Source organism: Phalacrocorax aristotelis, chromosome 19 (genome assembly GCF_949628215.1).
Source record: "Phalacrocorax aristotelis chromosome 19, bGulAri2.1, whole genome shotgun sequence".
NCBI lineage: Eukaryota > Metazoa > Chordata > Aves > Suliformes > Phalacrocoracidae > Phalacrocorax > Phalacrocorax aristotelis.
Window position 1 is genome coordinate 451,420 of NC_134294.1, and position 60,948 is coordinate 512,367.

The 60,948-nt window shown below is 53.5% G+C and overlaps 1 protein-coding gene across 1 annotated transcript; it reads right to left on the reverse strand.

Annotated features, from left to right (window-relative positions):
• Positions 1–21,389: 21,389 nt before the first annotated feature.
• On the reverse strand, positions 21,390–60,673 carry EPHA8 (EPH receptor A8). The gene is made up of 16 exons (XM_075113819.1): positions 60,614–60,673; positions 50,232–50,895; positions 36,998–37,153; positions 35,622–35,957; positions 33,219–33,343; positions 32,872–33,034; positions 32,320–32,416; positions 31,692–31,759; positions 31,040–31,165; positions 30,147–30,332; positions 29,445–29,506; positions 28,870–29,079; positions 26,314–26,463; positions 24,923–25,113; positions 24,366–24,521; positions 21,390–22,944 (listed from the first exon to the last, which is right to left on the reverse strand). Exons 1-16 carry the CDS (start codon positions 60,632–60,634, stop codon positions 22,830–22,832), a joined length of 2,826 nt encoding a protein of 941 aa, XP_074969920.1. The 5' UTR covers positions 60,635–60,673; the 3' UTR covers positions 21,390–22,829.
• Positions 60,674–60,948: the final 275 nt, after the last annotated feature.

The window sequence follows — 60,948 nt, forward strand, 5'->3', positions numbered from 1 at the left end:
CTGTAGTTTGCATATTTTTTTACTGTTTTTCTCTAAAATTAGTCTTGATAAGTCCAACATGTTGTGAGCATCTTCAAAGGAGAACAAGGGGGAGAAAAGTTTGTCTGTGGAGTAGAGGTGATTCATTTCCATTCGTTTGAAAACAGCTTTGTGTGTTTGGGGGGAAGAGCTCACAGAGAAGCGACAGGGAATGGCCTCGCTGTGACCCCAGCCTCAAACACGGAAGCTTTGAAGAAGTCACTAAAAAAGCTTTCCTGTGACTCTCACAACTGCAAACCACACCCTCAGCCGCACCGAGGTCCCTCCGAGGGGCTGCAAGCGGGGGATGATCCCAGAGGGGGCTGCAGAGAAAGGCCAGCGTGTGCCGCACATGTCGGCACTGGGGATGGCTCAGGCAACCAGAGATGATGCTTTCAGCTTCGATTAGCCACGTGCCTGGCTGCCAGCAGGCAGAGCTGCCCTGCCTGCACGCAGGGGCTGCTCGCGTGGTACTGTGCACTCAGCAGTGCCCAAATCCATCTTTCTCCTCTCCAGGGGCAGGTGGGGAGAAGCCTGCAAGCATCTACCCTGTGGGCTTGTTTTCTTCACCTGAACTCTGACACAGCCTTTCCTCCAGGGGCTTCAACCCTCCCAGCCCTGCATCTCTTCCTTGCAAGGTGAGATGAAGCCCCTCGCTCCCCACTGCACATTGCACATGCCTGTCTCACCTATTTGAACCCAGGCCCTACAATATTTTCATGCACTGAAGCACTCCTTGTCTCATCCAGCATAGCCAGGACACGGTTGATGAGTGGTAGGGGCTGTTCCATGTCCTGGCAACTGCTCCCAGCAAAGCACAAGCCAGCCTGACTGAGGGTGCCCCTCCATAAGGTGCCCACTGCTCCCAGGAACTGTTTGGGCCACTCCTGTGCTTCCCCAGGGCTTGGATCAGATCGTGGCTGATGGTGCTGTATGGGGCAGAGCGATGCTGCCATGCCAGTTGTCACCAGGAAACCTCAAATATCACACCACAAATTAACTGAAGTAATTGAGGTTGTGCAAACACAATTTATCCTAGCAGGACTCGCAGCAGTAACAGAATTGGCTTTGTTTTCAGCTTTGAAGTTTTCCCCACTGACCAGATGCTGAGGGTTGTGTTGTTTACCCTCCTGCAGAAAGACATTGTTTTACAGACAGATTGGCATTTCTCTTTCTTGCAAGTTTCCCTGGAATACTGGATGCAGGAGCATTGCTCTCTGCAGATCCTGCCCAACACTTTTGAGCCTCCTAGCCCCTCGCCCCTGCAGGCACCCATCCAGGCACGTGAGTCCTGTTCCTTGAGACTGAGCTGCAGGAGATGCTCGCAGCCTCCCGAGGTCCCGAGGCTCAGTTATGCTGCAGAAGGCAACTGCTGATGTTTGGGAGGAGGCTGCCTGGCACTGCTCCTCTGCGGACATGCTGACCCCTCTCCCGAGCTGCCCTGCAAAAACTCCGGTGTATATGGCATGACGTTGTGCTCAGCTGTGTGCCCTGGGTTGCAGGATGGTCACTTTGCCTTTTCATTGCTGTCCTGTTCCTGCCAGACTGTTCCTGCCTTCTGCTTTTGAGCCTCGTGCTGAAGAGCTGCTCAGACCAGGTACCCCACGGGCACCCCTGAAATTGCTTGTGTGAGTGGGGAGAGGATGGGGGGCTCACATAGTTGAGACTATCCTTCTCTCAATCCATCTTCTGCAGTGTTTATGCCTCACACTTTGTCTCTGATGCTCAGAGCAAGCTGATAGCCACAGTATTAATAACTTGTTTGTACAATAATTGCCGCTTAAGATAAATGATTCATAAAGTCCTACCATAGCCTTGGAAATGGTGTAATCAGGGAAAGCAGCTGGAGGACAGCAGTGGGATACTAATGAGAGACAGCCACGGGGAAGTAAACGTATGAAGACTGGGGAGGAGGGGGATTAATCCAACCCCTGATGCTGGAGAGCATCCCACTTCCAGTGCTCACCCAGAGCACAGGGGCAGAGCCTGAGCTGTCCAGCCATGCAGGGCATCAGTCCTGAAATAAGAGGTCTGCAGGAGTCACTATAAAACACGAGGGGCAGGAAGGATACAAGTGCTAGAGCCAGGAGAAAACGTGAGCAGCTCTGAGGTCTCAGGAATAAGGAAGTAGACAGAGGGGACAGGGCTGGGCAGCCAGACCCTGGTAGCAGGAGGCAAGCTGGCGGGTGGGACTTGCAGCATCTGGCATGGAGGATCACCGGCCTCCCAGCTCAGCTGAGACCCTGAAGCAGGTAAGGAGGTGGCATGCTGTTGAACGGGCGCTTACAGACCGTCTGCTTCAGCAGCTCTGCATGGCTGTCGCCAGCTTTACAGCTCCAGGTTCAACCCTCTGCATTGACAGAATACCGCAGATGGGGTGGAAGCGCAAAAAGTAATAATAGCCGTGGCTTTCCGGTGACCAGAAAAAAATCTTTGGGAGAGGGAAATTGTCATTCCACATACCAGCACACATACTCCTAGCATGTCTACTAACAGCGTAAGCCATGGTGGATGCCAGGTGAGGAGTGCTCTGCTCCGGCCATGGGAGCAGCGTGAGGGCAGGTTACAGGAACAGCCTTCTGGGGTTGTGTTCATTTGGCAGGAGGCAAGACCAGCAAGAGGCTGGGCTTCTGACCTGCCTCTGCTTCACTACCCCCCTCTGAGTGCCCAGGGAAAATGGGCACTCCCGGAGGGTCTTCAAGCACTCTCTTCTGAACACCACCTGAATGAGACCAGCCTCAGGGCAGCACCTGAGAGCAGACGCTGGAAAGAGCTCTGCAGGGCATTGGCGTGTGCTGAACATCCCCCATCAGCTCCGACACAAAGAGCACCGTGGAGAGGCAAAGGGCTTCCTCTGCCCAGTGCTTTTCATGTACCTGTTTACTAATAGAGCAGAGGCTGCAGGGAAGAGCAAACCAAGATGTGGAAGTGTTCAGCCTCTCACTGAAATCAAAAGAGCTGAAGCTGGTCACCCTCTGTCTCCCATAAGAACATTAGCAGAAATACTTTCTTTTTCTTTACTTTTCACAATAATTTAACAAGGGATGAAGCAGATAAACACTGTCCTCTGCCAGCACTCCTCTTTCAGCTGCTGGATGTTGATGGAAAGGCAATGCAAAGTTAGTGTCACAGTGCTGTTTTAAGGCAGATTGCTGTCAGATAGCAGAAGTTAACACTTGAGATTACCTGGAAAGAGCAGCTGCAAGGTGAGGCAGAGAATGAAAATGTCAAGGGGTGGGGGGCCACTGCCATCATCTCTGACTCAGGGTCTCTGGGATGCCTATGGAAGAATCCCTGGAGGGTGTGAGTAGGTTGCTGCACCCAAACACTACCAAAAAACCCCTCCAGGCTGGCCCAGTGGCTGGATAAGTGAGGGTGCAAATCAAACACATGTAGGAAGCAGATTGACTACAACTAATAAGCTCATTGGGACATCCAGATCAGTGACACAGGGTAGCAAACCTGTCCTTCTGCAGCAGAGGTCCTTTCCCAGCTTGTGCTTCTGAAGTGGTGCTCCAAGGGCATGATTTTGAGTTGTAGCCCAGCAGGAGACATGCACGTCCCTACAGTACCATCCTCTCATTGGACTGCATCCAGGAAGCTTTCAGACCCCCAAATCTTGGTGCTATGGCCCTTTGCAGAGCGGCTGATATCACCTCCATCCTGAAAAAAGACGTCCTTGAAAGCAGCTGCAGAGACACTCTGGCAGAGCAAGCAGTGTGCTAAACACTGTGTGTTTAGCAGGAGGGCAGTCCTGGGCTGCTGCAGTCTACCAGCCTGGGCTGAGATGCACGCAGGGGGGAGAAGCCAAGGTACCTTTTGATTGCAAAAAAGATCTTGCAAACCTGACCAGGAGCCCGTATGCACTGCAATAATTGAAGTACCTTAAACCCTTTCAGACTGATTCCCATTTTTGAGGGCTCATGCTGTTAGACAAGCATGTGCATGTGAGGTCCAAAGCAGTGGGGAGGTGTGAAGGAAGCATAGGGCTGTGCTCTTGAACTGCCCTGGGATCTGAGCTGGGAGAGACTGAGGTAAGCTTTTGGTTTTGGGGTGCTCTGGTCCATGCCCAGCTGAATGTGCTGGCCTCCAAGAACATGACCGCTCACTGCAGGCTGTACAACCCTGCCAACAGCAGCCCTCCATGCCACCAGATGCAGTATTAGGAGAGGATGAGAGGTGGCAGCAGCCCTCACCACTGCCAGCATCCCTGTGGAAAGGCCAGGCAGTGAGGTCCCAGAACCTCCCAGCCCTCTCCAGTGTAGGGTGAAGGTGGGAGCCTGCTGGGAGGCAACACACTGCTGGGGGATGCCCGATGCAGGGAGGCACCGGGTCAGCTTCATGTCCCTTTGCCTAATGTATGGTCTCCTTTTGGAGGGTGCTGAACTAAAGGTGCATCCATCACCCTAAGGCAGCTCTGGGCTGCAAGTCCAGGACCTGGCTGAGCCTCTGGGGATCTGGAAAACCAGGTGCCCAGAGAGCCACCAGGATTTGGCCCAAGAAAAAGGGACATCACACCTAGCGCTGGCTCTGCTGATCCCTGGGAACCTTAGGAAAAATGAAGAAAATGGCAGACTAGAGGGAAATTAATAGAGCAGAAAATTTGAAATGATGTGGAAATAATTCCTCCAGCTTAAGGAGAGCTTCTTGTATGCTTAATTTCAGAACACAACTGTTTTCATGTTGCTAAATTACAGTATCAAAGCAAGGGGCCCTGACTGGAGCTTATGGGACATGGGGACATTTCCATGCACATGGCGAGCTCTCCCATCTGGAGCAAGGGAAGGGCTGGGGTGACCTTAGTTTGCCACAGGGTCGGGGCATGGGGTGGTGGTGGCTGTCTTGGAAAATCCAGTGTGCTTCCTGTTGCCTTCATAAAGATTTGCCCCATTACTCTTTCATCCCTAATTTGGGCCTGCCATAAGCAGCTGCAGCGGGGGACAACGATAAGGGGATGGGGTGGCCTGGGAGGTGTCTGCTGGCCCCTTCCCCCCCCACTGCCAGACTCTGCTCTCCCCCTTCACAGAGGTTTTTGTCCCCTCTGCTGTGCCAAGCAAAGAGGCTGAGGAACAGCCAGGCTTGGGAGCCAGATGAGCTCGGAGGGACGGAGGGAGCAGCCATGATGGGACAGGAGGGGACGGATGCTCCTGTTTCATGGAAACCTCCTGAATCTGTCTGCTGTGATGGGCCTGGCCCCAGCTGCAGGGATGCTGCTGATGCCCTGACGTTCCTTGGCTGGCATGCAGGAGAGGCGAGGGCTGAGATGGACCCACAAATACATCCCAACACTTGCAGCAATATAAATGCAAACACTGGATCCTGTGACGCTGAGCCAAAGGAGTGAGCCCTGTGACCCAACTCTGCCCTGTTCCAGGACCTGTAGGGCTGGGGTGAAACTCCCTCCCCGGGCACATTACCTCCCATTCAGGGAGCTGAGGCCTCTTGGGCAGAGGCCACAGAGAGCAGAGCCTGCAGTGGCTCTGGGGAAAAATGTGCATGAAAATCATAGAATCATAGAACGGTTTGGGTTGGAAGGGCCTTTAGAGGTCATCTAGACCAACCCCCCTGCAGTGAGCAGGGACATCTTCAACTAGATCGGGTTGCTCAGAGCCCCGTCCAGCCTGACCTGGAATGTTTCTAGGGATGGGGCATCCTGCACCCCACCCCAGCCCTGGGACCCCCGTGCCCAGGGCTCAGTGACAGCCCACGGGCATGCTCTGCCGGCAGGTGTCAGGGCAAGACGGCGTAGGGAAGATGATGTCTCAGATGCTGGAAAGCTGTTGGGAAGTCCCCAAGGAGCCCTGGCAAGAGACAAATCAGCTTCTTTCCTGACAAAAGAAGTTTTCAAGGTGTCCTTTAGGCTCCACAGTGCATAGCGAGATTGATCTCTGCTCAGCCCCCCAGAGAAAATCACCAGTCTTTATTTTCTCTTTCCTCACACGTAAATGGGCAGGAGCTGCCCACACCTCCCTGCCAGCCCAGCTGGGAGCAGGCGGCCGCAGGCAGGAGGAGGGGGCAGGCAGGGGCGGCCGGGGTCCGGCGCAGCCCGGAGGAGGGCAGCGTTGCCCCGTCCAGCCCTGCCCCGACGCCAGGGCTTGGCTTCACCTTCTCTCCCCAGCAAACATGGCTGGCTACAGAGCGCTCGCATGCAGGGTGTGAGGGGCATGGAGAGGGAGAGACGCAGCCCTGCGACGTGGGCAGAGGAGCAGGGGCGTCCCATCTGGAGACACAGCCCCAAACTACGCCGGGGAGAGCACTGGGAAGAGGGAAAGCAGCTTTTTGTTGTTAAAGCACTGCAGACCTGGCTTTTGCATGCTCTAGTGCAGCCTCTGCCATGCATGCATTACCTGTGTCCCTGATGCACGCTCCCGGTTAGGAAATCAGGGCAGCAGCTCCTCTGCTCCACGGCGCTGGGCATCCTGGCAGCACATACACACAGAAAGCTTTCACATATCACAGGGACACTGCAAAATGCTGGAAGGACCTCTTTCTGCTGACCTAGACTGCCCCTGGCATCCTTGCTAATCAAGTTGAGTGGAGGTTTCAGCCTTCCTGGGAAATACCCAGGCTTCCCAAGGCTGCATCCACAGCCCAGTTCATCCCTGCCTGCCCCAGTTTCCTCCTTGCTCACTGCTGAGCACCAGCAGTGCCACGTATTCCCCAGCACAAGCAGCTTAACACAAGCTGGGGAAATTTCACTTTTACTACAGCAGATGGAGTCTGAAGCCCAATGTCTGGGAGAAGAGAAGCGTGCCCACCAGCCTCTGCAGCCACAGCCTGCACAGGGCTCGCCAGCCACCCCACCAGCCCGTGCCAGGGCATCCCCCAGGATCAACATCTCTGCTCTGATAGCCTCGACACGGGCATCCAGAGATCCCCCCCGAACCGTACTCATGCGCACATCAGCTATTTACCCTTTGGTACACAACCAGCATGGGATGGTGTTTCCCCTTTTGTTAGGACATTCCCAGTTCCAAAAAGCCTGGATTTCCCACCTGGACTAGACCCCTTGAGCCACCTCCTGTGCTTGGGTGGCCACAGCTGGCATTGTCTCAATGGTGTGTCTGCTGTCTTTCCCTTCCCTTGTAGCATCCAGTGGTGGTTCGCTGGCAGGGTCACTCACTCTGACCCCGAGGGCTCATCTTTCCTGCAGCTTTGAATATCAGACAGATGCATAGAGGAAAAAAATCATATTTAACCCTCTGTGCACGTAAATGGCCTCAAACTGAAGTGCCAGAGCTGGAGAAATGGCCCAGGATTTAGGAACACCTGGAGGTGTTACCAGCCATGCCATGGTAGACACAGGGTCTGGTCACCCCTCAGGCTGGGTGTAGGGCAGTGGGTGAGGGACCAGGAGGAGCTGCAGCGTAAGCAGACACCTTCCAGGGCAGGACCACTAACCAGTGCAGGAAGGGCCTGGATTTGCACTGCTATGCTTGGCCCACAGGAGTGCCAACTACTTTCAGCTGGAGCTGGGAGAACACTGAGACAGACCTTGCCACAAGAGCCAATAATGATAAATTTAGTTTGGAAAAAAAAAAATCTGTTAACCGTAAGGGACTGGCAGGGTGGGGTGGCTAACTGCTTGCTATGGCTGGGATGGTCTTCTTGCCGTGCAACTCCCACCAGTGACTCCAGTCCAGTGGATGTTTTAGCGGGAAATCCATCAAGGCTTCACCAGTGGCTTGGACAGCCAGGCAGCGAGGAGCGGAGGGGCAGAAGGTGGCAGAGCAAAGGGAGAAGAGGCAGGGTGATGAGCCTGCTGACACCATTCCCCCAGGATCTGATGAGCACAGACCACTCACACTGCCAGAGCAGCACCCAGTGGCTTTGGTGTGATGGCTGGGACAGGAAAAGCCCGGAGAGCTGCAGGGGAGATCATGTATGTCGGAGAAACCCCTGGCCACTCGCTGTGTTGTGCCAGCAATGGCGTGTAAAGCGCTGTCTGTGCAAGAGGAATCGCGTGTCAAGTGCTCCCCAAGGCCCCAGGATCGCTGCTCACCACTGCCTGCCTCCACCCCTGCCCTCCCTGCGCACGGGGCAAAGGCAGAGCAGCGGAAAGCATCTGGATGCGGCATCCCAGCAGGCAGCCCGCATGCCGGGCAGGGAGGCAGCAAAGGCTACTGCGGGGAAGAGCTGCATCCACTGGCACAGCCCAGAATCTCACGAACCGTTGATGTGCTCCCAAAAACAGCCGCCCCAGGACAGGGGACGAAGTAGGATCCAGGGTTATGAACTAGGTCAGCTCTTCAGCGGCTGAAGTGCTGAAGTCACTGCATTTAGGCTGCTTTATGGCATCTCAGCTCTTAGCCTGTTGCTACTCCATTTATTTCAGCAGACTCGCTTATAGCTGTCGTGTGTCGGAGGTCGTTCCTGCTCCATCACATTGCCTCCTCTTGGAGTGTGGGCAGAAGAGCATGGAAACCCCTGTGCCCTTGCCTAAGGGGTAGCACGGGGGAGGCACAGAGGACTGGTGTATGCGATCCACCCACGTTAATGGTGCCACTATCATTTCTCAAGCTGCGCCCAGAAGTCACACCATGTGTGGGCAGACAGAAAAATTACCTCTGGAGCTAATTGCACCATCTCCTGAATTGTCGTTGAGTCTGGGTGAGAACAGAGCTGGAGGTGCATGGCTGTGATTGAAATCCACGCGTAAGAAAGGACAGAGCTTTTCCCAGAGCAAAACAACACCAGAGGGTCTGGACTGGATTGTTCTAGCAGGGAAAGAGCAAAAACACACCCCTGGAGGGTCCAGACTGCCAGGGCTGTCATGAACGAGGCTCAGCCAAAGATTTAGGCTGGAAGATCTCTCTGGAAGTCCAAAGTCCTGTACCCTGCTCCAAGGACAGCTGACTTCAAAGTCAGATCAGGTTGCCTTTGGCCAACTGAGAGCTGAAAGTCTTCACAGATGGAGATTTTTTTGCCCCCCACCAGTACTTGCTGGCACATTTTACACATGCATATGATTAACAGCACAGATGCAATTCAGGGATGCAAAAGGCAGAAGGAAAGTTTTCAGCTGCAAAATGACACAGCCCTTTCCAGATACTCGAGGATTTAATTCTGTGCAAAGTTCTGGTGCCTTTGATGCCTCCTGTATCCTCTCATGTGGGAAAGAGACAACCAAGTTCCCGCCAAGTATAAGCCATGTATTCATGTGTGTGGATGGAGCCAAAGAGGAATGGCTGTTCTTGCACAAAGAAAGCTGAGGCAAGTTGGGATGCAAAGTTTTAAAGCCAATGGTACATACAGGCTTCAAGGTTACCTTACAAAAACACAGGGACAGAGAGAGACAGATGCACTACAATCTTTGTGGTGTCCCCTTCTCCCTGCCCCACAGAGCAGCTCTGAGGAAGCCAGTTAGTGCTCATGTTGTCCCAGATAAGTGAAGAATTTGAACAGTAGGAATGTCCTTGCTAGGTACAATTAGCTGCCTGAAATAACCCAGCTGAATTCTCAGGAGCCAGGCTTATTCTGCAGGCCTGGTCATTAGGAAAATCATCAAGATCTTGCTGAAGAGAGAGCATTTATCAGCCTGTTTGGGAGCCGACCCTGTGTCTCCAGAGCAGAAGCAGAAGCTGCGGCCTTCATGCAGGAGGTACCGGATTGCACACCTTGGTCCGCAGCCTCTGCACTAGGCGGGGTCCAAACACCCCTTCCCCTAGCAGTGCTGCTGCGTGTCTGGCCATACCGAGCCCCATCACACCGTGAAAACAATTCTGTCTTTGGCGAAGGAAGCACCGCGGCGAATGCCAGTTTAGGAAGAGGGAGAAAGCCAGATGCTGTCGGCAGCAGCAGCAAGAGCAGGCTGCAGGCAGCGGGGCTTGCTCCGGAGCAGCAGGAGGTGGTGGGGGACAGCAGCAGGCAGGGACAGGGACAGGAGGGAGGGAGTGGATGGTCAGTAGGCAGGCAGTAGCAGCAGGCAGGAGCAGTGGCAGGCAGTGGGAGGTTAATCAGCCGTCTGCTTCCGTGACTGAGCTCGGCGTTTGCAGTAAAGAGCTACGGAGAGGAGAAAGCATCTCGCTCATGAAAGAAACATCAGTGCTAATCGAATCAGGGTCCAGCCCAGCAGCACGCAACAGGCCACAGCGGCTCATTCATATTTCATGCTTTACTCCACTTCAGCAAGATAAAGCCCAGTGCAAAAGGTGGGGGAGCCTGCCCAGTGTGGGTAGGACCCCAGCACCATGGCAGGAGGCCAGGTGAGAGGGAATCCAGATAGTGTCTCCTGCATATGGGCTGGGGCCAGGGTGTGGGAGGGTGGCTGGGACCTACCAGTGAGTTAGTGATGTCCCGGGTCTTAGGAGTCAAGTCAGCTCTCACCAGCTTTCAGGTTCTGGCCTCTGCAGGTCCGCAAAGCAAATGGGTAGCATGCAGCTTTGCTCCATCTCTTCCGTGGCTGGTAGAGGCTTTTCTAAGCCCCTGGTTGTGGGGCAGTTGCTCCTCAGTGCTGCTAGTGGTGGGTGGGAGCCCCGTGAAGCCCAAACTGGTCATGGTCAGCAAGATGAGAAGAAGACAGGACCTGGCAGACAGACACTAGGGTCTGATTGACCCCCAAAAACATCTCTTTAGCAGCTTTGCCCTTGCCTGCAAAAGACTCCAAAGACCCTACGGCTGTGGGGTGCAGATCCCATCAGCAGGCTGCAAAGAGCTACTGCTGGTGTAGGAAAAGCAGGTTGCAGGCAGGCTTCTCAGCCTATGGCAGGAGCTGAACCAAGGTCTCTGCTGCAACAGTGAGGGGCTGTGAGCAGCTGTGTGGGGTACTTTGCTGCAAAGCTCCCAGCAGGGATGGTGGAGGGAGGTGAGCAGGGAAGAGAAGGCTGATGGATACCATGATCACTGCTCATAAGAAAGAAGAGATAAAAACAGGATTAAACAGGCAAGCTGGGGGATAGACAAATGGGCAGGCAGCCATCTCCACTCAGAGCTCTGACAAGAGGGACAATGGGCTAAGAGCGGAAACTCCCATTTTAGCTCCAGAGACGTTACTGGTGCCCATCCCCAGCGTGCCCAGATCCATACACCAGCTGGCAGCAGCTGGTGAGCCTGTCACTGGGGAGAGCTTGCTGCCTTTCGCTTCCCTGGGTCAGGTTTGCATCCCCCAGTATCACTCTCTGCTTTGGCCTTTCCCGTGGCTCACAGATCCGGCATGGAGAAGTAACTGGTTTCAGTGGAGGTATGACTGGCATTGGCTCAGAGAAACCTACAGGTGTCTGCAGGACAGTCCATCCACCCTGCCACACTTCCCTGTCTGCCTTGTTTCCACACCTCCTCTGAGCCCATTGGCTTTGTCAGGAATACAAAAAATAGCAGCAGTTCAGAGATTCACATACAGTTTGGTGGCGGCTGATGGGTCCTACCCTCCACAAAGCACAGCTTGGCCACAAACCGCTTGTCCTGACCCCCCCAGGCTGCACTCCTGGAGGGCACGGGCTGCCTGCTGTGGCCAGACCAGTGGTGCAGGCTTCAGGAGCAGAGTGCAGGCTGATGCCAGTGAAAAATCTGGTGGCCCCTGCACCCACCCTGCAGGCAGCAGACACTGCTGGCTCCCTGGGACTGTCTGAACTCCACCCTGCTTTCAGCCAGAAGCCATCTCCTGGACTCGCAAAACTTTCCATCTAAAACTTGTGAGACACTGCAGAGGTGTGGAGGCATTCCCAGGCAGCTCCCCCAGGCCTGTGGTGCTAGGACTGTCAGTGGCAGGGAAGACACCTCCTTCCCAAAGCAGACCTGTCCTGCCCCAGGAAGATGTGGATGCAGGGATATGGCTAACCCAGGCTCAGGGCTAACCAAGCCGTGCAGAAACAGAGCAACACCACCATGGAGGAGGAGTAAAGGAGGGACTAGTAGCAGCAGCTGCTGAGGCTGCGTCTGGTCAGGGATTGCCATGAGGCTGTGGCACCTCTCACCCTCCTCCCAGGGCTACAGAGGATGCCAAAATGTTCTGGGCTAATGACCAAAAGGGTGAGACACTGACTGCACCCTACAGGCTCCAGGTCTCCTGCAGGGATGTGGTGTAAGGCAGCAGTGTCCTGGCAGCAGGTCCCGCGGTGGGACCTGTGCACAAAGAGGAGTCTGGACCTGGGGACAACATGTCACCTACAGCAGCAAGGGACCCACCTGAGGGCAAACCCAACTTTCTGGAGGTGACCCAGGGCAGGATGTACCTGTCTTGGCCCCCACAGGCTACACGTTTGCATCCCTGCTTCTGCCCACAAGGGGAGATACTGAAACCACAAGGTAAGGAAAGGTTTGGGGCAAACAAGCAAAAATGACAGCAATTTCCTGCACGGAACTTCCAGGTGGAGCCTTGCCTGCTTCCCCTTACCATCAGGTCTGTAAACTCATGACATGTGTGCCTCCTACACTCTAGCTCCCAGCACCTACCCAAAACCACAGCCTCAGTGAGAGACAGCCACCTGGCAGAAGCAAGAGCTGTGGGCAGTCGTCACAAATGCCTCCCATGGGCACTGAACATCCTTAAAAAACTGGGGAATCTCACCCCAGCTGTAACGCTGGCTTTTGAAAACAGGTCCCAGATGCCAATCCCATGTACCTCAAGCAGCGTGTGTTGTTGAGTCCCTTTCATCAACTACTTTTAAATTCCCCACCTTGCAGCGCACTGGGATTTTAGAGAGGCTTGAAAAGAAAATATGAATATAGACATGGTAGTAAGCTTGGAAAATCGAGCCAGAACAAGAGGACCCAGGACACTGCAGAGATGCAGCTGGCACAGGCCCACTTGTCTTCCCAGGGGTGTTTCACCAGGCTGGTGGAGAACTGGGGGTGGATCAGGTGTGGCTCATCCTGAGCCGCTTCATTTCATCGCATGCTCATCACGCCCAGCCCTTCTCCCACAGTATAGGCTGAGAGAGTGAAGTCTTTGCCAGTCTGCGCTGGGACCCTGAGATGTAGCAGGACCAGCAGCCTCGGGATGCTCAATGAGAGCAGGGTGGGCAAGGATGGCTCTGCCCTGAGGGCAGGACTGAGTCCGCGTTGCAAAGGAGTAGTGTTGGGGGCTTAGCTGCTGAAATGAGGCTGTGTAAAAGCTGAGGATTTTGTCGGTAGTGGGAGCAGTTCTGGGAGAGGATCAAGTTGAAGGCATTGTTTTGCGAGGGCAGAGAGTTGGCCGTTGCGGCTGTCAGCACCGATGCTGGAGGGCTTATCAAAGCACAGGGATCTCCCCGCAGCCCACCACGAGCATTGCTCAGCCCAGCCACGTCTATCTGTCCACCCCATCGTCCCAGAGGTGGACATCTCTGACAGGCACTCTGCAGAGAGAAAACAAAAACCCAGGCTCCCCCCAGCTCAGTGCCCCTCCTGGCTCCCTGGGATGCATGTGCATGGAATTTCAAAGAGGCTGTGTCTCTGCTTTTCCTAGGAAGGAGCTGTGTTGCCACCCTCTTGCAGACAGCACATTCTCTCCATCACAGCTGTCCTCCTTGGGCACTGTCTTGCTCAAAGGACATAGGCAGGGAGGTGAAACCCGGTGTAACCTGCAGTTATGAACACCACGAGATCCACTCACCACGGAGGATGCTTCACGACCATGCCCATTCTATCAGGAGAGCAGGGGACAAGGGTAAAGTATGGAAAGCCAGAGCGCATGAGCTACAAGTAGTCTCGGGGGCACTCTCCTTCAGGATGGTGTCTCAAGGCTTATTGCAAGCTTGAAGCAAAGCTTTGCCTACAGGGAGCTCTCATAGGTCTCTCTTTCATGCCTTTTGGACATATGCAGGCACGAGCTGAGGCTGCCACTGTCTTGTCTGCGGGGGCACTGCTGCCTCACATGCCCTTACTCTGGCTGTCCTCTTTTTCCATAAAGCCCGTGGAAGCGCGGTCTCCGCTGTGCTTGCTGTCCTCTGTCACGTTTGGCTAAAACCCTCCACGACTCCAGGAGGGGGAGAGAGATGTGGGACAGGTACAGGTGTGGCGGGGGGTGGGTTACTGCTTACAACTGCATCACCAAGTCCTTACTGTTAAGAGATTAAAGGTCTGGAAATGTCTAAGAAAGCTGTATCATAACATTTTAGTGCTTTATGTACAGCATTTATTGATGAGATCTGAGATATTTCACTGCCTAAAAAAATTCACAGGATCCAGCAGGGCTGGTGGAAGGGACCCCTGGGTTGGCTTGTCCAGCATCACGTTCACAGTGGGGCTGTCACCTCTCACAGATCAGGTTGTCCCATAGCACCATGTTCCCCTCAGACTCCTCCAGGGATGTGGCACGTCCTCGCTGTGCATGGCTGGGGTTCTGCCAGCCTCTCCTGATCACAGGACCCTCTGCTGACTCCCCTGCCACCAGCACCAGCCACCAGGGCTCTCTGAACCCTGAGAATCCCAGGCCACTTCAAACACAGGTGTCTGGTGGCACCTGCACAGACACAGTGTGGGCAAAGGACCCGAAGGCTGGAGAGGTCAGATCCGAGCTCCTGGCTCAGCTGTGGGAGCAAAACGACAGGACAAAAGAAAACAAGGCAGGGAACAGCACTGAGGAGACTAATGCTTCTCTTCACGCTGGATGTCTCTTATCCCAGCAAATCATGAGAGAGTCTATGCTGGGAACCACAAGCCATGCCTGTGCCTGTTCTCTTAAGTATCATAGGGTTGATAAAGAAGTGAACTGAAATCAAAGTGCCTGGAAAAGTGAGGAGGCAGGGAGGAAGGTCAGGTAGTGATAAGAGCAAGGGATGGTTTGGGGTTTGTTTTTGCATTGTGCCCATGGCCAGAGAAGGGGCAACACAGCAGCAAGTCCCATTTTCTTTCCACCTCTCCGAGCAGAGAACCCAAAGGTGCAAATATTTTGCTCTAGATTTTATTTTTTTGTAAAGCTTATACTCAGTAAGCTATTCCCTGTCATTATGAAAAGCCCTTTTCCACACCAGGCATGGCTTCCCAGGCCTCTTATTTTAGCTCTCGCCCCACTCAGACCTACCTTGTCTCCCCTGTGCTCTCAGCTCATCCCAGTTCCTCCTCCTGCCTCAGCTCTTCCCAAGTGTCTCAGCCACATCCTAGTTCACCCAAATCTGTCCTAGCTCACACACCTTTTCCCACCACCCATCCCTCCATTCTTGCTTGAAAAGCCCCATCTCTTGCACAGGATGCTCCTGTGTGACACTAATCCATTGTGGCAAGCCTCAGCGATGGAAGACCATCGATGGAACTGGCAGGACTCATCTCTCCTTTGGAGCATCTGGAGCCAAGTAGGCTGTTGCTCTGCTCCCAAGACCCTTCAGAGCCCAGAGATTTCGAGTTCCCTAGGTTCACTCCTCCCCACACCCCAGCAGAGAGTCACATCAAAGAGCACGGACTTTTGTTTAGGCCCTGTTTGAAGTTGGATGCTAATTTTTGATATGCATGCAGTGGTGTTTGGCTCATGCTCATTCACAGAATAAATGCTCATTGCATTGCTCTTAAATGATTGGAGACCTCAATTTTTAATCTTTTATTCATAATCTTCTTCCAGCTCAGACACAGAAAAAAACATGTAAATTCAAAACCTGCAAGAATTTAAAATTTCATAAAAGCTGCTGACCCTTTGCTGGCAGCTCTGAATATGACAGAATTAAAGGAATTGTAATGAGGAACCTCATCTTTTGACACCAGGTTTTGAGGAGGCCAGCACCAGGGTTTCATCCCTCTCTGCTGTGGGTCCATGTGGGATGGGGTCTGTCCTGTGGGCATGGAGGTGTAAGCCTGCTGCTCCCGCCTCTCCATCACCCCTGCATCTCTACCACCTCCTGCCTCTCCATCACCCCCTGCATCTCTATCACCACCTACATCTCTATCACCTCCTGCACCTCCATCTCCTCTCCTCTGCACTGAGAGGTGTAAGCTCACATGTTGTCTTTGGAGCATGCCCTGCCTGTGTTGCAGCACACATTGAACTCCGAGCTCATGCCCCATCAGTGCAGCAAAGCACGTGCACCCCAACTACCTCCGTCACCCCACGCTGCCTCAGCTCCTGTCCAAATATGAACAACATTACTCACGTTCCCCTGCAGCACGTACCCTCTCCTCTCCTCCTTAGCTCACCCAGTTAATTTGGCTGTTTGGGAAGGACACGGATCGCTCCCCGTTACTTGCTGAATGCCAACACACCCACACTCTCTGTCCTACTGCCTGCTCCCTACGAGGGCCACTTCTCTGTACAACTTTGTGAGGGTGTCCTGGTTTCAGCTGGGATAGAGTTAATTTTCTTCGTAGTAGCTAGTATGGGACTACATTTTGGATTTGTGCTGGAAACAGCGGTGATAACGTGGAGATGTTTTAGTTGTTGCTAAGTAGCACCTACACTGGTCAAGGCCTTTTTCAGCTCCCCGTGCTCTGCCGGGTGCACAAGAAGCTGGGAGGGGACACAGCTGGGACAGCTGACCCAAACTGACCCACGGGGTATCCCGTACCATACGACGCCATGCTCAGTATATAAAGCTGGGGAAGAAGGAGGAAGGGGGGGATGTTTGGAGTGATGGCATTTGTCTTCCCAAGTAACCGTTACGCATGATGGAGCCCTGCTCTCCTGGGGATGGCTGATGGGAAGGAGTGAATGAATTCCTTGTTTTGTTTTGCTTCCACGCGCAGCTTCTGCTTTACCTATTAAACTGTCTTTATCTCAACCCATGAGTTGCCTCACTTCTACTTGTCCGATTCTCTCCCCCGTCACACCAGGGGGGAGTGAGCGAGCGGCTGCATGGGGCTTGGTTGCTGAGTGGGGCTAAACCACGACAGAGGGGAAGATGGGAAGGCAGGGAGGAAACGAAACATATGACAAGTAATAGAAATCTATATGAGTGGAGGACTCTGGGGTCAGGAAGATATCAGTGAGTGCCTGGGAATAATTTCACCTTCTTTCAGCACCAGCAAAATGAAAACCTCTAACGTGCCGTGGAGTCTGGATCAACAGGTTTCAACAACTTTACCCTTCTCACAAGTTTCCTATGTCAGATGTAACCTCTTAATCTTTTAACTCAGTAAAAAATTCTTGCTTTTTTGGTTTTTTTGGCTTCCAAGAATAGGCAGCTCGGTGTGTAGAGGACGTGTTGCCAGCTTTGCGCACAGACGTCTTTCTGGCACCTGCAGGTGGTCTGCAATTCCCTTCCGGAAGGACCAGCATAAGCAGGAGATGCAGCAAATGTGCACTGGGATTTCCCAAGAAAAAACTGCCAGGAGTTTTCATCCAGGAAATTTGAAAGGCTCTGTGGCTTGTCTGGATATTGTGGATATTTGACTGCCCACTCAGAAAAGCACATGTATTTGTGCCTGGGTTGTTGCATGAGGGATCCATAAATGGCCAAGAGTGCAGAAAGCCAAGGATTCTGCTTACGTGCTGCACAGCAAAAACACTGTGCCTATCCCAGGCTACATGGGTGGTGGTAGGGTGGGTCACAGGTCCCCGAGGAGCTGGGATGTGTGTGTCTGGGGCTCCCCTGGTGCTTCCCTCTGACTGAGATGCTTTAGGCTGCATCCCATGGACCGGTGGGACCGCCTTGGGCGCAGGGGTGGGATACATGTCATGTAACTGGACACTAAGTCAGGCTGATCAGCCCAGGTTCCCTTTCATACCCAATGGAGAGAGGAATGAACCTTCACAAGGCAGGTGATGAAGGGCCATTCATTTCCTCACTCAGTGCAGCAGGTGACTACTTGGAGGGACCTCGTGATCTGAGAGACCTGCGTCTCTGCTCTGAAGCCTGTCCCATGTTCCCATCCCCTGCGGCAGAAATCAGGGTTGCTGCGGTCCTGACTCATCCCTCCCCAAGCCCAGCTCACTTTAGGTGGGGAGACCATGCCCTGACTGCAGGGCAGGCGCTTCTGTCAGCCTCTGTTAATCCTGGGACAAACTGTGCTGCTATCTCACTCCTTGACGGTGGTTTCCAAGACGTGACCTGTGGGATACTGCAAAACCCATGCAGAATTTAACCCATAACCTTTCCAAGGGTTAAAACAGTAGCTGTGGATGATATTTCTATCTTACATCAGATTACCCTGAGTAATTTGCTAGGACATGATGCTAAACGACTGTGCTAAAAGCACAGAGAGAGTGTGGTTTGGGAATACAGCCTTCCTTGGCAGACTAAGCCAGTATGTGATCAGACAGGAATCGTACCAGTAAATACAAAGCAGCATTCACCATCTGTTAACACCATCCGTGGAGTGCATCTGACCCCTGCAAACCTACGAAAAGTTGGCACATACTGAGAGTGGGTGCAGAGCTAAGATGGGTGGCTTCGTGCAAGGCTCTGCAGGTGCACTGCAATTCCACACTGCCACCTCCAGGCACACAAAGCTCACAGAGCCTCAGTTGCTAATGACAGCCAAATTTGGCCTGGATGGCTGTAAATGAAATGCTCCAAGGATGACTTATTGGTGGCTTGGGGTAATATTGAGTGTGACTAGAAAAGGAAGGTTGTTTTACTGAGGGAAGACTAGCTCCCAATGGTGCAAGTTAGAATAAAAGATCTTGGAGGACTTTTAAGAAGGTGTGAAAATCCTGATGGCTATTTTGATACATGAAGGGACTTATTTAATGTCATACATAAGCCAGAATTTCCAATTGCTTCTCCTTTTCCTCCTGGAAGAGCTTGATTCTTGACCATGTCCTTTCCCTGGACTGGATCCCCAAGCCCTCCCCACAAGGTTATTAGTCCTGAGCTCGTTCCCACAATCCCTGGCCGCCAGCCTTGGCCAGACTGGACAGTCACTGCTGTGGTGGGGCTCAGCTGTAGGAACATGGAGGTCTGGAAACATGGCTCTGTGTCCTGGAAAGGAGCCCCCGAGGACTGGTCCTTGCCAGGACTGCACTTTCATGGCAATTTCTTCCAGAAGTGGATGAAATGACATCTTGAAAATGACACAAGCCTGTCTCATCCTCCTGGGGGTTGTGAGTGGGGTGATGGCCTGGGCACGGTCCTCACAGTCTTTCACAAGGCAATGCTGCAGTGGCTGTGGAGCAGCTCTGAATACGGGCCCCTACCTGTGCAGAGTGATGCACACCAGCCTGCCTGAGCGTGTCTGCCCCTGCCCGAGCATGTCTGCCCCTGCCCGTACCTGGGGGAAGGAGTCAGGCGCCAGCGTCATCCATCCTTCCATGGACCAAATGTTTGTTTTGGGTCTAAGAAATGTAAGAAAACACGTTTTGCATAATGTGGATGCTGGCTTTATTCCTAACTGAAATAGATTAGTGAAATGTGGGTCTTCAGTGAGCACTGACGTGTCCCGGCATTCCCAGGGCCAGCGGTGTACCGTGAGCGAGGTGTGACAGGCTTGCTGTGTCTGTCTGCACAATGGGGCCAGGGTCTGAGCAGAACCTGCACAGCTGTATGCACTGGACATGCATGCAGAAGCAGCAGGATGAGGTGACCTTCAGAGATCCCTTCCAACCATATTTCTTGAAGTCTCTGGGAAACTATAAAGGTGGAATATGATGCCTAAGGATATATTTGGGAGTTGGTGGAGAGAGTTCAGTCCAGGACAGGTCAGGAGCAACAGGAGAAGCATCTTGCTGTCGTGATGTGAGTGGTAGGGATGGGAGCGGCAAATGGGGGATGTAAAGCAGGGTGCAGAGCACAGGGCTTGAGCTCAGCCCTCAGTGCTGGGGAGGTTGCAGCTTTCCCAGCCTCTGGGCTAGTTCTGGGCACTGGAGAAAACAGTGAAAGGGGAGACAGGGAAGAAGAACCCTCTGGACGGGGCTGGAAGGATAACTTGATAGCACATGGACAGCTGGTGCAAGCAGGGCTGGGTTCCTGGGAGGAAAGGGCTGCACAGCACTGTGGGGGAGCCAGGCTGGCTTCTCCCCACAGCAGGGATGCAGAGCCCTTCATCCCTGAAGGACTGCAACGGCTGGGGGCATTGTGTGCAGGCAGTGACATGGATAGAGCCAATCCACCCTGTGCTGTGGTGCCCTTTCGGTTTTATATGGCAAGAAATTCTTTCCTGCAAATGCTGGTGTTGTCTTTGTCCCTGCAGCTCATATGCTGGCAAATCATTCACTGCAGGTTAGCTGGAACCACAGCTACAAGGAGGGTTTTGCGCGCCCACCTATGAGATACTTCAGCTCAAAATTCAGGGGAAGAGGATTGAGCTTTTACTGGTTGGGGGGGGGGGGTTTGCCTTTTTTTAACAATTCCTGAATTTCTAGAAGTGGGTAAGCCTGGATCAGGGAAAACCTGCAAGAGACCCCTGAGGGTCAGAGGAGCCTCTGCACACAAGATCTCCCATACTTGCATAATCTCCTGCCCTACAAGCAAGGACTTGGTGTCTTTTGGGTAGGCTTTTCCTAGCCCATAGCACACACACATCCCCCCATAGGAAGCATATGAACCATCAGCATCTTGGCCCTTCCCTGCACCCATAGGCCCATCCCACAGGCAATCCTGCTACCCAGAGAATCATCCTTCATGTGTGGGAGGCTTTCTGGAGGGGAGGAGGGAGGTGGCTAGCTGGCTAGCCCATGCTGGCCCCACCATGCCTGTGAAGCAGCCATGGAGGCCCCCACACTCTCTGCAAGTGAACAGTTTGCAACACAGAGACAACAACAGGCAAGGAGATGGCCCGTGGGATGAAAGAGTTTTATTGTCCAGGAGGAGGTGCACACTCTGAACATAAAAAGCAAACCTTGCCCCGCCATCCTCGCAGCCAGGAGCAGCCCAATGACCCCACACTGCAGGATCTGACCCGTGAACCTCCTGGAAAGGGGCCATCTGGCAGCTCCCAACTTCAGATCCTGCAGCCCATGTTACTAGGGTTGCCCAGCAAACCCCAAGGACACAGGTCTGTGGCACCGGCCTGACCTCTGCTCTCCCCAGTTTGTCCGCAATGGGCTCACCCTCTGGGGAGTCCCAAATGTTGGGAAGAGAGGACATGGCCAGCACCCTCCATCCTGTGCTGCAGGGCTTGGACTGACCTCCGTCACGATGCTGACTGCAGGGTGGGTGTGTGGCAGGCCTGAGTGCAGGACGCAGGGTGCAATAAAAATTAAACAACACATTGCATCTGTCCCCCATTACAAAGAGCTTCCATAGGAAGAAGTAAAGTGCCCGCCACAGTCAGAGAATCCATCAGGATGTAAGTGCCCTGGATGAAAAGCCAAGCCAGCCCCAGACAGGCCAGTTTAGCCAGGATTATTGCAGCTGAGAAATGGCTTTAACCCTCCCCCCACCCCACCTTGTGCCCAAACTGCACTGGGAGGAACAGACCTCAGGCCAGATCCTACCAGTACCTGCATTCAAGTGATTCTGGGTATACCATGCCAGTGCTAAGGACAGGTTGATGTGGGCCAGGCTGGTCCCTGGCAGTCAGTGTGGCTCCCCTCCAGCACATCATCTCCAGCAGCCCCCCTCCCCAGACACTCCCCCAGCAGAATTTTTTGCAGTGAGTTCAGCCCATGACTGAGACTTCTGTGCTTTGAGACCATTTTTGTGTAGTTAACATCATACTTCAGTAAAACAGTTCCCAAACCCATAGAAAATTGTATTTACACCCAAAAGAAACCTTCCCAGCCCACAGGCTGCCCCCCCTCCCTGGCACATCTGCATCTCTGCAGCCAGCTCAGCCTCTCAGACCAGCTCCGCAAGTCTTTGGAGGACACTGCTCCGCACCAGGCAAGCTCACCAAAACAGATGCTCCTGTGGGGGAGAGGAGAGCTGTGGAGGAAAGGCCAATCCCCCTGGTCACTGGGCTCACCAGGTGGGTGGTGCTGGAGACCCTCTTTGCCCAGAACCCCTGTCCCCAGCCATAGGACTGTGTAACTGCAGCTGGAAATGTTGCTCAGGACCCCTTCTCTGCAGGTGACACAGCAGCCCTGGGCATAAGCAGGTAGCATAGTAATGGGACAGCTCTTGGGTTTCTCTAGGGCAATATAAGAACAAAGAAGAGTTTGGCAAAAGTCTCTCTGTCCCTCCATCACATGAGATGGAAGCAAACTCTCCCACTCTCCTCTGCTCTGGTACAGCTTTAGGGGAGGCCAGGATGGTTGTTCTGCTGGGGAGAAACCTGAGCTTGTGTCCCTAGAAAAAGTACCTGGCCTGCCCTAGGATGCTTGTTCTGGATCTCGAGAGGAGCAGTGCTGGTGGCTTCAAGAGATGGAGAGTCTCTGGCAGCATCCTGGGGCTTCTTGAGGCTCCAGACAGCAGACCCTGGCCACCTCACCTCCATGCTGGGGGACTCTCTTCTGCATGCAGAACCAGCCGTTTCTGGCACTGCCAGCTTGTACTCTGTCCCCTGCCTTTCTGAGCTTGGTGGGGGTGGACCATGAAGTCACCCGCATGCGAGGTCCAGGCTGGAGTACACTGGAACCGGGAGGTAGTGGGGTGCAGGGTTGTCTCTGCCATGTGGCAGCCTGTGGGGCCCTCCATAGTTCAGAGATCCAACAGAGTCCACAGCTGTCAGGTCCAAAGAAGCCATGTGCTGTGGCAAGCCCAGTCCCACTGCTCCTGGTATTGCTGTTGCACCTGGTACCCCTCCATCTGCAGGTGCATCTGGGGCCATCCCACCGTGTGAAGGGGTTACCACCTGTCCTGCATAGTTGTGCGGGGACCCCAAGTCCCACAGGGACACAGTAGAAAATGGAGAGAGCGTGACTTGTCCCTAGCCCTCTTGGAAGGCTGCTCCCCCCTTCAGCTGAGGGAAGGAGGCAGCAGGACCATCGAGGTATCTGGAAAGCCACGTTTCCACTGATGCTGAAAACAAAGAGATACTGGCAGGGCTCCAGGTCCTGGTCTGGTGCCTGTCTTCCTGCTCACCACCCTGCTGCCCCTTTGCCAGGGTAAGTGTTAAGGAATGCCCACGCGGGTCTGCAAAGCTGGTGATCAGAGATGCCTCCTGGGGCCGTGTGTGTTCAGCAGCTGGGACCGCATGGTCTGGATGCTGTTCAAGATCTTCTTCTGGTGGCCCATCATGGTGATGCCCAGACTCCGAACATCCCTGGAGAACAAGGACACTGTCAGATACGTCATGGGCTGGACCTGTGCTGGGCCCCAGAGAGATGCTGCTCCTCCCCGTGTGCGGGCCCCATGGACCAGCCCAGGATCCCATGCCTGGCTCTTCTCTGCTTGCCCATCAGCACAAGGATGCTGCTGCTGAGGGTACATGGGTGCCCTCCTAGGGACAGAGAGGCTGCCATTCACTTGGGCAGCTGTGATAGCCCCGGGGAGGAGCAGGAGCAGGAGGGAGATCACTCCTGACAGGCTAGTAGGTGACAAGATCGATGCTCTGAAATTGGATTCAGTTTTACTGAGATCATCTCAGATAAGACAGTCAGAAAGATGGATGGTTGATGAGCCATCCCCATTCAAAAGCTTCCCCAATGTGCATGAGAAACAAGGATCAGTATCAGCTCAATCCAACAGCAAAGGTCCCAAGTACAGCCCAGACCAATGCACATGACAGCCCTCTGCCTGCATCTCTCTATCTTCCCTTTTACTGGCTCTTCTCTACCTGCTCCACCTGGACCAAGGTGTGCACCATCACATCCTTCCTGAGTCATGGGAAATAGTCTGGCAGCCCCATGCCTTTTGACAGGGAACAAGTCTCCCCAGAGGCTGGAGAGGTTTTTGCCAGCTCTGGAACTATTGCTAACACCAAGGTATGGGGAATGTAAGTCCAGGGTAGGATCAGGTATAGTTGCAGTCCTTTTTTGGTACCACTTGGAGCATCACCCACCTTGGAGAACCCCTAGAGAGGTGGCAGAGCAAGCTCCCTACAGCAGGAGGAGGATAGGTGGTGGGACACATCTTCCTCAGCCCTCCTTAACCCAGCTTTGGTGATTTGGCCAACCTTCCACTCACACTGAGGCCCCAGATGGAGCCTCCCTGCCTCGCTGCACTGAGCAGGGAGCCAGTCCAGTGCACTGGGGTCTCAAGAAGCTCTGAGGTTCCCCCCAGTGCCGTTTGTTTCCCAGTGATCCCAGAGGAGCTGCACAATATAGCCCAGCCACACTCTGGTCCAGACATGGGAAACAAAAGTGAGAGGAGACAGCAACCTCATATCTGACCCTGCTTTGAGCAGGAAGTCGGACTAGATGACCTCCTCAAGTGCCTTACAACCCAAATTATCTATGACCCTATGATGACATTGGAGAGCCACAGCAGAGCACCAGAGGTGACTCAGTACTCACACCCTCTCAGTATGACTCCCACACCTCCTCTCAAAGGTCAGCACAGCCTTGGCCATCATCCCAGGTCGCAACATGAAACTGGTATGGGCCAAACACTGTTTCTTCAGGGGTGTGTTTCTGGCTCAGGGGCCAATTAGGTCGAGCAAGCCAGGGCAGGATGGCCACTGCATGGGACTAGTGGGATGGTGCAGGGCAACCTCACCAGTGCTTTTTTTACTCTGGTACTCACTCGATGTTCATGCGCATCACCATGCCCAGGGAGGAGTAACCTGCCATGGCAAAGTTGTCCCGGTAGTGCCCCAGCCGGATGGAGTCCAGCCAGTCCTCCACTGTCAGACAGCTGGCCAGGTCGAGCAGTCCCCTATCGAAGGGTGTTTGGGTGAACCTGGGAGCACGACAGAAGGGGTTAGACCAGGAGGTGTTGGTCCTAGGTGACCAGGCTTTGAGGTCCGCCTCAAAGAGCCTGTGACCCTGCAGGTGAGGGCAGGATAGGGAAAGCCTTCACAGGCTGGTAAAGGCAGGCACGCTGCTGCATGGGCGCTGCTGCACATACTTGACCAGACCCTGGCGTGGGCCTGCCACAGTGGGAACAAGGCAGTGAAGTGCAGGATGCTTCCCACTGCCCACCACAACCTGTGCCCATGGGCCCTAGCGTGTCCATGGTCACAGGGGAAGACACTGCTGCTAGGGCTGGACAGAAATAGCCGTTATTTGCCACAACCCACATGCTCTGCCCAGCATCAGCTGCCAGCCCCTGCTCATTACGGCGGCTCAGGAAGCCCTTACCTGTTCACGGTGGCTGTACACTTCAAGTTGTCAGGGTTGCGGATCAGCTTGTCCAGGATGCCGACAATCTGGGAGAAGCGTGGCCTCTCGCTGCGGTCTTTCTGCCAGCAATTGAGCATGAGCTGGTGCAGGGCTGTGGGGCAGCCCATGGGGGCAGGCAGGCGGTAGCCTTCCTCCACTGAGTTAATGACCTGGAAGGAAGCCACATGCCGAAGTGGAGCTGCACACACACCCCCCCATCCCCCCAACTCCCAGCCCCCCAGACAGCAGCACACTGGGAAGATCCCTGGTGCATGAGCTGCTGGGAACATCAGATGGGGAAGCAGGGCAGGTGTTCACAAGATTCATGCTAAATGACAAGCGCAGTGCCAGCGAGCTGTGCGTAGTCTCTGTGGAGAGATGGAAGCAGGCTGGATACCATACACATACAAGAAATCACTGCTATGACAGCAGGTTTAAGTGGTCCAACAGGCGTAAAATCTTGCAGCTTCCCTCCAGCAGGCAAGCTACGAGAGCTGCACTCACGTTCAGTTGTTCTAAAACCAGGGCTTGCCACCGCTCAGCAAAGCTGGAGGAAACCCTGCCTGAAGGAACTGTGCGGAGGAGGTGGTGTAAGCCGCTGCATCCATACCCTGTTGTCACCAAAGACACTTTCTGAAATAATAAAAACACTAGGGAGAGTGGGGACTCTCAGGACTCCCAGAGCAGGGAGAAGGCAGATAGGTTTACAGTCCCAGTAGGTAAAAAAAAGGAGTCCTGTGGTTCTGCAGAATCAAAATATTAATTTTACAGCCCCCTTTTCAAAATTTTGTTCCTAGGTTGTAGTCAAGAATATAACATACATTTTCCTACAATTTTAAGCTATTCTTGAGATAAGAGTGGCTCCACATAACTCTAACAAGCCCAAAGCCTACTGCCAGGTGGTGCAAGCCTAGGGCTCTCAGCAGCCTCATGTGTAGTGGAAGGGACAGACCCCCAGCACTGGGTGCAGGAGGGACTGGCAGGCTAATGCAGTGGGGCTGCAGTGATCCTAGGGAAGCCCTGACGCCTTCCAGGGAATGGGAAAGTGGCACAACATGTGCTGATGCTCTCCAGCCAGCAAAAAGGCTTTTGCGGAGCAGCAGACAGGGATGGGGACACCCACAGTTCACACAGCTAGGCACAGCCAGGAGCCACGTGCTGCAAAGGGAAAGGCTGCTCAGTGCAATGATGGGCGAAACACTGATGTCCCCACTGAGGAGACAAGCACGTGGTGCACAGCCCTGCAGGTATGTGAGGAGAGGCAAGGGCTGCTCTTTGGGTCCCTTTTCCCCAGCCCCTTTGCTAGGCTGGCTTGGGCAAGGGCAGGAGAAGAGGCAGGCTTGCCACCATGCTGCCTCGTGTCCACTCACATCCCGGTTGGTCATGTTCCAGTACGGGCGCTCGCCGTAAGCCAGCACCTCCCACATGACAATGCCGTAGCTCCACACATCACTGGCTGAGGAGAACTTGCGGTATGCGATGGCCTCCGGAGCCGTCCAGCGAATAGGGATCTTCCCCCCCTGAAAAAGTGAGCAACAGGGGAGGCTCAGAGTATGCAGGGCTCAGGCATCCCTACATCTCTGCAGCTGGGACAGCAGATTAGACAAGAGATATGCTGGGATGGCATCTTCTGGAAAGGACTGAGGAGGCAATCTGCACAAGGTAAGCCTAGAGGTGTACCTGAAGGATGACTTCAAGGTATTTCCAGTAGAGCAAGGAGAAAGCTGTGTGTTGTACAAGGTCTTCTTCATGCACAATGGCCCTCAGCGTTCAAGAGAGAGGAAATCAAAGTGATGAAGTGGAGCCAAGAGCTACCAGAGCACAGAAGCATGGAGCTGACCCTCCTGGGCAGCAGGCAGAGCCTGACTTGAGCAGACAAGGAGAATGATGGCATGTGCTCCCTGTCCGTTACTGCTTTGGCAGGTGAGCACTGAAGAGAAGGACTTCTTGAACTAAAGGACCATGCTGACAAAAATCAGCAACATACGGGCAAACAACACATTTAAACTGGAAATGTGGTTGCCTGCCATCTGAAGAGGAAAGTGGTGGTATAGGGAACATCAGGTGGGTTTCCCATAGCTGTTGGGGCAGACGTGATGTGCCTGGGAACACCTTTCAGGTATCCCTGTCTAGTGAGAGTTGTCTCCACCCAGCTGAGTCCTGCCTGCTCTGGTGCACTCCTTGATGGGGACCAAAGATGAATGATGCATCCTTGGGGAGAGTCCCTTTGGGGAAGTAATCTCCTGAGCAGGTCAAGGACAACAGAGAAGGAACACAGGATACCATCTTATCACAAGTTTCTGAATGAGAAAGAGTCCTCATTTTCAGGATGCACTGACTGAGACCTCACCAGAGATCTCGTGCTCCTGATCCTGCCACTGCATCCTTGTGCTTCATCTCTATCCAGACTATGCACCCAGTCTTCCTCCAGAGTAACCAGCTCCAGTGGGTTTCGCTGTGCCAGGATGCCTCACTCTGCTGGTGCCATTCCCACTGGCTGCTCCATCCTCCAGTGACCTCCCTGCTTGTATTCATACTGGGGACATGAGACAGTGTCTCTAGAAACTGAGCATGATTGGAAAGGGTCAGCAGGTAGGTCAATACATGAGCTCTGGTCACTCAGGTCACCTCCTTGACCCGGTGTGGTGACAGACATACTGCCTCTGGAAACTTGTTCATGAAGATTAAAAGCACTGGGGAAACCTCAGAGACTGCCTTGGTGGGAGGGTGGCCAGGCTATGTGTGTGTCTGGACAAGGAGACAGGCTACTCTGATATCAGGAAGCCCTAGCTGATCTTGGGCCCCTCCTTACCCTTCCTCTGAGAGTCCCAATGCCAAGATGCAGAAGATGCTGTACTTGAACCAAGCAGCAGGAACCTTCCCCAGAATAAAAGGATCTGGGATGTCAGGTTATTTCTTGAGATACCAAAGGGAGCAGCTGAATGCAAAGACACACACAGGACTCATTCTGGCTCACTTCTCCACTTGGCTGAAGTCAAGCCAAGAGCATGAAGGCCATGTTCTCCAGGGTGGGCCACTGTGCACTCATCCCTCAGAGCTGCAGCTGCTTTGGGCCATGCTCTGCATTGCCATCAGCTACCCCAAAGTAACCTGAATCTTTTCCTGCTTCTCTAGTCTCTGTCCTTCTGAAAAATGTTCCTCAGACCCTTCAGCTGCAGCTCCAAACTGGCCTCCATCAGGAACTGTCTATCCACCACATTTTCTCAGCCAGAGGTGTGCCTGGGGAGCACACCAACTTCTTTCACGGCCAGAGAAGAGCAAAAAGAGCACATTCCCTCCATGTATTTCATTTTACCTCTGATGGCCTCCAGTGGAGGAGCACATCAAGCTCCAGAGCTGCCAGGTTGGCCAGAAAAATCTAAAAATGGCTTCACAGACAAAAGTGTCCTACATTAAATCAAAATCATGTAGGTCGCAAAGCCAATTCCCACCCTTTCCACACCTCTGAATGAGGCAGAGCCACATGGGAAAAGTCGTGAATGGCCACGCTACTGAAGAGTGTACCATAACACCCACCTACTGACCAAGAACTGAAGGAGTGGATGGAGCTACACGGTCTAGGGAAGGAATCCAGTGGGGACATGGGAGTGTCCCTGTGCAGTGGGCCATGCGTGCCCGCAGAAGCGGTTGGCTGGGGAGGATTGATCACCTCCCTGCTCTCCCACCCCACTTCTCTGTTTACGGCACACCAGTTCTGGGATGTCCCTGTGTGAAAGACAATGTATTAAGGCTCAGGAGCTCTTTGGGTTCATGCTCTTTGTCCGGATATCAGCAGTGGGGTGGCTGTCTCCATTCCTTCTCTGCCTGTCTTGACTTGAGAGTGTTTAACTTTTCCATCTGTCAGTGGCCTGGGTTAATCACTGTCAGTAAGGATCAACAGGACTCCAGCGCTAGAAGCCACGCACCGTGGTAGTGTACGCAGCATCAGGGTCATCCTCCAGGATACGGGAGAGGCCAAAGTCAGACACTTTGCAGACCAGGTTGCTGTTCACCAGGATGTTGCGGGCAGCCAGGTCCCGGTGCACGTAGCCCAGGTCAGACAGATACTTCATGCCCGCTCCAATGCCACGCAACATGCCCACCAGCTGGATGATGGTGAACTGCCCATCGTGTTTCTGAAGAGGAAATAACCCAGAGTTCATTTGTGGTTTTCACCAGCATCCTATTGATACTGCCCTCATTAAAGTGACCCCTTAGTACCTCTCATCTTTGGCTTAGCACCTCCCCTAACCCTGCCTTTCTCTTGGTCCCCCAGCCCACCTCCTGCCAACCCAGCGCCTCTGGCACACCACTCAGGCAGGTGCCCCTCCCTTTGCAGTGCTGCTCCCGGGAGCTGGTCTCTGCTGGAGAGGGGAGGGCCCAGAGCACACTGCTCTCATGCAGGGGTCTCAGCGGCCGTGAGGCTGAGGGGCAGGAACAGGCCTCTGCTCCTGTCGCTCAGCCCAGGGGGATGTGCAACGAATAAAAATACAGTCCTTACTCTGAGGAAGGTGTCTAGCGAGCCATTCTCCATGTACTCAGTAACAATCATTACCAATTTGCCTGCAGAGACAAGGGAGGTCAAGTTAGCAGAGAAGTCACCTTCCTCCGGGAAGCCCAGTGCCAGGCTTTTACTGGGAGAAACATGAATCCAGGCCAATGGATCTCCTGCAGCCCTGCAGTGTGGTCTCACCCCTGCACCATGCAGGACAGGCACAACAGTAGGGTATCAATAACCCCAACACTCACCCCTCCCTCCAGGTGCTATTGACGTGGCTAGGTCATCTTCATTATCCCACTGAGATTTGCATTCCATTAGCATAACACTTTGCATCAGAATGTGCCTTTTTTGAAGGAAGGCTTCAAATTATGATTCAATACAGATGGCCTTTAAAATAAACGCTAATGGGTAGGACGTCTCCTAATCCAATAACCCTGACCTGGGCCGCACTGTGGAGCGAGGAGAGCTGCTGCATGGAAAGTTTGTCCTGTAAGAGAAGGCGGGGGATGGGATGGGATGGGATGGGATGGGATGGGATGGAGTGGACCCCAGATAAATGGACATCTGACAAGTGAACAATCAGTGCAGCCGAAGATGGAGTGCACCCAAAGTGATCCCTGACCCCCATCTCCCAGGGTGCCCACGGGGAGGTACATCCCAGCTCTGCCCCACCAGAGGGGCCTGACCCCACCAGCCACATACTCCTGGTCACCACCCCCTCCAGGTGGATGACATTGGGGTGGTCGAACTGCGCCATGATGCTGGCTTCGCTCAGGAAGTCCCTTCTCTGCTTCTCAGTGTAGCCTGCTTTCAGTGCCTTGATGGCCACAGGAATCTCCCTCTTCCCTGGCAGCTTCAGGCGGCCATAGCACACCTCTCCGGACTCCCCTGAAAGGCAAGTGGAGGTGAGGGCATGGGGAGCTCCTTGGCTTCTTGCATCAACCCACCAGCACCATGGATCACCCAGTCTGCTGGCATGCTCGCAGCGTACTCCATCCTCTCAGGACTCCGGGGCTCTTTGTGCATCGCTGCCTCTGCTAACAGAAAGGATTGCCCATCGCCGGCTTCCAGTGCCACCTCCAGGAACTGGGCAGAAGTATCAGAATCCACCTCTCTCTGATGCCTTTTACTGAGGGCAATGGGCCAAGAGTGATTACAGTGGCACTTGCTTTACTGCTTTCAATTAACAAATTTGGGAGTGTCTTAGAGCAGCAGGGATGTCTCTCAGTAAGGCTTCCTCATACTGCTCTGCTTGGCCCTGCACTGTCCCTCAGCACACAGGGTGAGCCTCCATAAGCCGTTGGGATGCTGCTGGTGAAGCTCCAGATCTGGCTCTGCCCTGTGCTTCCCTGCAACCCCTGTTCCTAAGCAAAACCCCTTTTGTTCTGAAAATTTACCATTTTGCTTGCAATTTCATTTGCTCTCACCCCAGATGCTTGCTCCAAGGTTTGAAAGCAGGGTGGCCACATTGGAGCACATGAGACAGGCTGAGCCATCTGCTGTGTTAGCCTGAGCCATCAGTGCCACACCAGCTGAACAGCAACCCTCTGCGCTAGGCTGCCTCCAAAGAGTTTATTTCATGCCTGGGGACTCACCAGACCCAATGACCTTCTCTATCTTGATCCGGGATGCCTCAATTTCACGGGTGAACTCGTGCACGGCTTGGCAGGGGTCCTCATACGTGTGGGGGTCCACATAGAACTTTGACTCAGGGAACTTCACTGCCAGGTTTCAAAGGGGAGAGAGGAGATAAGCTCTTTCAGGCAGCCCTGCCAAGAAGTAGGGGGCCCAGCAGCCAGGCAGAGGATGGGCCAGGGCAGGACCTCTCGGGCTGACATGCTGAGGAGCCACAGATGTTGCAGCCCCAAGGAAACTCAAGGCACTCTTTGGCATAACAGTGTCCTCAGAGCAGTCTAGGACCCAGCTGCCCAGGTCTCCTCCATGTGACTGTCCCCCTGCACTGCTCCCCCACCCCTCGCCTGTGATGAATTTTCTGCTCTTCTGGCCTGCTGCTGTCTGGGATGAATGTGTTGCAGTCCCATCTCACACTGTGCAGCCCTTCAACCCCCAACACCAGGATGCCCCTGGGATCAGAGACCCCACTCAGACACATCCCCAGAAGCAGGCAGTGGTCAAAACCCTTCCCCCGGAAACCACTGCAGTGCCAAGGGTAATAGTCCACGTCCCTGCCCATCCACAGGGCTGAGGTCCTTCAAATCGCAGGGGCAGCCACAGGGAGGATCCTACCTTGCCCGTTCTGATAATGCATCTTCTCCTCGTCAGAGTCCTGGAAAGCCTTGCTGTACCCGCAGTGCCTGCCACGGGGACACAAGGGTCAGAAGCCCAGCAGGAGCTGGAGCTAATGCTTGGGCCTCCACCAGCTGCATCCCTGCATCTTGCTAGACTGACACTATGGCCTGGAGCAAGGTACTTTCCAGGTGCTCTCCAAGGCTTGGCAGTGCTAAAAGCTGCAGCCCTTTGTCTCCTCTGGGCAGCGGCAAGTGTGATCCACATGCCTGGATCAGCCATGCTGAGATGCAGCAGCACATAATCCCTTTTCGACCTTTCTGATGGAGAAGAGCTCTCTCCACTCCTGACCTGCCTCCTAACCCCTCCAGTCAGCCCTCGTACTGGTGGTGGTGCTGGTACTGGTATCGCTATTGCTATTCAGCCTGCTGGCATGCGGGAAAGGTCTGGAGATTGGGTCTGCCTCAGGGTGGGTGGAGGTATGGTGACTTCCAAACGAACTCTCTTGGTTGCATATTAACCCCTGATCTATGGATGCTCTGGACAAACAGAGGAGAAAAGCTGCACCCAAGTTCTCCCATCCCTCCTGCTCGATGACAAGCTGCACTGACCTCCAGAAAACACTTACCTCTTCTTGCAGATTAGGGCCACCAGCAATGCTACGAGGCCAGTGATGAGTGTCAGGCAGATCCAGACAATTGTCATCGTGTCGTACCGGAGAGAGACTGGAAGAAGTAGGGTACGAAGGAGGGAGGCTGGGGTGAAGAGCACTCCGCTGTGCTCAGAAACTCACCTACCCCACTGGGGTCATGTTCTTCAAAGAAAAAGCACTGATCCCCATCCAGCCCTATCTCTGGGGCTCTCCCAGTGTACAGGGACACATGGGGAAACCAAGACAGATCTGGGAAAGCCACGGGGATACAGCAAACCAGTGCGGAGGAGTCTGTAGCCTCAGAACCTCACCAGATCTTCCCAGCCCATCATTCCCAGCTACATCATTTCTCCCTTTTCTTTCTAATGTATAAACACACCTCAGGAGGGCAACCTCAAGCAACCACAGGACATGTGCCTCCAGCCTGTTCCCTGCATGGCAGAAGCACAATTGCCATGGAAAAGGACATCACCACCCCCCATGCTCCCTGTCCCAAGCTTCCCATAACCCACAACTGCACACGCTCACCTGGCTTCCCCGTTTCCACCTCCACAGTCTGACTGAACCTTCCGCAGCCAGCGGAGGTCCGAGCCCGAACCTGGAAAATGTAGCGGGTTGCAGGCTTGAGCCCAGAGATGGTGGCAGTGGTGCCCTTGGATTTCAGAGTCGAATAGCTCTGCATTTCCTTGTCCTGGGGAAAAGCAACACCAAAAACCTTGCTGCATCAGCACAGCAGCCACAAAGTCTTCAAAATGTTGTCTTTTGTGCAAGTCTGGCTGATAGCAGCAATTGCACCAGCAGGATTTAAACTGAGTCGTGCCCCTGTCTAAATCTACCATGCTGGAATGGGTTTTTGGCAGCAAGCTTAGCATTACCTTCTCGTAGTACTTGATCTCATATTCCAGGATGATGCCGTTGGGCTGGTCTGGCTCTTGCCACAGCAAAGTGACGCTGTTCTGGCCCGTGCTCTCCTGGTGGATCACCACTACCTGGGATGGGGCTGGGGATACAGACAGCAGGGTGTTAGGCACCTGCTGGTGGGGGTCCTGCATGGGTGAGGGCAGCAGGACACAGCAGCAGGGAAGGGTGGAAGTAGACACCCAAGTAGGAGCCCTGGTTTAAACCATGTTTCTGTTTTAATTAAAGTCATGTGGAGAAGAGTGATGTGAAGGGGCTGCAAACAGGCTTTTGTTTGCTTCAGTTGCCTCAATCTCTTTCCCAGGGAGTGAGCAGGCTCTGAGGAGAGGAAAGAGGAGGGCATTGTCCCAGCACAGGCAGGAGGGACACTGGTGATTGACTGTGATCTGGAGCCAGAAAGGAGACAGGGCTGGAGGTCATAGAGACCCTGACCCCTCCTGCCCCACCTGGGGAAGGGGCAGAGGGGCAGGGGAAGAGGGAAAAGGGAGATGATAGATGTCCAGAGGGGTGATCAGGGACTGAGCATCAGTCTAAAGGTGCCCTGAGGGTGGTCTCCCTCCCTGAGATACTTGTCATCTGCCTGGGCCTGGACTGGGGGCCTGCAAATCAGTTCTTGTACCTGCCGTGTCTGCACTGGAGCTGCCACAGCTGGAGGAGCCAACTCACTGGCCTCTTTTCCCTCTGGGAAGATTTCCCCTGGAAGGACCCCAGAGAGTGCTGTAGGGTGATGCAATGGCCAGGCGCAGCCACTGGGTCCAACTCATGGGAATGGGCCAGGCACTCCTTATAACCCTAACTGCAGAATTAAAATGGGATGTGGTGGCTCTGGGGAAGTTAGAGCTGCTGTCTGCCATGGCTGCAGTGCAGGGGTGTCACTGGAGCAGCACAGAGACCAGAAGAGGCCACAGGAGCTCCAGCAGCAGTGGGGCACCCAGGGACTGAAAGGCATCAGTTATCTTCAAGCTGGCTCCTCTGAGAAGCAGAAATCACCCTTGGGACACAGAACCCCAGGGAGCTGGGACAGGGTAGGATGGTGGGAATCAGCTAAACCCCACGGGCATATGCAATGCCTTGTCTCCAAACAGCCTCAGGGTCTCTGCTGCACCCACTCCTGCCCTGCTCAGCCACCCCAAGAGTGACCAGCACCCAACATGGGTAAGACACCCCGCGCAGTGTGGCAGGGGTTCCTCAGCCCTCCTGGTGGGCAGGGATGCTCTGTGGTGTACAGCAGCTGGAGCACTGCACGAGTACTGCAGCTAAACTTCAATCACTACCAAATTCCCAACCCCATGGGGTTCGCAGCACCTGCTTAGCATCCACTTTCCAGCAGAGGGAAGTTGAAATGGGAATATTCAGCACTTCCTGAGAGCATCCCTCTCTGAGGCATCAGGCTGATGCTGCTCGTGAGCACTTGGAGGGATCTTGCAGAAGCAAGCTGGCAGGACTGAGCCGTGCCCACATGGGCTCAGCGGAGGGCTGAAGAAGTGCTATGGGCAGACGTTAGTACTAAAAGGGCCTTGTTCTTGTGCCAGCCATGAGCTAACCCAGCGAGGCTGCCCAGATTTCTCCTGCTGGCAGCAGCACCATGAGAGCAGAAGGGGCTTAGCATCACGGGGAGTTCCCGTGGGCTCATTTCCAACTGGGAGAATTAACAAGAAGGGTCAGTCCCTGCCCTGTCCCATCCACCTGCAACATGCCCCATGGAAAGGGGCTTAGCCGAGGCTCTGCTGTGGAGAGATGCTCAGGTGACCCTGGAGCAAGGTCCTGGCCCACCTGGGCTAGAGCATTGCTCAGAAGTATTTCCCAGGGAAAGAACAGTTCACAGCAAGGGATTTGCAAAGAGGAGACATGCATGAGAGACTTTTCCAGCAAATGTTGCTGTCACCTGCCAGGGCCTTGCATTGGTGTGACCTAAGAGCAGAGCATGAGCTGCTGTTTGGCCCTTTGGGAGGGGACAGAAGGCTGGAGGAACAGCCTGAAAGGTGCATACTCCACTTAGTGTTTCTGTCAATAAACAAGTGTTCTCTGTGCACTCTGTCCTCTGCAGAAAAGGAGCCTCCAGCAGCAGCTGCAGGCTAAAGTGGAGGGAAAGGACGAAAAAGGATACCATGAGCCAGAGAAGGGTAAGAGTTCCCTTGAGCAGCAGCTTGCCTCCAGTCTACCCTGGCTCCCTGAACCCACCTCAAGCAGCAGAGAGGATAGGGGTCACATCTCCTGGGAGTCCCGTGCCCATCACCAAACAAGCCCTTGGCTGCTAGGGCAGGTTCTGGCTCCTGCAGGTAGTGGCTGGAGCAATGTTGGAGCACCATCAGCATCACACACACAGGCAAAGCCTGGAGGGGGGTGTCTGCTCCTCCTACCTGCCTGGTTTGTCGTGATGTTGGCCACTGCAGCTCTCCTGGACTCCAGGCTGAGGTCAGACACACCATTGACGGCCTCCACCCAAAAGGAGTAGTTTGTGTGGGCCAGGAGGTTGGTCACTGTCAGCGCTCCCTGCACCAGGCTCATCTGCTGGGGCATAAAGCGGATCCCGCTGCCGCACGCCTCACACTGGCCAGCATCCCCCACGCAGCGCCTGCAGACCACGTTGTACACGATGTCAGCACGTCCCCCCTTGTCCAGGGGTGGGCCCCACTCCAGTGTCACCGAAGTGCCATTCACACTGGAGATCAGGTTCACAGGAGCAGAGGGGGGCCCTGGAAAAGAATCAGAGGTTCAGGTAGGGCCACGGTGACTGAAGCATGTTGGGACTGGGAGAGCATGGGACCGACAGGAGGGTGCACCTTGGGCACCATGTGCCTGCATGTGCAAGTGATGCTACAGGGAATACAGAGCCGCCCAGAGGAGTAAATACTCCAAACAGAAGACAGCAAAGACACAGACAGGCCTTGAGGTGAAATGCCGCAAAGGTAAGGTGCTCGGGACCAGGATGCCAAGTGACAGGCAGGGAAGAGCTGATGTTTTTTTCTTGGGGAAGCAGGAAGAAATGGGGATGTGGGAAGATTTTGGGGGAAGAGCCAAGGTGTCAATAGGCCGGTGGATGGAGAGCAGGACCTGCTCATCTAAAGGGAAGGGTAAACTCATGTTTTCTGAGAAGATTAACAATCTTGAGTGGATATGCCCTAGGGAAACACAGGTCCTATATTGCTGAACTTTCACCCTGGCTCCAGCTAGCAGCCTTTCTGCCCTCCTTGACCAACTGCAGAGAGGAGGAGTCCTCCTGAGATGTTCTTGTCTCCTTTTAATAGCACTGGACCCCTCAAAGCAGCCTGTTGCAGAGAGCTGAGTGGAAACCGTATAACAAGCCTGGTGCCACCATCCACCAACAGCGAGGGAGAGTGCAGCGGCACTTGCACTGCCCCATGGCCTCCCATGGGTCTGAGCACCCTGGGCGCTTCTGCAAAGGAAAGCAGCCAGCAAGTGGCTGGCACACTGGCTGGTGGGTGAGCAGATGAGCTTGCTAGCAGAGCCACAGTCTCGCCATGTTCCATTGCAGGAGAGAGCCCTGGGAAGGGAGCAGACTCTGGCCAGGGATGTTTGGAGAGCAGCAGGATGAGGATGAGACAGAAGGCAGTGAGGGAGTGCAGCCAAGGGGGTCTCAGCTCATGTGCCAAAGAGATACCCGGGGTTGAAAATCTGCTACAGTGCCTCGGGCAGCATGCACAGAGGCAGGGGTGCACGATGGGCTCAGCCCTGCTGCATCGCAAGCGGGCACCTGGGCAGCTGGGGTACTCACGTGTGCAGGCAGCTGAGGGGGGGTCCTGCACTGCCCTGTAGAAGCTGCTGTCGCAGCGGCACACGTGGGCTGCCCGGCTCTCCGAATGGCTGTGCAAGGGGCACTTTGCACACAGCTGGTCCCCGGGGGCTGACTTGTAAAATCCTAGCTGGCAGGCTGCAGAGGAGGGAACAGGCATAGGTCAGAGGGATGCGCCTGGACAAGGAGCACCCCACAGCTTTGCGAACACTACCCATGCAAAGCTGGACCCCATTCTTATTGCCATCCCAGTGCATGGGAAACCAGCCCTTCTCCACAACATCTGGGTGAGTCCCACCCTCCAGCTGCCCAGCCCAAAATTGGGTTCTGTGAAAACTGCTTTTTTCTCTCCCCCCAGGCTGTACTTACTGCCATCCTGCTACCTGATCCCCACTGTTTCATAAGCAGACTTGCACGCATCTGCTTTTCACAAGCTGCCTGCGAAGCCTGAGGTGCTCTCCTGCTGCCCAGAGCTCTCCCCACAGCAGCCACCCCTCTGGGCCACCACCTGGCCTCGGGGCAGGGAGTGCTGTGAAGATCAAAACAGGCAGCACTGGAAATCACCTTGTAAACTGTTCTAAGAACCGTCATTTATGGGGCAAATCTACAGCGCAGTCCTCACTTGACAGCGGTTGCCACACTACTCACGCTGGGTGTGCCCATGTGCCCGAGAGCATCCATGTGAGCGGTTTCAAGAATTAAAAAAAGCTGCACACCTGGGACGTAGTGCACATCCCTCTGCAAGCCCCTGGTGTGCTGCTATACAAAGGGACAAATTTTCTTGCACAAAATAAGGGCAAACACTGTCTCTTTTTTCACGTTGCAGTAAACGGGCAGTGTATGCTGCCTGCTCTCTGCAAGGCCAAAGGAGTCAGCCTGAGTTTTTTCTGACAACAGAACCTGCCTTCAGTTGCTCTGCCTTGTCCTGATGCTGGGGGCTGTGCGGCAGGAGCACACACTCATCCCACGCCACAGGTGTCATCGGTCTGCTCCCTCCTATCCCCCCTTCTCCCAGCAGCCCCTCGGGTGAATTGTCACACAGACAAACAACTCGTCTCTCGTTAGGAAAATCGATTAGCTCAAGAGTGACATGTGGCATGTCAGGTGTCTGTCTGGGGGTGGAAGGATCTGTCCTCTCTTGCAGATTTTGATTCCAAGTAAGGAAAACAGGCTCTGTCTGGGTCCTTGTATTCATCAAGCACTGCTAGGACCAGTTCCAGTGATGCAAGCATTAATCCTGGCTTTGACTCATTTCTGATTCTCCCTTCTGAGGTAGCAATACCTTCATTTTCCCATCTTTACCCCCAGTGGCCACCTCTGCATACTGCCTCAATTTTGGCTTCCAAGCATGTAGATGGGTTCTGTTTGGGATCCAGCACCCCCGGCGGTCTGGGTCTCTCTGTGCTGGCTGTTTTTTCTGCTTCTAGGTGCTGATTTGTTTTCTAATTAATAACACTCCTTTTCTTGCCACAGATCTCCCTGGACTAATTGCTACCAGCATATTTCACATATCACACACTGCACAGTAATACAATGGCCTCTTTATAACTGAGCTACTTCCAGCAATGGCAGCTGAAGGCGGTGCTCCAGCCACAGACATCCCTGCTGGCTTGCTGGTCCCTCTTCAGACTCTGTCACCAGCTTCTGTGGCAGTTTTGCACTGAATGTTACTTTAAAGAAAGGGGAGGAATACCACCAGCAGGATGTGCACGTGCTGCACGTGCCAGCGATGTTGGTGTCACAGCTTGGTATAGCACGCTGGAAAAATCAAAGCCCAGAAGCTCCAGAGTTTGTTCCCAAATCCCTGCTCCTCCAGTCCCTGAATAGCAACAGAGCAAGGAGCAGAAATGCCCAAACCTGGGCATGCAAGGGAAGGCATATGTGATTCACAAGGAAATTGCAGCAGCTCGGGACTGGCTTTGCTCCCCTGCGCTCTCAACACCTTTCACTTCCTCAAGGACGTCAGAAGAGGAGAAAAAACAGTGGAGGCAGAGCTGGGAGAGGAGGTTTGCTGTCCGCAGCCAACCACACCAAGGACAGCCCAGGACATTTGCCAAGCTCTGGGGCTGACTGGTCCTCATGATGCCACATACCAAGAGAGCCAGGGACTCTCTGCCTTTACTGAATGCCCTCTGCCTGATGCTGCAACACCTGCTGGTCTGCAACTCCTTGCCTGTGGGTGTAAGAGTGAGATGGGTGGTGTTACATCCTGTCCTCAGGTGGGGACAAATCGTTGGGGTAGCCAACTGGGGAAAAAACCAAACCAAAACTCTAAGAAAGAAAAGTTCCCAGTTCCTCTGTGTGGGAAAGGATGAAGTCACAGCATGAGCACAGCCTACCAGATGGGAACCAAGCAAGGAGGCAGCTCCACAGTCCGTGCTAGCCAGTGTGCACGCCAGGATTCGGTGCCTTCACCTTGTTGCGTGAACACCTCTTTGTATCTGCAAACCACCAGCATCTCTACCCATGCAGAACCGTCAAACAGGGACTCTTGATTCCAGAAGCACTGGAGTGGTTCCCCCCACCTATATTTAATCAAGGACAGAGAAATCAGTGCTGTATCAGGTATGGCGAGACAGGCCAGCAGGAAGGATGGGAACTTGTAGCACAGCAGATTTACACCTAGCAATTGTACTCACTTAGCATTTAATGCTGTAAAAAAACCCATTAATTACCTGTAGTAATGATTCACAATTATTTTAGGTGCACTCAGGGGGAAAATTATCCTAAATGACAAATTACAGGTGAATTTGTGCACCAGGGCTGAGCCATTGAGAGCCGCCTCCTGGCACCTGGACAGCACGAGCACGTGAGGAGGGCTGGAGAGCAACTGGGCCTGGGCCAGGTGCTGCTCTGGATGGGGTCATGCACCTCCGTGTGCCTCAGTGCTTGCTTTAGATGGAAGCAGGACACACGTGCAAAGCCTTTTGCAGACAACAGAGACAGGGCAGCAGCTTGGAACCTGCATAACATGAAATCCCTACAGTACAGGATGACAGGCATGTCCTGCTCTGGATTGAGCTCTCTCATGCCAGGCCAGTGACATGTGGAAGGCCAGGATCTCCCAGATTGGCCCTGGTAAGAGAAAGCCATCAAAGAAGTGGCCAGTGAGAAAAATTCAGTCAAACACACCAAGTCTAAAAATTTACAGGGATCCACAGCCATGGCTGAAGCACATGCTGAAGCCAACAAAACCTGAAGCCACCCACCAGGGCAGTGCAGAACCATTGTCCTGCTGTCTTCACTGCAACCAGCTACTGCCACCTGCCAGAAATGCCCTCCCAGGAGCCCTGTAGAAGGCGGGGATCTCTTTTTCTTCTTTTTTTAGCTATTTTATGCAATTGATACCCTTGATCTGTGTCTGAGGTTTTTGGGTCCTGCCTCTTTGTGGACCACCAGAAGTCCTGCTACTGGTGTCCTCCTTCTGTACCCAGTGCCATTCCTCCTGCAAAACGCAGCCAAGGCTGCCTGTCCTTGCAGTTTCATCTCACAGTGTGATTTTGCAGTGCACACGGGCCAGCAGCAGGCCTCTGCCTGCAGCCCAGCTTAAGACTTGCATATCTACACTGGGCTTGCAGCCTAGACACTTGCTGGTCCCAGCATCACAAACAGAGCCCACAAGAACCAACACTAAACCTGTGCTTGGTGGAGCACCTCTCCAGCCCTCTGTCTCATAGGTGGGTCCCCAGTCATCACCCCAGCCTTTTGGGGTCAATACTTCAGGGCTTCCCCTGACCCCCCCCCACCCTGCACAGCACACCTTGCCTGTTTTTCCCAGTCCACCAGCCCTACTCTCTCATGCTCGTCTCATCAAGGGGCCCCGGAGCAGCAGGCTTGTCTCAGGAACAGTAAGCATGTGGAGGGCTCTGCCAGCCATCTGTAGTTCGGTCCATTTGTTTCCATCCCTCTCCGTTCTCTGGGGACAGGACAACATCTGCTAATAAGCTGGCAGAGCTCGGGAGATGATAGATGAACCTGTCGAGGATACGCTAGCTGGGAACAAGCTGCTTTTCTCATCCTGAAGTCGCTGTCTGGGATAGTGCTCTGCAGGTGGCCCTGGCGGGACCACCGAGGGCTACGTCAGTGGGGTGCAAATGCAAACATTGACCCCATGTCACTCCCTCTCAGCTCCATTTTCAGCCCAGGAGGTTTCAACAGGGCGAGGGCACGGCTGAGAGGGTGCCAATGGGCAGCTCCATGGCCCCAGTGCCACCAACTGCCCCTTTCTCTGACACTGCGACAAAGCTGGGCATCAGCAAGCACCAGAAGATCAGCCATGTACCTCCCTTTGGCAGTACTGGGAAGAGACAGAGATGGAAATAAGGGTGTCAGAGCCACTGTGACAGCCAGAGACGGGCACCAGTCCCAGACAGGCACCTACAGGCTGTAGGAGCAGCTAGCACAGAAAATCCCAGCTCCTTTCAGTTTCAGCATGATGCCTCCAATCTCAGCTCCCACATGACACAGACACTGAAACAGAATCATGTTATTCACAGTCATGTCTAAAAAGAGGCTTTGCCCCAAACCTTGTGCTTTTGCAAGGCTGTGCTCCCCTTTCCCTGCAATCCCAGGGCAGCCCAGGCTCTGTCTCCAGCTTGGTCGGTGGTCTGGAGGGTGCTTTGGGGGCTGGCTCTCTCAGGCAAATTCTTTGTCCCTAGATCGTGCACCACCACCTAGCCCTGCCGATGCTCTCTGCATCTTTTGCATGCTGCTTGCCCCTGCACTGTCTCACACCTCCGACCACTGCCTCACCTCTAGCCCTTCACACCACCTTACAGCCCTTCACACAGCCCATTTCCCACCTCACAGCAAAGGCACAGCTCACAACCCACCCCAAGTACCACCCGTCACACCACTGCACACCTGAACTTGTCTCATATCACCCATACTCTACCCCACATCACCTCCCCACTGCTTGGCGCTTCTTCCCACAATTCAACCCGTCTCACACTCCTTTGCACACCCAAGTGTTGCAGAGAGGGGAACGGGGGGACTTTTCATCCAGTAATATTTTGAAAAACTAGCAAAACTCTACGCAGCGGGCTGTGAGCGAACAGCACGTGCAGCAAATGCACGGCTTCTTGCTCGACACCCAGATTTTATGGCCACCAGGACAAGTTGTACAAGGAGGGTCCTGCTCTTCCAAGTGGAGTGGCTGCATCCCAAACTGGACATCTGCATGGTGCTGCCATAGAAAAGTCAGCAGTTCTTGCCTCTTGCCTTGAATTCAGTACTGTTGAGAGCACCCCTGACTCTGCCCTGCCTGTCTTCCTCACCCCCTTTTTTTTTTTTTTTAAAAAAGCAGTAACATCCAAATCCCAGTTTGCTGTGAGTGCTGCTGTGCTGCCTGGTGCAGACATCCTTCTGCGGGAGCGGAGCTGAGGTGACGTTGTGCAGACTTATGCAGGTGAGACAGCCTGGCCCGCTCTCAGAGTGAGGGCTTTTTTATAAAGCTTGTCTGGGGAAACACTACGGCTTGCAGGAGTTGGGTGGAAACAGGCAGCCTAATGCTAGAATTAGAAAAAAGCTGTTTCTAAAACTCAGTTTTGTCAGAGTGCTTTAGACAGACCTGTCCAAGGCTTCTGAAAAAAACCACAGTTTTCACCAGACAAAAACAAATGCAGAAAGTGCTGTGTTTGGGGAGGAGCAGGGCCAAATGGGAGCTGGAGGTACCCCTGCATCCCTACCGCAAGGCTTCTGGGAGCAAAGACACACAAATGAAGAAAGGACATACAAAACACCAAGAACTTAAACGTAGCCCCTGCAGGAACCAGTATGGAACTTCAGAGGGTATGTGAGCCCTCTAACCACATGCATATGGCCAGGGATATATACAGGCACTGAGCTTCAAAACAAGCACTCCAGCAGGAGCAAGTGAAGAGCATCAAAGGGACCAGCACAGCCCTCGCCCCCACACAGCTGAGCACCACAAGCTTTTGGATCCCTTCCTCCTTTATCAGGAATTGTCAGCAGCAGCATCTTTTTTTCAGGAAGGGGAAGAAGTCATCACACAAGAGGTGGTGACATGGGTGGGATCTGGATCTCGTGCCAGGGACAGAACAAATTTTTGCTACAGTCCTGCTGCCCTGTGGGATGAGGAGCATCTTCCCCATGCAAGGCAATCACACCAAGCCTCCGAATACACTGGTAGCGTATTTAAAGTCCCCGGCCTCCCGTTGCATTACAACATCTCCCATGTAAGTACTGGCGCAAAATGTCAGGTCTTTCCTGCAGGCTGCTTGTTTCTAAACTCCCCAGAAACAGCTTCCCAGGCACCTGCACATTGGTAATCCAGAGCAACAACCTGTGTCCGTGACCTGAACCTCGCCAAAGTTATGGAAGAGTTCAACCAAGAAAAACCCAACCATGCTCCAAAACTGGTGAAGATCTTTGAGTACTGCCAGATCCATCCATCACAGTCCAGCTGCTCTTCCACACTTCTTACAGGGACTACAGAGATCTACCGTCAACACCCTGAACTCCAGCCTAGCATCATTCTCACCCTTCATCTGTGTCAGCAGCTGAAAATAGAAAACTCGGAGGAAAAGTGGCAAACAATAAAATATTATGCCAGGGGCAAAACCCATATTCTTCTGTTGGTGGGGAAAGGGCAGCTCTGCAGGCGTATCTGTCCTTTTAGTTTGTTCCTAACCAGAAATAAAATGGTTTTAGGTGCTGGGTGGGGGGGACGGGACATGACTGCTTTGTTTTATTTTCCTAGTAAATGCAATTGGCCACTTGTTGAGGTTTAGAGGAGGGGGTGAAGGGCCTGGAGATACACGCCCTGCACCTGCCCTCTCCCGCATGCTCACTGAGCTGAATTAGCCATGCACACACAGCCCAGCATACCTGGGACCCAAACAGACTAATTAGCCGCCAGGTCTGGGACTATAGGCTGAAAGCCCTGGTATGAGGCAAATGTGAATCCAAGGATCCCATCCCAGGGCTGGATAACTCTCCAGGGGAAGAAGATTTTCCCTGACATTTGGTCCAAACTTGCAAGCAATTTTTGTCTCTGACACATCGTCTTTGCAGTTCCCATCTAAAGTCTGATTCCTGGATCCTGAACAGTCCTAGCTTATGTGGTTTGGAAAACAAACTGTTGGTTTGGGGTTTTTTTTAGGGTGTGGGGCTTTGCATGAGATAAAAAGAAGGCAATATAGTCTTACCAGCTGGTGTTGCCTGTATCTTTGTAAAATACAGGCTGACTGGCTTGCAAACCAACAATGGATATCTTGTGAGTCACTAAGTTTCTTTGACTTTCTTTCCTGGCATCACTGAAAGGACATTTGCATAACTCCCATAGCGCATCTTTGAAACTATCCCTGCTCCTGCCCTTGAAAGGTTTATTTCGGTACACTCATGGCAGAAGCCCTCTGTGGTGGGCACCCAGGGCATTGGTGCCATTGCTCTGGGTACGACAGCCTGGTACCCTGCCAGAAGGCACGGGACACTCTGAGCAGGCATCACTGAGGTGCAACACAGCCCCCAGACCTACGGCTTAGAGCTGGCATGTGTGCACTGGGACATGCATAGAAAGTCTCCTTGAAATTCACACCAATTTGCAAAGAAATGCAAAACATATTCCAACGTGTTTCTTTGGAGTTGCAGTGACAGGGTATTTTGACATACATTTATCTCTTGCCTTGATATAATGGTATGTATGCTTCCAGGCAGGGCCTAAAGGAGGTGAAGCCTGGCCTGGTAAAGGGTGCACTGAAATCCCAGGTTTGCTGATTAAGAGAGGCATGTGTGATCCCCACGCACATTTCTGGGGCCCCGTAAGCTCAGAGACAGGAAAAAGGGATTATGCTTGGACTCAGCCCAGCAAGACCAGTGTCCTGTTTCCAACCGAGCAGCCTGTATCAGCTGTTTCACTTGGAGACACAACACAAGGAGCTCGTGGTTGCTCATGCTGCTCTTATGCAGGTGTGAAAAAAACCTCACCATTAGCAGAAAAAAGGGAGAGAAGCCTGAGGCTTCTCAGAGCATCTCTGATTTAGGAAGGGATAAGGAATTTGGGTAGAGAAGGGAAGGGAGCAAGGCTCTGGTGGGCTCCCTAAACCCACTAGTGTACCTCTCCTTCTCCCTGCATGCTTCTCCATCCCTTCTGCACTCAAGGAAGGGCGCACAGGCTGTGGTCTCCCAGGGGCAAGCAGCATCCCCACCTGCAGTGCATGGGCAAAGGGGTCCATCCTCTTGTGCCCAAGCCTGAGGAGAGAGGTCGTATGCGTTCACCTTTCCGCCCTTTCCAATATCAGCACCTGGACTACACCGGTTCACAGAGCTTTGCTCCTGTGGCTGCAGGTCATTACCCAGCCCAGCACAGCTGGAGTCTGCCTCTGACCTGGCTTCCCCTGCCAATGGCTTCACCTGTGCCATTTTGTCCTCTGGTGTTTCTAGGGACCCTGCGTGGCTAGGGTTGTACCCACCAGCATGGTACATGGGTGATGGGGTGCATCTGGATGGGATTTCCCTCCTCTCACACCGTATAGCTCTGCTTCCCCCTTGTCCCACCAACTGGAAAGTCAGTCTCCACTGACTTTCTCCATAAATGTCCATGGATGCAAAACTGTATTCACAAGCACATAATTACCAAGCTGGGTATTTTCTCGTCTTAATTAGCAATGCCGTGGTGCTTTAATTGCTTGTTTAAAATTGCCCATGAGGAAGGTTTAAGGTACATTAAATTTGCTGATTTGGTTCATCAGCATGAATCCCACCAACTGGAAAAAATTAACCAGCTTCCAGATTGCTAACCAGGCTCTCCAGATCCGTCTCCACTAGCCATGTGCCACAGGAGGCACAAGAGAGCCCAGCAGCAGAGGGGTTTGTCCATGAGGGGCCAGCAGTCCTCCTCCTATTCCCACCCCTCCTTCAGTTCGGGAGCTGGAGGAGAAAGGGTCCCAGCAGTGACAGCCCCCCTCTCTTCTTATTGTCCAGAGGACACAGGCCACTTCTTTGGCTTAAGCAGAGTGCGTATAGTCTACCCCAGGGCCAGCTCCTTGTTCAGCCACACACATCACCCCCCTGTTTGGTAGCTGTTCTCAGTCAGCCCTGGCAGGCTGCAAACACCAGTCCTCATGTGCAAATGGGCTGATGGAGCAGCAATTACTTAATTGTTGCTCCCGCATCACTGTTTTCAAACCAAAGGCAACAGCCAAGCTGAAGCCTCTGAGCACCACAGAGTGAAAGCAGTCAGAGCAACCAGGACACCCAGAGGCTAAGATTTGACAAAACATTTGACAAAACATTTGACAAAAATGCCTGAACAGCGAGTTCCACTCCTGAAACCCACAGATATACCACAAAGATGCTCTTTTGGAACTGCATTTCTGTCAAAGGTTCATCCACCCATTCTGACAGCAGGGAAGGGGGCCTGTCCCTTCTGTTTTACCCTTTTTCATTTGTTTGTTAAAGAAAAATCTTCCTGGGAGATTCTGTGCTCCTGGAGATCTCCGTGGCTGGCAGCTGGCTGGCTGGCTGGGTTTGTGTCAGCTCCTGGAGAGCAGCACCATGATCCATAGCTGTGGCACTGCTACTGAAGGTACAAACTGACCCTCTGTGCATGTGCGACTCATGATCTGATAAACAGATTTTAGCCGAACTTTCCAGCTTTGCTCACTGATAGCTGGTGACAGGCACAGCACAAGGAATAATTCAGATCCACCCCAAAAGGCTGACCCCAGTGCAAGGGCCACAGCCCCAAAGCACTGGGGGCTCAAGAGCCCAGCAGCCGTCCCAAAGAGGGGCTGGCCAGGGCTAGTAGGAGGGGTGTGGGTGAAAAGCCACTGTCCTCACCTGCCAGAGCCTCCCCGTCCACCTCTCCATCCACCCACAGGCTGTCACGTGCATGTCACGGCTCTCAGCGTCACGGCTCCTTGAGGAGGTAGCTGGTGGGTTTCTTCCCTTCCCACCCAGCAGACCCAGGGTTAAAGTGCTCCCTTTTCTCATTTCTGTAATCACACTGACCTTACTGAAATGGGTCTCTATTTGTCCTGTACGGCAGCTGTCATAATAAGGTGAATTATGCTGATTGTCATCTTATTTGATAAAGTGCTGGGACAGATCCTTTTTACTTGTGCTATTGCTTATTCTGCTATTTAGGCAGAGCAGTTGCAATTTGCTGTGTGTAAGAGTATTAATGTATCTTGCTGCGGACTGATACTTTTCAAGGAGGGAGGAGCAACACATCCAAGGGCGGCTGTGGATGACAAGGGTGAGGGAAGCAAAGAGCTTCAGAGCCTTGAAAACAAAGGGGAAAAGCAAGTGGAGCAGCAGGGCTGGGCTGCCCTGAGAGAGATCCTGGGGGGTTTCATCCATGGGGTGGCTGTGGCAGAAGATGCCATGGGATGGGAAGCTGGAAATTTTAGGAGAAGGCAGACCCCAGGACACCATTAGGAGCTGTGGCAATTCATGCTCAAACTTGGCTTCTACCTGGTAAGGCCCTGCAGCACCCATGCCCGGCCACAGCTGGAAAATGGGGTCCTGACCTCTCAAGATTAATCAGGCAGCTGCATGAGGCACAGATACAGGGGACAAGGGTCTTGTATGATGTAGGACCATGACACCTCCAATACCAGAATAGCTGGCATCCTTAGTGTTGTCCTGACCCCGGTGCCCCTGGGCTGATATCTGCCCCCGATCACATGGAAACTGCCCCTCACATCCTTATGGCAAATGCCAGGACATCACAACCAGAGGAAACGTGCAGATTCTGCTGGGGTAAGTGCAAGGAGTCAGAGATTCCAGCCACCATCCTACTGCCCAAATAAAGAGGCATCCAAGGTGATGGCTGACAGTAAAGGGCATGAGAGGCAGTGAAGTTCCCCAGTTTTCTACGCGTCCTCCACCACGTCCCACCTCACCCCGTCCTTCCCAGCTCTGTGGCACAGCCTTCCTTCTCCTCTGCGGGGCTGGGAACAGCTCTGGCCATGATCTGGTTTCCTGAGCTGTCTTCCATCACTCTGGCAGGTCCTTAGAAAAATGAACGTTAAAGAGAAGGGGGAGAAACCTCCACTGTTCAAACATCTTTAGCTTTGACAAATAAGGTGTCCAGCTGTGAAAGGCGGAAGGAAATTAATTTGGAATCACATTTTAAACATTGCCATAGAGGCAAAGTATCGTGTATCTAATTCCCCCCCCCCCCAAGCAAAAAATGAATTTCCCTGATATTTATAGAAAGATTATTAGGGCCACAAGGAGTGATTTATATCATCTCATCCCCGTGACAGAGAATGAAAAATTGCTGGGGCGACAGCCACTGGAATCCTGCTTTTGTCTGCCTGACAATTAAAACGGCTAATTTCCAACACCGACAGATCCACTGGCATTATAAATCATTCCAGAAAGGCACTTTTCACCGTGAAAAATGAACTCTGCCCCAATCAAGCACAAGAAGCTTGGATCAGAGATCTGCATGTTTGCTTTCGTGTGTAAATATACATACTCCTGCTCCACACCCGCCTACAAAAGGAGATGCTAGGAAGGAGTTGCTACCCCTGCTCACTTGATGCTGGGCTACCAGGCTCCCCGTGCTAGGGGCTGGGTAAATGGGAGAGGGAAGGCAGGAGGGTGAGACGACACTGAGGTCAGAGAAAGTCCAGTGACAGTTCTGCCCTGTTTCTGACTCCACAAGCCCTGGCGATCTTCACCAGAGCGCATTACTAGTTGAGCAGCATGGGTCTGAGTCCGTCTGCATGCAGCAGGGCCAGCTTCTGCCTGTGTCCACCCCATCTGGGGAGGCAGGCTGGACCACGCTTCCTCCCGTGCCGTGCCTGTGGGTAGGGGCAATCCCAGAAAAGGACAAGAGGGCAGAGAAGGAGCTCTCCCACAGTTTTGCTCTCAGGAGACAAATGTGTCCAAGGAAACACAGGAAAATGAAGCAGGCTGAGCACAACACTGACACCAGGGCTTCCCTCAGCCCCAGGCTTCGAGGTGGCGATCTCCTGGGGCAGAGCCTGCCGTGCGGGACCATGGGGAGGACACAGGGAAGGGGTGTTTGGACCTTCTGAACCAAATCTCCAACTTGCAGCTCCTTGCAGTCATGGGGCTGGGACCCAGCCACCAGGCAGCCGATGCCAGTGCCCCCTCCCACGTTAGCACGTGCCTGGCCCCGTGCACACTTAGCATCCATTCTTTAACATGGGAGAAGACAACCCTTTCTGAATTATCAGATCTATCCCAGGATGACTTTCAAATCAGTGGTCGCAGGCTGGAGGAGTTTCAGATAGCAGCATTTATTCTGCCCGTCCTTCCCACTCTGTGTAGCTGGGGACCCGCCGGGGCTGGGGCCGGTCCCAGCGGCACCTGGATCCGTTCCAGTCCAGCATTGGATGTCCTAACCTTGCATCAAGTCTCCCTAAGACAAATGCTCCACTTGATGTTTTCACAAAACTCAAACAAAAGCCCCGCACTCTTATTTGTGCTGTTCCCCTAAACACATCCCATAAAGAATCCAAGCACAAACAAATCTGCGTGGAGGGCTCTCATGGGGAGCCCCGAGCGCCGTGCTTTGTACACACATCCCCGTGCCTGGTGCACAGCTGCTGCTGGTCACCCCGCTTCCTTATCGCAGTTTGTACAGTCGGCAGCCTGATATCTGCCCAGCAGCACAGAGGGCCCTCTCTCCGCAGCCCCGGATGGCCGGGCTCTGCGGCACCCCCGGGGAGGGATGGTGGATGGACGCGATAACTTTCTTTCACAAAAGCTCGGTGTTTGTCTTTTTGCATTCCTTGCTTTCAAACCCCCCGCCAACAGGAAGCAAGCGGTGGGGCATTTTGGAGAGACCACGTTGTGCTTTGCTGGAGTGCACCAGCAGAGATCTCAGCACTAACCAGAGCTGCTGGGGGCACCAGGCTGGCATCTCTGGACCATGCACTACGTGGTAGGGAAAGATGGAGCCAGGGCGGACTCGTCCCAGCCCCAGCCCCTGTTGCAAAGCCAGTCCCCATCCCAAAGCCATGCCCTGTGCGCCAGGACCTGTCACAGTCAGGCTCAGGGGAGCTCCCAAGAACCTTACTGGTGGTACCAGTGATATATTTCCATGACCATGACATGGCGAGAAAAGGCTTGGGCAGCCTTTGGCCTCCACAAAGGCTGGCTGTCCAAGTTTTTGTGAGCAGGATTCTGTCCTTCGCCCTTCCCCAAAGAGGCAAGAGCCCCGTGCAGCCATCCCTCCCCTTTTAGGCACCGCTAGCAAGAATCAGGGACTCACCCATGCAGGAATCCCGCTGCTCTTCGTAGCCAGCACTGCACACGCACTTCCCAATGGGCACCAACCATTCTCCCTCGGCACTGCAGTACATTTTGGGGGTGTCCCTCTCCTCTGAATGGCCCACACACTCTCCCCGCACTTCCACCAAGGAGGACGAGTCTGCCCCAGTCACAGCCTCAGAGAAGGACGCCAAGTTCCTCACCATTGCCGGGCACTTCTTGTAGTACACCCGCACCGAAACGATGGCGATGCAAGCGCCTATGTCCTGGAAGGCCAAGTAGAAGCCCCTCTTGCTCAGTGGCCCCACACCCCGGACCTCTGTGTTCAGCTTCAGGCGCCTCACCCCCAGGTCCACGTTGGTGAAGCTCTCATCAGCTGCGATGGTGTCAATCTTCAGAAACTGGCTCTCCCGGGTGCTGGTGCCCAGGTCCCGGTCGGACTCCAGGTAGTAAAGGTTGAAAGTCTCCTTGCAGGTGCCCAGCACGCCTGGCATGCTGTTACAGTCCCGCAGTGTGAATTTAATCTCTGCATAGACCCGCCGCGCACCATCCCGTTGAACCCAGTTGGTCCGTAGCCAGTTGTTCTGGTTGGGGGTCATGACATTACAGACCTGATAGGTGTGGATGGGACTGAAAAATTCATCCATTTCATTGATTGAATCCCACTGCGGGACAGAGAGAGAACAGGTCATTCCAGATGGCCCCAAACACCAGGAGAGCATGGGGCATGCAGGAGCCTGTGCCGTCACCCACCCCTGGATGAACTCCCTCTGCTCCTGCAGCTGCACCTGGATGAGAGATCACTGCTGCCACAGGCCAAAGGAAAATGAGGATAAGCAGACTTTACCCAGCACTAATTTGGGCAGTAACTCTCACAGTCCACCTGATGCAGAGCTGGGTGAAGTGCACCCCTCTTCTCAGATGGGAGTGCTTGCATGAGTCTGATCTGATGGCAGAAACCGATGGCAGTGTGTGTTTGGGAGGGCTCCAAACCCTCCAGACCATGTCTGCAAGTCCCTTTTCTTGGTGCTCAACCTGCCATTCACAGCAGGAAGGCATCTGTGTGATAGAATGAATGTCCTGAGCTGGAAGGGACCCACAAGGATCACCGAGTCCCAGTCCCGTCCCTGCACAGGACACCCCAAATTCACACCATGTCTCTGAGGGCCTTGTCCAAGTGCTTCTTGAAAATCATCAGGATATTCATGATATCATGATATGATGATCACCTGGGTCTCTTCTGGCTCATGCAATCTCCATGCACAAACTAAACAGGCCACTTTACAGCTGGGGAATGAGTTTCAGGGTGAAAGGGAAGCATGCAGCAAGAAACAGGCCCACTCCTTCCCAGGCAAGGTGAGGTCGGTGTGGTTCCTTGGTGTGAGCTCACAGTGCTCAGCCCAGCTGAGAGGCTGGACTGGGAGCTGGCTCTGGGAACCCAAGGACTTACAGCTTGACAGCTCTGGGGTTAAAATTCAGTGTAGCAGTGCCAGCAGGGCGAGCCTGGGGAGAAGATGCTGGGCAAAAGCAGGTTGCATCAAGCACGATTGCAATGGAGGGGTGGTCTGGGTGAATTTAGAGAGGCAGGACATTTGTATCACCCAAGGGAGGGATGCTAAGGGATTTTGACTGTTGAGAAGTGAGAAGTAATGAGATTTTGGATGCGAATGAGCTCCATAGCTGAGGCACAAGTTGAACTTAGTTGTTGGGGGCTAGAAGACATTTCTGGGAATTTGCTCCTGCCTCACATGTCTCTCTGCCTACCCTCTCCAAATCCTCCAACCCCTCACTAGGACCCACAGACCTTCCCTTCTCTGGGGGTTTCCCACCACTTCTTCAGCTTCTCCAAACTGTGCCTGGTCCCAGTCACATCCCCCATGGATGGGTCTGGACCCTTGACTTTTTCTTAGGGAGGAGGATGAGGAAGAGGAGCAGAGGAGGACTTCAAAAGTTCTGACTTCTCCTTGGACTTAGCAACAGACTTTGAAGATACCTGAGTCCCACCACCATGCCCAAGTCTGGCTGTGAGTGTCAGCCCCAGACACAGCCCTGCAGAAGTTGGGGAAGGTACTGGAACCCTTGCAGCACTTGCTGCTCTGCTTACCAAACCACGTCTCCCCCCAGCCTCAGCACCCCTCTACCTGCACCTTCCTCGGGTTGCCAGCTCTGCCTGCACCGCCAAAGGCAGCTGACAGGGAGCAGCCCCCCACCTTGGCATTGCACGTGCCCTGCCTGCCTGTGCACTGCCTGGGGGGGCTGGGGGAGCCAGGCAACGCTCCAGCAGTGGTGCACAGAGCAGGAAAACAAATCTTTTAAGCAGCATTGCAAGTACATTAAAATAAACCTCCGGGCTTGCTCTGGCAGGGCAAAAGTGGGGTTTTCTTATGCAGGTGATGACCCGTGTTTCATTACAGATGCAAAACCAACAGCAGCCCAGAAAGAAGGAGCCTGACGCTCAGCTCAGGGAGGGTGAGCCTGAAGGCTTCACCCCAGTGACTGGGAGCTGATGAGGATGCAGACCTGCTGGGAGAGGCACCTGACAACCTCGCTTCGTGGCTGCCAGCACTGCAGGGACAGGACACGGCTAGGGGAGAGCTTCTCACCTCCAGATTCTGAGTTATAGGAAAGAGGTTATCGGTGATACCTGTAGGACATCCTGCTCCCTTCTCCCCTCTCAGATGGGAAAGTCCTTCCTCATGTAACCTCCTCTACCTGCAGCTCCTGGGGAGGAGGTGTTGCTGTGCCTTCTGCTAGTGCTAGGATGATCAGAGCAGTCATTCCAGAGATGTATATCTTCAAAACTCCCCCGCGTCTTGCATTTAGGAGAAAACTCTCCTTCTCACTCCTAAAGAGCTTAAAGCAACCTGGAAAAGGCAGCAGCTCCATGCGCAAACTTCAACAAAAGCTCATTCAGAGGGGAATATGACAGCAAAGGGTGTGAAAGTCAAGCCACTACCAGGAGAGAAAAATATTACTGGTCTTTTAAAAAAATTGTCTTCTGAATTCCAGAAATGCCCGGGTTCACCCTAGGCCCGAGGATCACTGAAGGCCTGCTCTGAACCTCACCACTCAGGTAGGCAACATGGAAAGAGGTCAGGCTACCTGTGTGCTTTGCTGGAGGGGTGAGCAGCAGCATCCCTCAGCTTCCCCAGCCACAGAGGTGAGCCCACAGAAAGTGCCTCGACACCCAGGACACGCTCCTGGTGCTTGGCCACGGGGCACAGGGGTGCCTTGAAGTGTGTGCAGCAGCAGGCGTGGCACAGCTCCCTGCACACCCCTGCACCGGGGCCAGCGGGAACCAGCCATCTCCCTGCTCCTGTATCAACGCATGCACACGCTGCGGTGCTGCGGTGGGTGGGGAAGTTGTTGTCGAAATTAATCGAGCACAAATTAACACAACATCTGTTTCCTGTCTTTTCTCTGCTGAGTTCCCCGGGGGGGAAGTGAAGCAGCGCTGTGCGTGGGAGGAGACACGTGGGGCGAGGGCAGAGCTGAGGGTGGCAGGGATGCTCCCCCAGTACACAGCCAATTCCCCTCTGCAATGCCTGTGGGGCTCAGGCTCTCCAGGAGTGTCTGGCAAGGGAAATATGAGGTTATTGGATGCACCAAAATTCCTTGGCCTCCAGCTAGAGTGGTTCCTTTGGGTCTTCAGACATTCACTTTTCTCCCAAACCTGGCAGAGGAGATGGTGCTCAGGACCATGGTTTCCCCACACCCCTGTGGCACTGCCAGGGCGTGGCAGCATCCTCACTGCTGGCAGAGAGCAGGGAGCTAAATGCCCACCTCCAAGCACCAGCAATGGTTGGCATCAACCACCAGAGAACGTGGAAGGTTTGTGTTTGCAGCATCGTTCTTTCAAACTTGGTGCTGCACTGTCAGCTCTTTCCCAGGGTCATACGCAGCGCCTTGGGATGCCAGTGTGAGACTGCCCCAAAACACCATGCCTGTACTGCTGGCCTCCGGGGCAAGTGCTCTGCCATCGGTGGGAATGCATGGAGGGAAGGCAGGCCACCTGAACTGAGGGCTCGGATGCTACAGGTGCATCTTCCCAGCATGCCGCAAGGCAACACAGTCCCACGAGCTCTGCCGGGACCTGCTGGGCATTTGGGATGGAAGGACCACTCTGAGGAATCGCCAGGACTTGAAGGGTTTTTCTGTTTCACCCTAGTTATGGCCAGGGAGAGAAGTCTCTAATGGTGGCCACCATCGGTTCAAGAGCACAGGTACTGTGTATGCACCCAGGCTCCTGGCATCGCCTGATCTCAGCTGAGGGTTTGAAGTGGCTTTTATTAAACAAAGCTCAGCCCGGCCCCCATCATTGCGATAAGATCCCCTAGCGAGACGGAAATGAGGACATCATAATTAACGTGGTGAGCGGACGCGTTGGCAGGAGGGGAACATGATTGCATCTGTATTCAGGGGCTTGTCTAATAGTTTAAATTAAAGTCAACACCAGTTATAAAAAAATTTGCCAGATTATGAAAGGCGAAAGATGCAAACATCAGATATCTGGGCAGCTGAGCAAGGTCTTAGAAGTCTCCCAGGGCCTGTGTGGTGCAGCAGAGTGGGGAGAAGGAGGAGGAGGAGGAGAAGTGGAGGGGGTGAACACACAAGGAGAGACCACATCCTCCCGGAGCAGCAGCTCAGCCTCCCACCACCCTTGTGGTGCCCACAGAGGGATCCAAGGGTCAAAGTCTCTCCGGCCCTGGGGTGGCTTCCAGGAGGGATGCCAGGTCTGCCTGACATAGCAAAGCTTTTGCTGCCACTGAGACATCCAGCGCTCTCCTTCCTCCTGAGAGTAAGCACTGAGCTACAGCACCTCCCCAGGCACTGCCAGGTCCCTCTGTCACTGGGGGCAGGGAAAGGACATTATTGCAGCTATAAATCATTAGATGGGAGGTGTTAATGGAGATAATCCCCATGAAATCAGTCACTGCTGTGGCTAAGGAGGGATTTGTCAGGCAGTTAACTACCCTGAGCGTCACTGCAGGTGATTAACTCCTGGTAGTGGCCAGCATCTGGGGAATTAGCAATAACCCAACATTTACTGAACAAGCACTGGGCAATGAGCTTTCATCTCAATTACTAGTCTAAATCTTTATTTTCCAATATTCCATTCCTACCCATCTTTTTTTTTCTCAAGGAAGATGAGTTTCCCTGCAGCTGCCCTTGGTGGTGTTTCTGGTTCCAGACAGAGGCTCCACATTGGAAGAGAAATCGCAAGAAATGGCACAGAGACATCAAAGTGATGGAGGGCAGAAAACATGGCCTGGGCAGATGGGAGAGCCCCAATATCTTTTGGTGCTCCAAGGAGAAATATATAACCCTGAAGGGGGTTGAAATGGCAAGCACACAGCACAGCTCGGACTGGGGACAGGGTTTTTGGTTTTTGCAGGGTGGACTTGGGGCAAAGGGGGACCCTGCCCTGTAACAGAGCTGGCGTGTCAGACGGGGTTCATCCAAGCCATGAACTGGTTGTTGGCTGCAGGACCAGAGCCAGGCAAAGAGGCCCCTGCTGCGCAGCCTTTGCTCTGCAAATAGTTCAGTCTTGAGGCGTTTACAGCAGCACTGTAAACCCTGATGCACAAACCCCGCTGAGAGGCTGTCCTATGGGCACAAATGTGTCCCTGTGCTGTCAGCTGGTTGTTTAAGTAAATCTGGTGCCTTTCTGCCAGTTTTCTCTCTAAGCTACTACAGAATGAGGAGAGAGCACTCTTGGCTAATTGTGCCCAGGGGCCGCAGAATATGTTCCTTTGCCAGGAACTGAGGGGCAGAGATGGGTAGGTACAAAGCACCTCTGAAGGTCTTTCCTGGTGCTCCCACCAGCAAAGCCAACATGGAGCTTGCCAGGCATTGGGGCAGCTGCCTGGGTGGTCAGCTCTGGGCTGACCCCAGCCCATGCAGCAAGGAGGATGCTGTGAGCCCAGACCATGGAGGTGCTGGTAGGGGGCAGACAGGGAGGTCATGGGCAGCATGAGGGTCCTTTCTCCAGGACTCAAGGTGCTCCCATTATAATTAGCTTTTGCAAGGCATCATTCAAGCTCCTTAGATACCCTGTGTCTGAACAAAATCATTTCCTGTTTGACTTTGTAAATCAAAGTAGACGATACAATAATTATTAATAATATGTTGACTTATCTCATCAGCGTTTTAATTAGTCAGTAGAAAAGCAATTTGCAAAGGGGCCGATCAGGCTCCCTCTGATCCAGCAGGTCACATGCCAAGCAAGGAGAGGGGGGAGAAGGGCACTGGGGCACTGGGGCGTTTTGCTGGGGAGAACTGGGAAACAGGAGGCGCAGAAGGGGAAGGGGCAGCCTCGTTGACTGCACTGATAAGAGTTTAATTTTCAATGCAAAGGGAATTGTTCTGGGGATGGAGCAAGCTGCAAAGCCCCTGGGAGCCCTTTGAAGTTATAATTGAGAGGAGCCGCAGCCCTGTGGGACAGGGCTGCTCCTGTGACCCTCCCGCTTCCTGCACGTGTCTCCGGGGTGGAGGTGAGGGAGGGAACGCAATTGAATCCCTGAGTGGCAATTACAGCCAATTACCCTTCAGTTAATTGTCTGGCAAGAGGAAATGTCAAAACAAGCCATAAATGCCTCCCTGATGGCTTGACACTCCCCAGGGCCTGTGGTGCTGCTGACCCCCGCTGTGTCCATTCCTCCCAGTCCCCTACTCCTCTGCTCTTGCTGGCCACAGCAAACCAGGAGAGGAAAAAAGAAAAACCTTCCTGTGAGGCAAGTCCACATTGCCCACAGGTGTGATGAAAACATCAGAACTTTGCAAGTAGTACCCCTCCAGTTTTGCACTGCAAATGCTTTGGACTGTTGCCCTGGCTGTGCAGGCAACTCTGGGATCTCCCAGTGCAGAAGAGGAAACCTCTGCAACTGCCACCTTTCCTCTGGCATCCTCGGGACAGGACCTGCAGGTGCTGGAAAAGCAAGCCATAGGGAACTAGGGACTGATCTAGCAGGCATAAGTCCCCTTAAGCTCCTCGGGCTGGGGCTCTGTGCTCTTTAGTGTGACGCCAAGACCCAGCCAGAGCTACCCACCTCCCCACTGTCACCCATGCGGTGGCCCTAGCATCACACAGGGCAGGCGAACAGAGATGTTGGCAAAGCAAAAGGAAGCGTGACTTCAGCTGGGGATCCAGGGTCAGCAACACTGTCCCTTGGCAGGAGGGTGCTGTGACAGATGTGTCTGTATGTGGAAGGAGCAGAGACACTGCGGGGAAATCCTGCACCCTCCAGCACCCAGAGCACGCTCCAGCCACGGCTCAGTAGGACAGCCAGCAGGCAGCCGGGGAGGATAGCATGGGGGCAGGGGGCACTGCCACCTTTTTTTTTTTCCAGCAGGAGTATCTAAATTAAGGAAATGGCAACAAAAATAAGGCCTCAAATAAAATCTGGCTTCACAGTACACCACCTCCATACTACGTCAGCAACGGGGGTCTGTCCAGCCCAGGGCTGCCAGAGTCACAGCACACCACAGTGGGCAGGGACAGTGCCAAGGACACCAGCAGTACTCCTGAGATGGTGACTAGCAAACTCAGTCCCTTTCCCAGAGCAGAGATCATGCTGGGCTTGGAGTCACATAGACCGAAGATACCAAGCCTGGAAGTCACCAGGCATCTCTCCCACCTGTATCTGAACCCTGCTGTAGGGTTCAGGTTCAGGGTTCAGGAGGCATCTGCTCAGTGCCAAATCATTCGCACTGAGAGCAGGTATCATAGAGCAGCTTCTCTGAGACACCAGCACCCTATCCCACCTCTTTTCCGGTGATGGCAACTGGATCCAAGTGCAAATTTACTACTCAAAAAGCACCTGGAGCTGAAGGACCAGCAGGAGATAAAGGAATAAGATGCTCTTTCAGGATGATGCGATGCAATGGCCCATGGAGGAAGAACCACAGTCCAGACAAATATTCAGAGGAGCCATTAAAACATCCAGCTGGAAAAAGATATGCGAAGTTGTTTGTGCAAGAATGTCACATTGAAACCCAAGAAACCCATCGAAACTATCCCTGAAGGTGTTCCAGACAGTTTTCACACAGCTGTATGGTCGTTCTCTTGGTAACAAGGACAAGAGTTGGACAAAAGCACAGGGTAAGCGAAGACTGATGTTACCCCGTGACTTACCTAGGACTTGTGCGGGGACACAGCAGCATGCCCAAGAGGTGGCTTTGGCATTCGGTGTTATACAAGTCTTTTTGTTTTTCTTTTTTGGCATCTAGTATTAAGTATTCTTAATAAACATCCCTAATAAGATGGACACTTCAGACATGTATTAGGGTTCTGGAGTTGCTGGGATGCTGGTGAAGGGCTGCTGGGCATCTGCCATAGTGCAAGACAGCAGCACAGTCGTGACTGTCCTTCAAGCCAGCGCCAGCACCCTATGGTCGCATAACACATTACACCTAACAATCCTAATGGGTTGGGACGCAAAATTCATCCTCTGGATTTGCAGATGTGCAATACAGAATGCTGCACCTTAACTAGTCATGGAAGTCCCTGATGTGGTGAGACAGAGGCACCTGTAGGCTCAATCCTTTGTCCGCTTTGGGAGTGCAAAGTCCTGCCCAGTCACGCCCATGTGTCCCCAGGACAGCCAGCCCAGGTGGATCCATCTTCATCAAAGTTACCTAGGTCATGTGATGGATCCCACCTGCGTGACTGACAGCTAGCAATGTGACCACATCCCCAGGAGAGCTGGACTCATGGTGGGTGATCCAGAAGAAGGAGGGTCTTGGTCAGCAGTGGAGAGTCTGACTATGGAGGGGAATTGCTTAGGATGTGGCGAAGGGCAGAGCAGTGGAAGTGGACAAAGGAAAACAACCTCACTCTCAGAAACATCCTCCCTCACAGGGGAGCAGAGGAAGCCCTGGACCCTGATCCCCTGAACGTGCACTGGGTCCCCCAGGATGCCAGGATTTGGCAGCAAGGCGGGGATGAGGGGGCGGCAGCAGGGTGACAGGACAGGGATCCACATGACCAAGGGAAGCCTGTGCGTGACCATGAAGAGGACAACATCTCCTTCATCCAGGCAATGGCAGAAGGGGGTCTGGTGGCTGGAAGGTGAGGCCAGGCACATCCACGTAGCGATGGGTATTTAACAACGACCTGCTAACAGCTTCGCCACAGGACCTGGAGGATTTACCACCACTGGCAATTTTGTAGTCAAGTATTCTTTTTTTCTAAAAGCTGGGCTTTTCTGAGATACAAGTGAATTGACAGGTCTGAAGGCCTGTATTTATGCAGGAGATCACATCACATTAGCTCTGTGGTCCCCTCTGACCTTGTACCTCTGAATTTATTACATTTCCAGGATAGTCATCATTGCAACAGCTAACTGCTGAAATTAGAGCTGAGTTAATTATTTAATATATTTACTTATATGATAATGTCTGATATAAATCCGATCATTGTTATTATTATGAATTCACAGTTCTGATCAGCCCTGCTCACTTCAGTGCAGGGACTGAAAGTCTCAAGCAACAGATCAATGAAAATTATTAGAGGCCTGGGAAGATTTCTGTAGGAGGTGGAATTGAAAAGATTAGGACCATTTAGTTCAGAGAAGGGATGAAAAAGAATGGACATGAAAAATCAACACAGCAGTGAAAGCTAAGTATGCACCCCAATTTCACACTTTTTGTGCGTGCAGAAAGTCCCACTGTGCCTTGCAGTTGGTCCTGTGTGTATGGGATAGTTTCTGTTCACTAAATGAATGAGATAATCCTTAGAGCCAGGTCACTGCTGCCATCTAAAACTCACAATTTCCAGAAAGCTGCTGCAGCAGGAAAACCTGGGCATGGAAATGCAAGTGAATGGAGCGTGCGGAGAGGATCCAGGCAGTAGAGACGGCAGGCTCACATGGGGTCACCACCCCTACATCCCTCTCAGCCACGCTGCAGGGCTGTGTGTTCCCATCCCCATTCCCCGTAAGAGACCATCCACAGGGGATGCTCCCCTGCTCCTCTTACCCAGTTCCTACAACAAACTCCTCTGATCACAGGTGGATGAGAGCTTCCCAGTCATTTTGGGCTGTTCCTCCTGATGCTGCCCCAGTGCAGTGAGGAATGAGATGCTTCTCAAAGTTAGTGCCCATGAGGTGACCCAGCTCTTGCGTTCCCTCAAAGCTCTGGACCTGGTGACAACCTGGTCCCTACCCGGGGACACGGAGAGTTAAATGGCATTTCCAAACTGGCCACATCCCACTGCTACTCTTTCAGGCTGGCATTTTCCCACCAGACATGGTCTCTTTGCCCCATCAGCACTGACCACGGCACCAGCCTGGGGCTGAGATGTCCATCCACCCTGCCCATGGGGATCCGTGGTGACCCATCCCACTGCAGTCCCCCATGTGCCAACAGCCGCTTCATACTCACCCCGTGCGAGGGATAAGTCATCCAGCCCCAGTCCCCCGAGATTGTTGACGTGTCTAGCAAGTTCACTGGAAAACACAGGAGCAAAACACTGCATTAGAAAGCTTTCTCCCTGTCCCCGAGGGGTGAGGAACCAAGCCACCACAAGCAACCCTTCCTTGCACCCCACTCACTTGATTGTCCATGGGGCTGTTGCCAGGGACCTGCGTGGCTGCAGCTGAAGCCAATATGGAGCAAGGGGATGGCAACAAATGGTGCCCTCCAGAGCTGTTGGTTTGGGGTAGAGTTGGGGTGGGGCTGTATCAGTCCTGGCTATAGGACTGTGAGCATGTCCTTTT

Excerpts from the sequence above, each read along its gene's own strand:
- EPHA8 (XM_075113819.1), bottom strand. The coding sequence starts at position 60,634 with ATGACTTATCCCTCGCACGGG. Across the intron at positions 31,760-32,319 it reads GCCCTAATCTGCAAGAAGAG|GCACTGCGGGTACAGCAAGG; the intron begins GTAAGTGTTTTC and ends TCCCCGTGGCAG. Across the intron at positions 25,114-26,313 it reads GGAACATGACCAACCGGGAT|GTCATTAACTCAGTGGAGGA; the intron begins GTGAGTGGACAC and ends GCTTCCTTCCAG.